The sequence below is a fragment of the Tinamus guttatus genome, unplaced genomic scaffold (assembly GCF_059628265.1).
Source record: "Tinamus guttatus ecotype Peru unplaced genomic scaffold, ASM5962826v1 Tinamus_guttatus_pri_ptg000439l, whole genome shotgun sequence".
NCBI lineage: Eukaryota > Metazoa > Chordata > Aves > Tinamiformes > Tinamidae > Tinamus > Tinamus guttatus.
In genome coordinates, this window is record NW_028288973.1 from 1055065 (window position 1) to 1123115 (window position 68051).

General features: G+C 51.5%; 4 protein-coding genes across 7 annotated transcripts in view; 3 read left to right on the forward strand and 1 right to left on the reverse strand.

Annotated features, from left to right (window-relative positions):
• Window positions 1-7418: 7418 nt before the first annotated feature.
• Window positions 7419-9869, forward strand: LGALS2 (galectin 2). 3 transcript variants are annotated; one of them, XM_010224141.2, is made up of 4 exons: window positions 7419-7607; window positions 8131-8213; window positions 8522-8681; window positions 9668-9869. In XM_010224141.2, exons 1-4 carry the CDS (start codon window positions 7602-7604, stop codon window positions 9812-9814), a joined length of 396 nt encoding a protein of 131 aa, XP_010222443.1. In that variant the 5' UTR covers window positions 7419-7601; the 3' UTR covers window positions 9815-9869. The 3 variants fall into 3 exon arrangements, with proteins under 3 accessions (XP_010222443.1, XP_010222442.1, XP_088387972.1); XM_010224140.2 differs by having other exon boundaries at window positions 7419-7552; XM_088531846.1 differs by having other exon boundaries at window positions 7557-7614.
• A 3173-nt stretch (window positions 9870-13042) lies between these two features.
• Window positions 13043-20430, reverse strand: CDC42EP1 (CDC42 effector protein 1). The gene is made up of 3 exons (XM_010224139.2): window positions 20321-20430; window positions 15510-16572; window positions 13043-14604 (listed from the first exon to the last, which is right to left on the reverse strand). The coding sequence occupies exons 2-3, from the start codon at window positions 15955-15957 to the stop codon at window positions 13754-13756; spliced, it is 1299 nt and encodes a 432-aa protein (XP_010222441.1). The 5' UTR covers window positions 15958-16572; window positions 20321-20430; the 3' UTR covers window positions 13043-13753.
• Window positions 20431-21333: 903 nt separating this feature from the next.
• CARD10 (caspase recruitment domain family member 10) lies at window positions 21334-54520 on the forward strand. The gene is made up of 21 exons (XM_088531855.1): window positions 21334-21371; window positions 38820-39067; window positions 39431-39568; window positions 39916-40241; window positions 42509-42691; window positions 43649-43804; window positions 43933-44058; window positions 44228-44422; window positions 44520-44666; window positions 45407-45522; window positions 45772-45812; window positions 46510-46630; window positions 47113-47293; window positions 48099-48222; window positions 48586-48826; window positions 49136-49205; window positions 49592-49691; window positions 49874-50032; window positions 52444-52565; window positions 53228-53343; window positions 53603-54520. The coding sequence occupies exons 1-21, from the start codon at window positions 21334-21336 to the stop codon at window positions 53808-53810; spliced, it is 3156 nt and encodes a 1051-aa protein (XP_088387981.1). The 3' UTR covers window positions 53811-54520.
• A 5248-nt stretch (window positions 54521-59768) lies between these two features.
• MFNG (MFNG O-fucosylpeptide 3-beta-N-acetylglucosaminyltransferase) overlaps window positions 59769-68051 on the forward strand; it is an 11520-nt gene continuing 3237 nt past the window's right edge. For both annotated transcript variants that reach the window (XM_010224138.2, XM_010224137.2), the window contains exons 1-4: window positions 59769-60423; window positions 66119-66167; window positions 66958-67060; window positions 67368-67521. In XM_010224138.2, coding sequence (XP_010222440.2) covers window positions 60079-60423; window positions 66119-66167; window positions 66958-67060; window positions 67368-67521 — 651 coding nt within the window. In that variant the 5' untranslated portion in view covers window positions 59769-60078. The remainder of the gene's footprint in view (window positions 60424-66118; window positions 66168-66957; window positions 67061-67367; window positions 67522-68051) is intronic.

Sequence of the window (68051 nt, forward strand, 5' to 3'; positions counted from 1 at the left end):
CTTAAGTCTGGACTGCGATGCAGCAGGAGGAGGCAGCGTGATGGCTCTGCCTCCAGCCCGACTGCTCTTCCCTTTCCACTTGGCACTGCCGCCAGCTTCAGCCCTGCTTTGGCAGCAGAGAGGCGGAGAGGAGCAGCAGAGCGGAGTGAACCCAGTGCGGGGCTATGACAGTTGTGGGCTTAGAAATAAAAGAGAGGCTGAGACCCAAGAGGAGGAGGCAGACGCAGAGTCTACATATTTCCCTAGGGTGGGCCTGGCCTTTACGGGCTCTTTTCTGGTCACTGCGGCTTTATCTGTGCTAGTAAATGCAGCAGGAGCAGGGCAAACCCTGAGCATCACCTCAGAAGGCCTTTCTGAGGGAACGTGCGTGTTCTGGCTGCCTCTTGCTGTGACCATGCCACAACTTTGCAGCGACCGAACTGAAGCGCCAGCTCCTCCTCTGTGCAGAATGAAGAGATGCCCCCCACCAAAACTGCTACCTTTCTGTGTGCACAGAGTACCTTGCATCCTGCCTGGGCCCTCTCCGTGGTGGCACCTGGTGGGTTTGGGGAGGAGGACGTGCAGTAGGAGCTGACACAGCTGAAGGCAGTGGTGTTGCAGTCTGGCCTGAACTGGAGGCACGATGCCTCTTCAAGTTGTGTGAGCCTCACTAAGCTGCCGCACTGCTCCTGCTAGCAGCTGTTTGCTGGTGGCCAGAGCTTTCCAGCTCATCCTGAGCAGGGTCCTTGGGGAGCTGTGTCTGTCAGAGCTGTTCAGGAAAGATTCATGCTCCTTTCCTAATGAGACGGAGTGAGTAATAGAGATGCTCCTCAGGGACAGTGTTGTAAGAGGTGCTACGTGCATGTTCAAGACCAGAGAGCAGGTCTCCACTAGCTTTCCGTGCTGTTGTACAGTAGACATTGATGCATGTCCCATCTTGACAGAAGCGATAGTGTATCTGCCTGCTGATGGGAACTTCCCTTGCAGTTACAGCCCCTGTTACTCACCTTGTCCTTACCAGATCTCCTGGTTTGGCAAGTCTGTCTGTTGAACAGCGAACGGCAATGTGTTTGGGGTTGCTCAGCTTGGGATATGATACGATTTGTCTGGTGTGAGCGGCATCCAAAGCATTTAGCTTGTAATACTCTTTCCCCATCTTGGGACAAGTGTTTTCCACACTGGTATCTGACAGCAATAAGAGCAATTTATCTGCTTTGTTGCAGCAGGGTTCTTGTGGGGAGCAGTATGAAGGAATCTGGGCCCTGCCAGAGATACGCAGCCATGTTCTTGCCTGGATGTATTGTCAGCAGTAGAGAAAATAACAGCAGCAAAAAAACACAAACTGGAGAGAGGGGAAAGAGAGCCAGAGAGAACAAACAGCATGGCACAACCACTGAAAACACAAAATAAACATCCACTGTGGTCAGGTGAGGGCTTACATGCCACTGACTGAATATGTGGGGTTGGTCAAAACAGGAGTAGACAGGGACAGTCAGAAGTAGGAACAAGATACTCCTACGGGACTGGCTGAGAAAAAAAGTATGTCCTTGAATGCAAGAGGTGTCCTATAGTGCTCTGTATAGCAATGGAAAAGGAAACACGGTGTCCCAACAGTGCAAAGCAGTTGCCATCCCCCCATAGTTCTGTGATGAGAATAAAAGGCTTCTGGCAGTGTGATGACCAGCAGGTGCCTTTAAAAGCTCTTTCACCCAGGTGGAAACTCCCAAACAAGGCTGTTGCTGTGGTTCTTCACTGGGGAGCCAGGAAAACGTAATTCAGCGCTCCTTGTGTCCTTGAGTGGGAGCTGGAACCTCCTCTGCGCCTTGCTAACAGAGTGGTTTCCCTGGGCTCCTGTAGTGGTTGCAGGTCAGGTTCAGCTCTTTTCCCTGCAGTGTGCTCTAAAGGTTCATTGGTTCATTTATTTCTGGTGTCCTTCTCTGGGAACAGGGGTGGGGACAGGAACAGGGCAGTCAGTTGTGTGGGCCTGATCTTTTCTTAGGTCTCTTCTAGATGCCTGCAGTTCCCTCTTCAGAAGCCCATTTCCTGCCCTGAGCCAGTCATTTTGGGATTTTGATTCCCTTTTTTTAGCAACTTTTCTTTTCCATTTCCATCTGTTTTGGTTTTTACCATTTCATTTTGCAGGGAATCTGTTCAAGCTAATTTCAGTGCACCAGATAGTTTTGACTTGACTACCCCCTTGCCTGCAGGGTTCAGCCACAGTCTTGGATCAGAAGCTGATAGCTCCTTAAGGCCCTCAAATGGGGTCTGAATGATGGGATGGGTCCGGTTGGGGTTAGGGTGGCTTGCCACTTCTCAGAGTGGGGAGGACTGGGAATAAGTGATGTGATGATGTAAGAACAGACTTTTTTATTTGCCGCCCTTCTTTCCAGCCCATAAGCTGTTGATTCTTGTGGCTTTTCAAAACTTGCTATTTCTCCTTTAGCATCTCTTTTTTTCCTTCCTTTTTTTTTTTTTTTCCAGTAGATGAGCCGCCCTTGGCATCACTGCTCGTGCGTGTGACTCAGATTCTGCTTGTGCGAAGGATTCCTGTGAGTCCTCGGAGTTGTCCAACCCGCTTTGGCTGGTGCCGGAGCCTGAGAGAAGCGCTCCCAGCACGTCGTGCCCCCGCAGCAGCCTTGTTCTCCCTGCGCGCGGCAGTCCAGCACCCCCTGTCCCTGCACCATGGGCTTGGATCTGCAATGGCTGCTCCGAGCTCAACTGAGGGAGGTTCCCATGGATATTTTGTGTACGGTGCAATTCTGCATTTCTTTTTGAGTTCCATCCAGCTGGCCTAATGTTGTCTTTATTGTGGGAAGTGGTCAGGGGAAGTTGGGCTTGGGGCATCTCGGAAGTCCCCTGGCTTAACATTTTTGGAAGGGGGCCATTCTTTCTGAATTCCTCTGGATTTGAGACTTATCTGGACATATTCAAGTGCTGATATTTTTTAAAGGCACCCACACCTCCTTTGATATTAGATAGCATGGTGAGAAATTAGCATTTCTGATATCCGGGTCCAACTTACATTCATCTTATGAGATAAGTTTGCAAAGCCTTCTGCAAATCTGACAATGGGAGGTTTTATATGAAAATCCAAACAAGATAGTTGTTTTGGGATATATATTTGGATATTTGCATCTCAGATTCCTCATGTGCAAAATGAGGGAATTGCTGTCTTCCTTACCCAGTGTTAGGAAAAAACTGTTGGAGATCTTCCTCCTCTAGTGCAAGATGAAAGTGGAGTGTAAGACCTCATGAAGCTGATCCTTTATGGAGGACTCTATGGGTAATGATTTTTTGTCTTTAGTTAGTATCTCAGCCAACAAGTGTGGGATAAGCAGGAAGGTCCCAGAGATGAGAGCGGGGAGTCGTGAACCATGTACGTATCTTCTCCTTTGCTAGTGGGAAGCACTAAGTGCATTTTTTGTCTCCAGGCATATTACTGAAAACCATTCCCACAATCCATGTTCCTGGCCTGCCTCCATGAAGGAAAGAATTAGAGAAATGAAGACTGGAAGCGGATCTGGGTGGCATGTAATCTATCCTCTGACCTCCCTTCCCCACTGATTGCCAGTTGATTCTCCTGTCCCTCAGGCAAGCCAAGGACCCACACAACATCAATCATCCGGCTGCTTCAGATGATGAAATGGCCCTGACACCTTATGAACCAGCTTCCATGCACATGAACCACCTTCCTCCCCTTCTCTGGTGCTGTGCAAGAGGGTTACCGCAGACTTCAGAGCTGCCTGAGACAAAGGTCCCCTGCAAATCTGTAAGGCTGCTTGGCCCCAGGGATGCAAACCCTACATCGAAGTGCTTTGAACTCCCCTCGGGCATGAGCAATGGCAGTCACTGTGACACTGGAGTGATGTCCTGATGTGGTAGAGAAAGAGATGGGCTCTGACACTATGCTGCTTTCTCTGCTCTTGATCTGCTCCACTGTTGTGGTGCAGTTTCCCTCCTTCCCTGATGCCCTGCACCTAGCCCTGGAGCTAGTGCTTTTGTTTTGTTTTGCTTTGCTTTGTTTTTAAGATTCTAGCTATTCCAGTGGCTGTTTCCTTCCTCCTCCTCATTCCTCATGTTCCAAGAAAAATAATTTGCACCCCAAAGGCAAAGGGAAGCAATGCTACCAGAGAGGCTACCAGATGCTGGTGGCCTCTGATCCCTTGCCCCCAGATTCAAAGCATGGGTCCTGCTTCCATATCACTTAGAGAGGCTCAGGACTCTCTGCACAAGCAGGGACCTGGGGCATGGAGGATGGCAGGGGGTTACACCTTATCTTCCAGTCCTTAGTTCCTTCACCTTTTAATTGATCCAGGTGTGGAGACTTCAGTGCCTTCTCTAAAACAGCTGTTCCTCTCTGGTTAACCGCTTAGGAGGTTAGTGCTTACAGGCACTAGTTTCCTAGTGCTCATCATTGCTTTGGCTTCTCCTACATCTCCTGGAGAGTCCTCCTCTGCACACACCCTTCAGATCCCCAGACCTGCTTATCCACTCTCCTGCTTACCTCAGCGCTTGGCTGAGGTGAGTGCAGTTTGTTCTCTCAGTCCTGCTCTGTTAGGAAGCTGGCTGTTTTTCAGAGTCTAGGGATAGTTTGGGTGAAGGTTGCTCTGTTATCTGATTAGAGGCAAAGCAACACCTCCCCGTTGAAGGGGAAAACGTCAAAGCTATAGGGGATTCTTTGTAAATGCAGGTAGAGGATTAAGCACAGGCATCAGGAGGTGATACAAAACTGTTCTCTGTTGTTCAGTGGTGGAGTTTGCACAAGGATCTGGGAGCGTTGGTAGGACCTATTCTTCAGAGGAGCTGATGTTCCGCATTTGTTTTTAGAAAAGCTGTGCACACCCAAGGTTTTAGAAAATCTGGGACTCGGCTTCTTGAAATGCATGCTGTAACCCGCCAAGGCAGAGGGAATTCCCAGGCAGGCTTCATAGCAGGGGCAAACTGAGGTGGAAATGTGACTTATTTTCAGAATTACAGGGAGGAACGTATCGGGGCCCTAGATGAGGTCAGAGAACATGGTTTAAATCAGGTCACTGCTTGGTATTTATTGTGTTGAGTTTTTATTTTTTCTTTACTCTTGCACTGAAATTCTTCCCCAGAGGCTATTCAAGGAAATAAGTAGCCAGTGGAAAGGGACAATAGCTTGCTGCGGAGTACAAATTATATGAAGCAGTAGGAAATAATAGCAGAGTGAACAGCTGCTACTTGAAGAAAGAATGCATGGTCTCTGCAGCTTTTTGCCTTGAATAGACTCTACGGCCTGCTCTACAGCAACAGACTCTTTGGTGCCTCGAGTGCAAAACTAGCCTTAAGCTTTTCCCTCGTAGCATCTTTCTCTGGTGCTGTTTCTTTGGTGTCTAATTAATTTTGAGCTGAAACAGCAGCCTTTCGGGAGAGCAGTAAGGAGATCTCCTGCCTTTTCTCTGAGGGCTTGGTTTGACATAATAGTGGTGCACACGTAAGCACATCCAGCACAATCGCCTTGCTTTTCTGTCTTTGGAGTCTGGGCTGGACACCATGTCTAATACATGACAATTCATGTCACTTCTGTGACAGACAGTTTTTTAGCCTGTATCCTCTAAAAAGGGCGAAACCTCTCCATGGGGTGGCTGTGCTACGTCAGCCAGGATATTGGAAAGCCTGTGATTTTCTTCAAGGCTGCACACCGAACCAACTTATCTCTTGCCCAAGTGAAAAAACAAAATAATACCGCTGCCAGCAATGATGCCTCCGAGGATCTTGGCAGCCTGCCTGGGAGGGTAGCATTCAGTTCATCCTCAAAAGCAGTGTGGGTGCCAGCTGGTAGCAGCGGCTGCTGCAAGCAGTGGTACATGAGGTGCTGCTGTTTGGAGCCACTCTGGTGGGTGCTCTCATTGGATGCTTTTGGTGGCTTGAGATCCCCAGGGATGTAGGGAAGTCCAGGAAGGCCTGTTGACCTCAAATATATCTTGGCAAAAGAAGTTGCCACGTTTCATGCAGTGAAAGCACCGTTTTCTTCCCCTTCTGCCCCAGACTCTTCCCTTGCTACCTTGTAATTGGCTGCCCTCTTGCTCCTTTCATGACAGTGCTGCGATTCCTCCATCCACACTCTAAACTATGGGCAGCATTTTAGTGACCATCCTGCTGTGCTCCCCAGGCCAGGGGAGCCCCTGTGAGCCCCACAGTCCCTCTGCAGAGGACCTGCCTGCCACCCTTCTCTCCCCTAGGGCCACACAGCTGCATTGGCTTCTTCCCTCCTTAAGTGGGTCCTGCCCTACCCTGTATGAATCTTCTGTTTCCTCCATGTGGAATTGCAGGTCTGATCCCTATTGGTAGCTGAGCTTGCACTTGGGTCAGTCATGGCCCCCACTCTTTCACCAGTGACTGCGGGTCAGGTCTCTGCCATCCCAGAGCAGCCTGCTGGGAACCAGCAGCGACCAGTAGCACTGCTGGCCAAACACCAGTACAGGCCACGTATCCTGCAGCCAGGATAAACAGCTGAGGGCTTCCTGGTCAGGCTCTCCTGGGCAGGTGCCCTCTTGTCCATCTCTGAGGGTGTGAAGGATTCCTCGGTCTCCTACACCAGTAACCACCCCATCAGGATGACAGCAAGACCTCCAGTAGAAGCCCTTCCTGAGGAACTTCAGAGCTTCTGCGTCTCTACATTTTCCTCCCTTCACAGATAATTTGGAAGTGGGGCTCTCAGCTCTGCGTTTGCCCCTGGGCAGGCTGAGCGGGGAGCAGGGTGATGTGAATCTGTGTGTGGGTGGGACACAGCAGCGTGGGCCCAGTGACAGAAACCACCGTCTGCCACCCCCGCTCCTGCCACTCGCAAGCTTAGCCTGGGGGGGATCACCAGTGGCTTAAGTGGCCTTGACATCAAACAGATTTCCAAACCTGCTGGTCTTTATGACCCTCTTCTAGGAGGAAACACCTCCAGAGCAGGAGTGCTTATCAGCACCTACCTCCCCTCACTTCAGAAGCCTTCGGGGAAGGGCAGACGCTATCTTCCATCTGCACAGAACTGGGCATCTGGCAGCCCACTGGAGGAATGGGGCCTGGGAGGAGTGAGGGCCGCTAGCCACTGTATTAACATTGACCTCCTCCTCCTCCCTCGTGCTTTCCCACTGACTTCTGGAGTCTGGGAATACAGCACCAATTTCTTCAATCAAATCTGGGGCCCTGTCTTCCAACTTGCAGTTTTTACTGCAGGAGACTGATGAAGTAAGGCCCCCTTGTGAGGGCAATGTTCCTGTTTCTTAGGGTTAGGGTGGACTGGGTTATGTGGTGGACACCTATATGATGTCCTATGTGGTAACACCGCAATGGCCATGTGTGCTTATCCCTCAGCATTAAGTCCACTGAGAGGGCATTGGGGATGGGGATTCATGAAAACTCCTTAAGTCCATGAGTGCAGGGGGGAGCTAGTTGGAAAGTCTTGCATAACAGCAGTCTGTGGTGCTCTGCACAGGCAGTGTTAATGTGTAAGCCATAAGGAAGTTCAGGGTTGTAAGGTCTTCTGTACAAAGAGTTTCTGAGCTAAACTGACGGTGGCTTCCTGCCTGGTCACTCTGCTCTGCTGAGGAAGATGTCTGTAAGATGTCTGCTGCTCCTTTCTTCTGTCACCTCGGTGTCCCCAGCTCATGGTGGTGGATAGTCAGCAATGATGAGTGAGGGACGGGCACGCCACAGCCGCCTCCATGCTCACTGATGGCATTCTCTGGGCTGTGAGTGATGAGGCGCTGTGAAGCCTCTGGGGAGTCCTGCGTTTGACCCTGCTCCTTGAATCCTCTTATGTGTCTGTCGTCATGCTCTGTCTTTCACTGTGCTGTGGAGAAGCTTGTTTTCAACTCTTCCCTCTCTCACAGTTGGACTTGATGATCTTATGGTTAGACTCAATGATTGTGAGTGTCTTTTTCAATCATAATGATTCTATGTCTTTTCTTTCTTTTTTTTTTTTTTCTTCTTCTTCTGGCATCACTCAGCCCTCTCTTCCCCTCACTGAGTGAGAAAACCATGCAAGATCTCCACGATGAGGCGATTTAGCCACGAGAGGAACATCTGCTGAGTGCAGTAGATGTTTTCTTGGCCATAGAACCTTCACCAAGTAGTGTGCTCTCACGTGTAGTGTCTGAAGGAACCCCACAGGCTTTTTTTTACTTTATGCTTTAGGAAGTGTTTGAAATCTTCAACCTGGATCTGAAGGCTGGGGATAGCCTGAAGATTAAGGGCAGGATATCTGAGGATGCCAATGGGTAAGTGTGAAGAAACTACCTCAGTTCACCAGACCGAAGGTAGGTTGCAGAGGTGGGGGTGTTTCTAGCTCACTAGAGGTGCCTGCCCAGTACAAAGAGCCTGAGCTGAGCATAACTCAGTACTTTACAGGGATCCTCTGTACCACCCCAATCCTAATACTCTCGTTCATGAGCAGAATGATGAAACAGGAGAGATGAAATATCTTCAACACTGATGAGGAATTGGAGGCAGAACTGTTTGTTGGATCTCAGATACTTCTAAGACCCTGGCTTGCTCACACAGCTGACCTTCCTTCTGCTCCCCACAGCTTCATCATCAACCTTGGCCACAGCTCCTCGGATCTGGCATTGCACTTCAATCCCCGCTTCAATGAGTCTGTCATTGTCTGCAACTCCAAGTGCTCCCAAGCCTGGCAGCAGGAGCATCGTGACAGTCACCTCTCTTTCTCCAAGGGCTCCACTATCAAGGTGAGGGGTCTGTGCAGGCATTGAGTAGTGTGGGGCTGTTGAAACCCTTAGTTATCATGTTCTTGTACACCATTTCCTCTCAGGATGCCCTCTCTCAACAGTCACTTACCTTCATCCCCTGGTTTTTGAGTCCTTATTGCCATTTCCATTCCTCCTTCAAGTTCCCATTGCTTCCTCTGGAAACTTTGCATGAGCCTTTTCTGTCTTGGACTTTGTTTCTGCTCCCCATTCCTGTCCAGTGCAGCTCAGAAAGTGAGCACACCTAGTAGGGGGGAATGAAGGAGTGTCCAAGAAACAGAATCTTGCTGCTCTCCACACTTTTCTGTCTCTCATTCTCTGCTAGGCAAACAAGCTTTAAGGCAACCCAGGGTTGGGAGCAATGTAGTACAAACTACTACTCTTGTCCTTTCTACTCCAACTAACTCTCCCTCAGCCCTCCCATCCTCAGCTCTCCTGGATCCGCATTAACAGCCTGTCCGCCCTCTCCCCCTGCCAGGGATGCTGCCTAAGTTGCTATCTGATGCTCCCGGATTTTGACAGGGCTGCTTTTATGAGCAGCCCTTTCCCTATTGCTGTGGAATGGAATCTCATTTCCTCAGTTGCGGCTGGCTCATGAGGAAGGGTGGAGAGACAATGGCAATGAGGAATGATCCCTTTAATTTGCAGCAATCTGTGAAGAGTTTTCATCTTGTCAGTGCAGAGGTTTAACCATTCTGATTTTACAACCCGAGCAGATGAAACAGCCTCAGGGAGATCCTCTCCCAAGACCATATTCTAGGTATAAACTGAGACCTTCCATATCTGTTGCTTATTTCCTACTCCACTGTGTGAGGTGTTAACTCAGCTCAGTCTCCAGCACCTTGCTTAAGACTTCCAGGACCAGATCTGACCATGATGTGTAACAACACAGTCTTTGGAATGGATATTTATCTCCTGTTCTTTGTCTTGTCCCCAATTCCTTCTCTTCCTCCCTTCCCCTCTCCTAGCTTGTCATTGAATTCCTGGCAGACAAATTCCAGGTGAAACTACCAGATGGGCATGAAGTGGAGTTCCCTAATCGACACTGCTATGACAAGATCGCCTACATGGGTGTCAAGGGAGGATTCAGGGTCACCTCCTTCAAACTGGACTGATGGGCACTGCGTCCTAGCTCTAATAAAGGTCCAAGCACTGGGGTTATTTGCTCCAGCTCTGACTTCTCTGAGGTCTCTGGCTCTGTGGTTTAATGTGGGACACTGAAAAAGCCCAAGGTTTTCTGCCAACGGGAAAAGAGTCCTTGTTGGATGGAAATAGCCCCCAGATAAAGACAGGTGCCTTTTCAGGTCAGACCAGGATGTAGGAATGAATGGATGGCACACAGGCTGTAGGTGGGGTTCAGATCAAGGAAGGTGGTTTGTGATTGCAAGTGAATGGCCATGTAATCTCTTCACAATGCACCATTTCTTCCTGCATCCAGGTTTTGGGAAGGAGGAAAACAAAAGCATGACGTGGGCATTGTGGCATTCAGTGCCACAAGAGCGTGTAATTAAATGTTAGGTTTGGGACCCTCAGGGCATGGGTTTGGCATTTTCTTCTTGGCCTCTTGAAGTAAACAGGAAGGAGGAACGGGGTATTGCCCCCCAGCAGGAGCCGTACCAGGCAAAGCAGCGGCCCTGGGAATGGAGCCCAGGTGTGCCTCTTGGCTGGCATTCCTGCCAGAGATAAGGAACTGTCTTCTCCGTCTTTTCCTCTTATCTCACCTCACTTATCTGCTGGCACATTCCACCTGGGTTACCCATTAGTCAGACATTTCCACACAATATCATGCTTGGTATGGAAGTGAGGCTGAGGAGGGCAGCAAGAAGGAGGGTATTTTGCTTTGGTTACACTGTTCAGCGTCTCTCAGTCTGTGTCTGTCACACAGGATTACAGGCAATTACTCCTGATTAGCTGCTGCCGCTGCTCTAATTAAAAAGTGTCTCACAAGCTACAGGGAGGGAGAGAGAGCCTGGAGCACACTGGGTCAATCTTGTTCCCAAAGTCCTCAGGAGAGAGAGACTGAAATGTGCAGAAAATGAGGTAATAGGGATATTGCAACACCTCCGACAATGCTGGAAGGAAAGACATGAAATATACTAAGAAAAACAGGGTAAACTTTTACCTCCTTGCCCTCATGAGATTGAGGTAATGGGGAGAAGATTGCTGAGCAGAGAAACGGCGTTAAAGCTCCAAACAAGACTGGTGTATGAAAGCAAACAGCAAACTTCGGAGGACTGTGAACTGGGTGGGATGACATTAGAAGAGAAGAGCACTGTATGGAGAGCCCAACCTGAAGGGACATAGCAATGCTCCTGCTATTCCTCTGTGCTTCCGCACTGCCTCCTTCAGCGTAAGCAGCAGCCGTTTAGCTCAAAACACATTGAGGGTGGTGTCCTACAGCCTATGGGCCTTGTTGCTGCCTGAGTGTTTGGGCAAGTGTTTTCTGAAGGATTGGAAGGTCTGTAGCCAAGCCAGTTTTGGGAATGGTAACAATTTGCTTCAGGGTGAAAACTAATTGTTGCTGGGTTGGAGAGGAAACTTTGCACTTTCCTATATGCAACATGGTGCTGGCTGAATAGAGAGGGCTGCTTGATGAATTAGTCACAGCGAGAGGCAAGGTACTGGACCAGGTGATCCAAGCATCCTTGTGGTGTCGGCAAATTCGACTTCCTCATGAGCCCTGGGTGCAGAGACAAGGTAATTTTGGGGCCGGGACTGGAATGTGAGCAGATGAGGCAAGAGAAGATGTTAAGCTTGCAAGATCACTGCAAGTGTCGGGAGGCTTGAGGAGGAGGCACCAGAGGAGAAATTAGTATCAAAACTGATTTAATAAGAACAATAATAAGTGCACGGGATACAGAGTGGCGGCAGAAAGGATCTTCCACAGACGTGGGTCTTTGGTCTGCAGCTTGTACTATGGTGTGGGAAGCAGAGGGCAGGACACCTTGTCCTGAGAAACAGAATCCACCCAACGGAGGGCGTTGGGGCGGCGGTGGCTGTGGACGCTCAGGCCTTGCTGGTTCCCAGTGGCTGGAGATGGAAACTCCTTGGCCGTCGTCGCTGCCCCGCTTGCCACTGACTGCTGGCGCAAGGCAGCCGCCTCTGCAGGCGGGGAGATGGGCTGCCCACGGCCGCGCCGACCTGACTGCAGAGCAGCAGCCCTCAGACGCGCTGCTCCCACGCACAACACGCGCACACGGTGCAGCCTCTTTGTTATGCTCAGAAGTGCTCCCTGACAGGAGCAGCCTGCAGAAGGAGCAGGCAGCGGGTGAGCTGTGTGGGAACAGAGCCCTTTGGCCATAGTCTGGCATCTCCCCCTGCCACACACATATTTCTGTCGCGGAGAACAAGGACAGTCCTGTGAGAGTCCCTTCAGTGACCTCAGTCCCTGAACATTTCAGCTTCACGCTGTGGCACAAAGGCACTTCTATGAGTGTCACTTTGCACGTGGGACAGCGTGGGGGGCAGCTTGTTCCAGGAAGGCCGTGTTGCCCAGAGATACTCGGTTAGAGGCCTTAACCATCCACAAATACCCCTTGAGGGAGGCACTCTGGAAAGAGGGATGTGTGAGTAGGAAATGGGGAGAGGGAAAAGAGACAGCCCAGATCTCAACTAGCCAAGCGGAGTAAGTCTTCTTGTTCTGAGATGGGGTGAAAGGAAGAGTAAGAATATACCTGGAAAAGGGTGTCTCAGGCGAGGTTATTGGGAGATGGAGGTAATCCAATGGTGGGAGGGCGCTAACATCATGTTTCTTAATCGTCTTAAGCTACAGAATTTGATGACCTGATAATCTCACCCATGCATCAGCAAGGCAAGGCATCTTTCCCTCTTCCTGCTGCAGGAGGGCAGGGGTTGGAAAACGAGACTTCCTAAGTGATACTCAGCAGCAGGAGGCAAATGGAAAGCCCCCTGCAATTGTCTTTGTGAACAATCTTGCCTTCCTGAGGCAACACTGAGCTCACGGTTTTGGAAGGGAAGGGGGAAGGCACAGTTCTGTATGTTGGTCTGGCTCGTGGGCCTCCAGCTGACCTCCTCAGGGCACACAGTGGTTAGATATATGTGCTCTACAAGAGGGTCTTCCACTAGGGCTGGGCAGACCAGGTGCAAAACCAATCAGTGGGAATATCTCCATGAAGGCAACCAGAGAAAGCTTTGATGGAGCATGTCCTGAATGTGCAAGCTAGGCAAGGCGGAGGGGTGGGAGAGGGCCCCCAGCTTCTCCGCGTGCAGCACCGCAGCCACATGAGACAGGAGGTCGCTGGTGCAGGTTGAGGTGAGGGATCTCTGAGGCAGGAGAGGGCCCTGCTGCCCTCCAGGCAACCCAGGAGCAGGCTCCGTGTTGCTGGTTGCCCGAGTGGGGGTGAGAGGCAGGAATGTGAGCCGGATTCCAGAGCCTGCTCCAGCCGGCTGGTGCTGCCAGCCTGGGAGCGTCGCATGCGGGTTACTGACTCCTTCAGAGCTGAGACAGCTCCCTGTGGTGCTTTGTCCCAGCATGACTGTCTCGGAGCCCACTTCTGACTCACCGCCTCTCCACGGTTGGGTTTTACGTAGGGGGAACGAGCCCTGTGTCTACAGTCTCTCTGTCTGCTCTCTGTTTATCATCTCTCCCTTTTCCAAGCAAAGTATTTGTTTGCCTAGAGGATGTAGGATGGGGTGGGAAAGGATTCAGGGTTTCTTTGGCTTATTGGAATATTCCTTTGGCATCTAACGACAGCGAGGCCAGGATGGGCAAGGACTGCAAGCATCTGTCTCTGCTACAACAGCCACTGCCCCAGAGGATGCATAGCAGAGGAGAGTGGGTCTTCACGCTAACCCAGCCCTGAGGAGCCCTCCGAGAGATGGACTACCCTCCTCCACCCCTTGTCCCTTCCTGCCCCCCACTGCCCTCAGTTTGGCACATCTCCAGAGGAGCATGACTCAGCCAGGAGTTCGCTCATTGAGTCTGTTGCCAGCTCTCTTATGGAGCTGGCATTTGAAGGAAGGGGATGGGGAGAAGAGTGAAGATCATGGCACTGCTGTCTTTGGAAGGGGGCCTTGATGGGAGGAATGGTTGTTCACACCTTGACTTCGTCATCTTCCTCCTCATCAGCATACTCGAAGGAATTGCTGCGGCCATCCTGGGTGCCAGTGTCCCCTTCTTGCAGGCTCGAGAGCTCATTCTCTTCCTCCTCCTCTTCCTCCTCTTCTTGGTTCCACGGGCCCTCCAGGGACCGGCTCTCTGTTGTCACTTGGGACCGCCACGAGCTGCTGCTGGGGCTCTCCCACAAGGCCTGGGTTCGGGCCTGTTGGGTACCCTTGTCCTTTTCCTCTGAGCTACGCGGGGTGCTCGTCCCACCATAATGGCGAGCCAGGACTTGGGCTGCCCGGTCAAACTCTCCCGCCTCTATGGTGCAGTCATTCCAATGTCCCTGCCACAGGCTCCCTTTGGACACTGCTCCTGACCCCTCTGCCAGCCCCGAAGCCCAGCCAGAGCCCTTAACTTTGTCAGGGTCCTCTCCTATGTGCTCAAGAGCATGTGCCTCTCCATTGGCATGGGCAGTGAGTCCTAGCAGTGAGCTGGTCTTGGACAGGTTAGTTTGCCCAGAGTGGTCCCAGTAGCTGGATACTGCCTTGCCCTCTCCACGGGGCTTGCTTGATCCAGGAGGGTCTTTGTCCTCAGTTTCCTCACCATGCAGGAGAACGTGCTCACCAGGCAGGTCTTGGCCACCATCCCCTGCCTCATTTCCATTGGTTTCAGAGAAGCTCATCACCTGGAGGAGCTCACTCATGAGGGAGGGCCCCAGGTCCAGGCGGAAGGAAAGCAGGGAGTCCGAGTGCGTGAGCTCTGTTTCCCCAGGGAAGGTGCTCTCTTGGGCCTTTTCCAAGCGAGGGACACGAGGGATGGTGCAAAATCCAGACTCCAGCCCTGCAAGGTACAAGAAACAGCTGATGAGAGGAGAGGAGGGGATGGGAGCTCAGCTAAGGCATCACGTCAAGAGGAGGCCTGTCTTAGGTCTTCAGAGGACAAGGGGCAGTGACACTAACTTGGCACATGTCACAGTCCCATCAGTGGCTCTAGCCTGTAAAGGAAAGACAATATTTCATCCCTTACTGTCCCCCCCAGTGCCAAGCTCACCAGATCCAGCAAAGAGAGGGTTCACGGTACTGTACCTCAGGGATTGTTTCCCTATATGCTCATCTCCAAAGCCCAGAGTTTTCAGTTGAGGTTTCAGGGTGGGCACCAGGTTTGGTAACATGCTGGTGGGGGACAAGCCATGCAAGTGGGGCCAGGAGATGGCAGCATTGCCTCAGCTTGCCTTTTCCTTGGACCCAGTCATGTCCACACGCTGTCACAGGTACCCTCAGACCCTCCCGAAACCCTCTGCGTAAGACCTTCCTCCTCGGAGAAAAGCTGAGCCACAACCTACTGTTCTGAGGCCAGAATAGCCATCCTGCTGATCCATCCCACCATTCCTGCAAGCCTTGCTCAAAGGGCCCTCCTGAACCACAGTCAGCAGGGAGGGATGTGGGCCCACAGAGGAGGAATGGACTGGGACCCATGAGGGACATGTGGTGATGGAGGGGTTGGTAGGTTATGGGTACGCCTGTAACAGCCCCGCCTTGCCCCACTGTCCCGGCACCTGCTTGATGTGCCCATGGAGGCTGCCAATGAGAAAGGCATAGGACTAGAGGAATGAGAGACCCTAAGGGTGATGGTTGTCCCCTAGCTGGGAAACTGAGGCAATGCTAGAGAAGAGATGCAGAAGAAATGCAGTGCCTCAGAGTTAGTTCCCTAGCTGGCATCGCACCCCTGCCAAGTGCTTCACTCACCATAGGCCTGGTGTGTTTTGGAGAAGCTGTTGGAAGCACTTTTGAAGGAGAACTTGCTGGTCAAGCTACTCCCGCCGTTGCTGCCCCCATCGTACATGCCCTCATTGAGCTGCGGCAATGACACGGCGTTCTTGATGATAGGTGAGACAAGTGGCGGTGGAGGCGACGGCTCCGCTTGGCTCACGCTGCCCCGGCTCCTCAGTGGTGTCCGGCGGACGTGCCTCAGGGTCCGGACGAAGAAGTTGTTGGCCTTGGCTGTGTCAGGCCCACCATGGTTGCTGAGGAAGGAGGTGTCCCCGAAGACGTCTCCACCGCGTCCCACGTGCATGGTGTGCCGGAAGTCCCCCAGTGGAGGGCTGATCATATCTGGGGTCAGCTCTGCCTTCATCCGCCGCTTGCCATGGGAGCCTGACACCCAGCTGATCACGGGGAGCTTTCCGAGGCTCATAGTGCGCCCTGTCGCGTCCGCACACCTACACCTTTAAAAGTCCAAGAGACTCTCCTTCACTGGGCCTCCAAACCAGGGTGACCTGTCACATCCCTGGACTCCCCATCACTCTTGCTTCTGCCCCTGCTGCTCTCTGGGGCCCGGAGGCACGGCCCACGTTATGGTCCCTTGGCTTAAGAGTAGCTGGTGAGAATCTTGCCTATCTCCCTGTTTCTTTGCACTGTTACACTCATGAAATTACGCACAGAGTGAATTTGTCCCAGACCTGTTGGCTGCCAGAAGCTGTCTCAGTTGAGTGGCACAGGGGACTTCTGGCTGCTCTTCCCAAGAGCAAAAGGCAGAGGTGAGTCTTATTTTCTTGCCTTCACCTCACTGATGAGGATGGCAGTGCGAAGGTATCTCAGAAGGGTCTGCGGTCACCCCAGGTGCTGCTTTTGCTGCCGGAAGCTGTGTCTGGCTGGCAGTGGGTTTAAGGCTAATCCAGTCTCCCGTCTTCTTCCGCCTGTGCCTCCTCCTGCTGGGAGAGTGGGAGATGGTTCACAGATGGGGCAGCAGGTCACAGGAGCTGGAGTGCAGGGACAGCAGGACAACTGCCTTGATCGCCTTGTAAGCAGCCTGAACAAGACAAAAGGAAAGGTGAAGCCCCGGTGAGGATTTTCATAATTGTGCTGCCTGCGGGAGAGGTGTACTTCAGAGACTGGCTGTGCTGGGTGGTCCTGAAAGCAGTGGGGTTAAAGCTAGTGCACGTGTCTTCTCCAAATCATCCCCGCCCCTACCTCTCAGACCCCTTGGCTCTGCCCATGGCTCAGACCTTAGCTGAAATCCGGTTCCTAGATGGCACCACCTCCCAGGCAGGCAGGGGCCTTGCCCTGCCCAGCTGCGTGTGCTCCCAGAATGGAAAACCTCTCCCTCATTTTTGCTATTCAGACGAACCCTTCAGGAGAGGGTGAGGCCTGGGGACCCAGCAGTTTTCAGGGAGGAGGGGTGGTGGGAGGGGAAATGCAATATTTGTATATTGGTTTGTTTGTCCTTCTTTAACTCTCTCCCTTGCCAGATCCCTAAGTGCTTGGCAAACTTTGCCAGAACTTGAATGCAGCAGCACGGAGTTGGAGGCTGAGGTGTAACAGGGCAGGCAGCGGAGAGCAGCAGGCTGCTTTTCAGACAGGGAAACTGAGGCATGCCAAAGGGAAGTGGATTGCTCAAGAGTGAGTGGGTCAGGTCCCTGTGCTCAGGCAGGTCTGGGAGACAGCAGCACGGAAGGACAAACATGCAAGCAGTGGCTAGGCATGCAACAGCAGGGCAATGACCGGATGGCTACATACTCTCTCTGCTGGAAAGGGTCATCGGGGAGGACACTCACATCAGCAGAGCCCAGGGTGGTGTGCATGGAAAAAGGGAGAAAGGGGGAGCTGGAAAGGAGAGAATTATCTCCTCGGGATTTGGGGCGCTTCAACATGTCAGTCAGGTCTCCTTCCTGGGCATGAATTTGACACTGAAGGAAGCAAGTCAATGGGTCACTGGAGGCGGTGGGGGCACCTTCCTCCCCAGGCTCAGCTTCTTGCAGAGCCTCAAGCTGGGGGAACAGGATGGAACTGGGTCCTTTCAGCATGGCTAGTTGTTGAAAGCAGCATGCAAAGAGGAGATGTATGAACCTAACATCTATTGATCTCTTGCTGGAGGCACCCTGGCCACATGGCTCCATCCATCCCTATACCGCCTCATTCTCCTGGGTGTTCATGGGTCACCTTGAAGTGGGTGGCCAGTGCCAGGGAGAGCAAAGCTTCTGGCAAGGGGCAGCCCTGGGCGTTGCACAGCTTTCTTGGCTGGCTGCACGAGTTTTGCCTTGCCCTGTCCTTGTTTGTTCACCCAGGGCCCCTCTTATCTGCCAGGGGTTAATGCCTGGGGGAGGGAAAACAAACCTCCCCTCGTGGCTCTGGGCACCATTGGTTGCCTCTCTCCCTGGCGGGGGAGTAGAGGGACAGTGGCAGTTTTGTTTCCTGCTGGCCTTTACCTCCCTGGCTCGTAGTGCCTCATTCTGCCTCCTGCACATGGAGGCTGTGTGTCCTTCCTTGAGGCCAGGATGGGCCACACACCTGGCAAATTTGGCATGGAGGGGCCAAATGGGAGAAGATTCCTCTCTCTGGCATAAGCCCACCCATATCCTCTGGCCATGGCTCTGCTGGCACTCAAGGAAAGCAATTGGTGTGGGCCCTGTTGTCCCCCTGCAGCATAGCTAGGGTTTCAGAGTCATATGAAAAGTGACCTTATTTTGAGCCTGCCCTTGAGTTTCCTAGGAAGGTATGCAAACCTGCAAGAAGATCTAATGTGAGTTACAACCCTTATTTCCCTGTTTTCCACTCCCTCCATACATGGACCCATTGCAAAACCAGAAGTGGGCACAGTGCCCTTCAGCAGTGATGTCTGCATGACGTGGAGCACATGCTGTGCTGGAGCAAAGCCAAGGAGAGGGAAAAGCCACCCTGGGCCTCTGAAAAGCTGAGAGGGGGGGTCCTTTCAGAATGGCTAGTTGACCCCCAGCCCAGGGACGGGGTGGGAAGGTGAGCAAAAGCAGAGTGCTAGATAAGAGGCCTACCCTCCTCCACACTCCCTGCCTGGTGAACCTACCGAAGGAAGACATGGGAGGAAGAAAGTGTTTCTCTCTATTTACCTGTCCGCTGGCCTTGACAGGGACACAGGCTGTGCCTTCTTGGCACTCAGCTGTCCCTGGCTGCTTCCCAGGCAGCAGGCGCTGCCTTCTCCTGCAACAGGAGAGGGAGGGAGGCAGCTGGTGCCAAACCGTACCTGGACAGCAGGTTTCTGGTAGGCCTGCTCGGCTTCTTCTACCTCCAGTCCCCTCTTTTCTCTTCCCCTCCTTCCTCTGCCTCTGGTGCGTGTCCAGCTCAGCTGCGCCCAAAGCCAGGACAGGCCCTTTGAGCCCTGCCCTCCCTCCGGCTTCCCTCGCTCTGCCCAAGCGGATCCCTTCATGCCAGAGAAACTCGTGATTCTCAGGGCAAAGTGTCACCCGTGCGCTCCTCTCCTCCGGCGGGCAAGGAGACCCTGTGTCCGCCCGTCCGGCCGCCTGCCGGATGCGCAGCACTTCCATCCGGCAGCCTGCCATGTTTGCCAGCCTCGGCTGTGGGAAGCTCCGAGCCGTTCCTCAGCTCTCTTTCCCCAGCGTCCCCTCGCCCCTTCTCGCCTGCCCTGGGAAGCCCTCTTCCCTCCAAGGCAAGCTGCTAAAGGGCTGTCGGCACCTCCTCCTCCTCCCGCTCTGGCCTCCCCCATTTCCCCCACTGAGTTCAGCTGGTTTCCACGGGTTTCCCAGTCGCTGGGAATGGCCAGAGCTGCTCTGCTTGCTGGGAAGAGCGGAAACCAGAAAGGGGAAAAATAATCCAGATGTCTAGTTGGCTGGAGCTGCTGAAACCAGCCTCTTCCCCCTCCTTCTCCCCTTATACCCCCCTCCCTGGGGGACATGCTCCAAGGAGGGAGAGGAGATATCTGGGGTGGTCTCTACTGGGGGAAGAGTGGGCGCAAATTGCTCTGGGCAGGCAGGAAAGCTTTCCCAGCCTTTCCAAGCACTGAAAAAACAACTTCTTCCTGAAGCAAGAGAAGCAGAGCCTGCACAATTGGGGCCACTTTGTTCTGGGATGGGGAAAGCCAGCAGGGACAGGGTTTTGGGGACGGAACCATGCGACTGGGGAAGGGAAATGGGTTTGGCTGGCCAGGCTGGGCCTTTTCCAGCTCCTCTGGAGCAATGCCGGGCAGTAGGCGGACAAGCTTGAGTCTGACTCCCGCGCTGCCTGCTGCTATATATATATCTCCCTGTATAACAAGGGTGTTTTTCCCGAACAGACACACTTGGACTTGGAGGAAGGCTGGTGGCCAAACACAGTTTCCAGCCATCCCCTCCCTACACCCCCTGCCCAGAACTGCTCACTTTCTTGCTCAGAAAACAAACAAACAAGCAAACAAAATGAGTCTCTGAGAGCCTGCGGGGCTTCACGAGATATTCAGAGCTGAGGGTAAAAGGGGTCAGCCAGCGGGGGTGACTTACTGCTTTCCTAGCTCTGGGGGCACTTCCTTGGGGCACCCTTCCTGCCCTATGTTTTTGTTCTCTCCCCTGATCTCTCTCCCTTTTCTTTGCTCCATCTTTCCATTCGTCTTGTCTTCATTTCCTGTTGCATTCCCGTCTTCTCCCCTTCTTTTGCTACATCCTCCCCGTCTCCATCGTCTTGCCACCCCTCCCAGTTCTCCCACCCCTTCAGTCCCTCTCTTGCCACCCTCTCCGAACTTTTCCTTCTATTCCGAAACATCTCTCCCCTCAACAAGCCCTACACGCACAGGAATAAAAACTTTCAGGACTTACCTCTTAAGAAGTGGAGCTTGTTTTTTTTGGCCTCTAGCAGAAAAGTTTGGAGACGCTCCCGAAGTGCCCCTTCGGCCTGCTCCGAGGGCTATCAGTGCCGCATCCCTGAGGAGGGGATGAGGGGAGGCATACCCCCCCTTTTCCCACGGCTTTCCCCCCAACACAGGCTGCCCAGGCTGCTCTTTTGGCTGCTGTGCATAACACACTGGTGCCAGTGGAGAGAGGGAGTGAGGCTGGCGGGGAGGGGATGAGGGAAGGAGGGGGCGGGCTGCAGCGCCGCTGAACCAATCCTCGCTAACCCTAATCACTCTTTGCCTCAGCAGCGAGACCAGAGAAAATGAGATTTATTCCAACTATCCAGGACAGAAAACTTCAGGAACTTCTGTGCCTCCCCCTTCTTCCCTAGTACCATTTCCTTTCCTGTGGGATCAGACTCTAAGTCGCCTGTGAAGAAGCCTAGATTCACTGAATTTGTGGGAAGGGGAAAGCCCAGCTCTTCAGCAGACCTGATTAAGGAAACTTGTCTGGGGGACAAAAGAAAGGAATTTGTCCCCTGTGTGTGAAAGCCCTCATGTGTCACCTGTGTCATCCCAGCCCCTGATGAATGCCAAGTCCTCTATGCACTCAATACAGTGCCACCAACCAGGAATGAGGAGAGGGGCCCTTGGTCTGGGGGTCTGACTCATGTCAGGACCTGTGGGAAGAGTTGGTTTGAGTGTTGGCTGGTTAAGAGCCTCACTGAATCTGCGTGGGCCAGGACAAGTGTGACAGGGCTAGGACAAGCATTACAGAGTCAGGACAAGCGTTATGTCAGCAGTGCTATTCAGGGCCAGGGTGAGGAGGTACTGCGTAACGTCAAGGAGAGGGGCTGCTTTACAGCACTGGGGCGAGTTTCTGCCAATGCGAGACACACTGCATCTCTCTGGCATTGTGCTTTGATGCTTTGCCCCTTGATGGTCACAGAGTAAAAGACCCCACCGGTCCTGCTGAGGGGCAGTCTCCTAGGGGATACAATGGCCCTGGTCCTGCTGGTGACCCCCATGTCTTTCAGGTGAGTCTCAGTGGTTCTGCTGGGAAGTGCTTCACCCAGACACAAGCGCATATTCACAGCCCTGTGGAGAAGAAGGGAGGCGTCTCAGCTGGAGAAGGCGAGATGAGACTTGTTAGGCAGGGCTAAGCAGGGCCTGGCTGAAAGGATGACAAGATGTCTGCAGAAGAGATGTCAAAATGGAGCCTGCCCTCTCTAGAGGCTCCGGTGGCCCATACTGGGGTGGCCAGCCAATATGCTGCGTTGGACCGGGCAGGAGGGGCACCATGTGTTAGCACATCCAGCTCGCTAACTTAAGCTCGCTTCTGCAGGGGAGGAGACCATGGCCTCTACCTTCTCCCAGGACCACTGCCCAGCCATCACTTGGGGAAGGACTGCTTTTACTGTAACCTTTCCTGAGACTCTTCCTTTTTTTTCTTTTTCAGGGTTACCTTTCCTAGTAAATAATCCCAGAACAGGATTCTGTAGTGCATTTTGCTTGAGAAAATTAGGAGAAACTTTGTGTTGAAGACAGGCTCAGTACTTTGCACAGGGTGCAGGCAGACAGATGTGATACCCTAGCTATTCCTTAGAGGTTTGTCAGGCAGTAGTAGGTTTTTGACATGTGTTGACCTCAGCCTTGGGCCCTTCCTCTATAAAATGGGATAGTTAAGTTTTCTGCTTTCTTTTGCTGAGACCAGATGCCTTGGGAATGTCATTATCAGCACAAGAGTTACGTGTTTTGGGGGTACTTCTAGTGGGGCTATGCCTCTGAAGGGGAGAGGAGCTCAGTCCTGAGGGGCCTGGGCCATGCTAGCAGTGGGGAAGGGAGAATGTGACATAACCTATATCTTCCCTCCTCGCTGGAGCTATATTAGTCCTCTCTCCCCACGTGCCCACTCAGGAAAACAGCCAGGGTGGTGGAAGAGATGTGGAAAAAACCTTCATGCCTCCTCTTTCCTCAAGCCTGCCAGGGCATCTACCAGCCAAAGGGGCTCCACCTCTCTCTGTTGAGGCTGGTCCCTGCAGACAGATGGGTACCTCTGCCCTCCACCCCCTTCCTGGTTCCCTGCAGCGATGGCTGCAGCAAGGAGTGGAGTCCAGGCGACGGCAGTCTCCTCCGCGGGGGAATGCAGAACAAATCTCTTCCAGATGGGGCAGGGGCCACGCTCCGTTCTGTGAGGGGCGGTCAGCTCTCCACCCCCTCATTCTCCTTGCTCTCTCATCCTGCATCAAAGCATCTGTGAGCTCTGGGCTAGGATGTGCTCCACTTCTATTTCTAGGAAAATGGCTGGAAATCCCCCTCTTCTGCACCCCTCCTCGCAGCCATACCACTGCAGCTGTGATTTTGTCCTTTTCAGGCTGGCAATGAAGTGCTTTTTCCAGACTTTAGAGACCTCCAGAGTACATGCTGGCTCTGGGACTCAGTACTCATCCTGATCTTCGAATGCCAGGGTACACATACAGGTTTCAGATCCACTACATACTAACATAAATTGCAGCCTAAGATGGGTTGCAACCTCCCTAGACTCCTTCATTTCAGATACAGTTTTCTGGGAAGTGATTGCTCATAATGCTGCCTTACAACCTTCCTCCATGCTGTTTATCTGCCTTGGCTGCTGGGCTTTCCACCTCTAGTACATGCAATGGATCTGGACAGTGCCATGGAGTTACCATTAACAGCTGCGAGTGCCCTGGGCAGAAACTAAATCCTGGATCCATCCGATCCCCATCCCCATCGGGTGCTTGGATACTGCATTTACTCTTAGTAGCCCCTGCCTTTCATCTCTCTCTAACCTCCGGCCCCAGGCAGTTGTTCCAGTTTAGTCCTAATAGAGACTCTGGCTATCAGGCTTATCAAAGGAGAAGCCAAGTTGTCTTGCAGCTTTCAAGGGTGACATTGTTATTTGCTTTGATTCCTACAGCATCAAAGATCAGCTTGGGTAAATTGCCCCCTCTTCCCAGCACTTCCCCCTCAGGCATGAGGCCAAAGCCTTGTGTGCCTTAGTTGTCACTGAGTACAACAGGGAAGGAGAGAGGGAAAGGGAGAGAGAAGGAGAAAGGGAGCTACTAGAGAGCTGAGGCCTCTGCCCTGTATCTCCAGGTGCAGGTGAAGGAGGGAACAACGGACCATCAGGTCATGAAGATGTGCCTTGCTCATTTTGCTTTGGGTTCCCCTCCTGCTTGCAAGCCTGAGGGATTGCAGAGTGATGGATGAAGGAATGGGGTGCAGGACTCCTTTTGCAGAAGAAAATACTGTTTCCTTTCTCCTGTGCTTGAGATGGCTGAGGGTAGGTCATGGGGGAACCCTGCTTGGCAACAAGGTACAAGTCCATGGCTTTCTGTTCCTTGCCAAGCAATGACTGTCAGAGAGTGCTATAAATGTCACCACGCGGCCCCACAGACCTTGATGTTCTGCTTTCTTTCCCCTCTCCCTGTTTCTCTTGGCTATGCTTCTGGTCCCATAAAGGACTTGTCTCAGTTGCCTTTGGCCCACTTTGGTATGGCTGGTTGTTCACACCCCCTCAGAGAGGACTGCAGAGGGGAGTTACAAGGTCCATCAAGGATGGAACTGATGGCACTATTGGGGGTAGCTGGAGAGAAGCAGGGAAGGGAACGGTTTCCCCCCCCCAAAAAAAAAACGGTGCTGGAAGGGTCTGCCTGCAGTTCTTTCACAACCACGATTTGGCCCACACAAAAGCATCCCCAGAAGGGAGCTCTCCCAGAGCAGCGTCCCTACACGGCTCCTGGGGAAGGAGAGCTGGAGGGGAGGGGAAGCAGCAGCAGCAGGGAGAGTGGGGAAGCGGGAAGGGGTGTCTCGCTCAGCACACAAGAAGCAGATATCCTGTTGCTGCCCAGGGTCTCCGGCTCATATTTCCTCATTAACTGGGAGCGCCGCTCGTTTGCGGGTGACTTCCAGATGTTTCCATTCTCCTCACAGTGGCTGCGAGGGTGCATACCACACGGGCTGGGAATTACTGCAGCCAGTGGGATGTAGGCAGCCCCCTGCCACGAGGGGAGGGATGGAAACGCCCCCCTGCTCCACCACGCAACATAGCGTGGCCCCATCCAGATCTGTCCTACCCTACTGCTCTCATATTCCTCTTGCTCACTCCCAGCTCGCGGCCCTTGGCTGCTGCCTCCAGTGTGCAGCTCCCTGCACTAGAGCTGAGCTTTAGGCAGAGCTGGTTTTAAGGGAAAATAAGCAAGCTGGGGTGGTGGCAGGAGGTAAGTTCCCAGAAGACTGCTATGTCATGGACAAGCCCTCCATGGTGTAGGTATGAGAAGTCCACTTTAATTCTGCCCAGTGCTTCCCCAGAATGATACTTGCTCCAGCTTTTGGGGGACTCAGATCACTTTTGCCCTGATTTTCTTCCACCAGGATGATATCTCTGCCTGCAGCATCCCACAGGGTAGATTATGTGGGGCCATATTCAGCCCATTCTCTAGGTTGCGATGCAGGCCCCCCACTCTATACTCACAGCCTCTGCATCGGGCCATAGACGGGGAAATGAAAAATGAGACCTGTGTTGTTCCCTGCAGTCTTGTCTTGCAGTGTCCTTGCTGTGAAGGAAAACATGTTATACTGCAGTGAGCACCACTGTGCAGGCAGCAGGATCAGGTCAGACCCACTGACACGAGAGGGGCTGGGTTGAGTTTCTACGAGCACATTTCTCATTTCGCCACCAATTTTTACAGCTCCCCTCCCTTGAAGTAGTGGGAGGCCAAAGAGATGGTTTTGACCAGGCCCTGCTTGTGGGGTTAGCCAAAGGGGGGGGGGGGGGGGGGAGAAGGGGATGCTTTTCTCCAGGGAGCTGGCCTGGAAAGTCAAAACCTCAGGGTTTGCCAAAGCCTGGGAGGAGGCAGGGATGAATTCCCAAGCCTGCTGGCTCACTGCCTCACTGCCCATCTCCTATCCCAAATGTTTTAATCTTTTCAATTCCTCCGCACAGCCTCCTCCCCTGGGTTTCTCCTTGTATGCTATTCCTGTTTGCAGACTCCATGGATATGTGCTGCCTTACATGTGGTGATGTGTGTTGTGGGAGAGAGGATGGAATGAGAGAGAGCAGGCTTTGAGGGGAGGGCTCAGGGAAGACCCAGATCCATGCTCTACCTCTTAAATTCTCCTGTCACAGAAGACAGGGAAGAGGTGATTGGGGCATTCCTGGGAAAGAAGGCGGGAAGTTGCATAACACAGAAACAATCCAGGAACAGCTGCCTGTGGCCTGGAAACTCATCTATGATTCCAGGTGTTTGAAAAGGCTATATATATATATCTATTATATATACATAATATATGTATGTATATTACTTCTTGAAACCCCCCCAAATGCCACTTAATTCTCTGGTTCCTCATCACAGACCTTAAAGAGATGTAGGAGGTGATGAACTCAGATATCAGTTTTCCTTCTTGCAGGAGCCTGTGGCAAAGCACATCTGTGTAGGTGTGTGGGGGTATTGTGCCCTCCCCAGATATGTTCCCTCAGTAAGATAAGGAGGGGAAGCACTTCTACAGAGAGTAAAGTTTTCTGTGCTGGCTGGGTGGGTGGAGCTGGAATGGAGATTAGGGGGTAGGAAAAAAAGGGGATGGCAAAGATAGGAGGGATGCTCCATGGAGCACAGAGAAAGGGAATTAGGAGCAGGAAACCAGGAGGGGCTCAGGAAGGGCAGAGGATGCAGGGGATGAAGAGTGCCTGGGCTGAGGGAGGAGGGGGAAAGGACAGGCTGAGGGAGCAGCCTGGAGGGCAGAGAGACTGGAACAAAGAGGACAATAGCAGGGCTGGAGAGATAACAGGGTAAGAGTCTGCAGGTAAGACTGGGGAGAAGGGATGTCTGTCTAGGGGCAAGCGGAGGGAAGAAGAATCCTTTCGGAGAAAGAAGGAAATGTGTGACAAGATTGGGGCAGGGGTTTTGAGGAAAAGAGAACCCGAGGGTCCTGAGAGAAGGGAATAGGTTCCAGCATTGGTGTGATGTGGGAGACAGAACCATCAAGGGATGGAGAGGCATGTCCATGGAGCAGAAGGGAAGTGGGGACAAGGAAGGGTGCAATGTGAGGAAACATGGTGGTTTTGTGGGGAGATAGAAAACAAGGGATGGACATGAAGAGAGGAATGATCCATGGGAAGGGAGAGGGACCTCTCTGTGTGACGCTTTTGTGTGGGTCAAGGGGAAGAGGTAAATGACAAGGGAGTGGTTCGAAAGAGGGCCTGGACAACTCTTTTATCTTAATGATTTTGCCTGTCCATCCAGCCTGTGTATTTTTGGCCCACGGAAGGAAGGGGGTGGGATACAGTGGCAGCTAAAAATAGGGGTGTCCCTGCCCATTCCCCCAAGGAGGGCATCCGTCTGTCTGTCTGCCTGTGGGGTTGCTGCGGGATCTGGAGGAGGGGAGCAGACCCAGCCTCCTCCCCAAAGCGTCTGGCTCTGCTTTTGTTTGTCTCTCAGCCCTACGGGGACAGGAAGAGGCCGCAGGGTTGGGAAACAATGGCTCATTCTCTCAGAGTCAGCGCCTGGCGAGGAGCGATAGGGGATGCGGGCCCACGGCCAGAAGGCGGGCACAGCCTCTGAGCACCTTGCCGCGGCCGGAGGAGCTCAACTCCAAAGACATGAAGGGGGAAAGGCTAGGATGACCAGTGGGACATGTGGAGGCCTTCCCTCAGACTATCCCTCTTTCATGCTGCTCCCCTGGCTCCAAAACCAGCTTCTGCATCAGTGTAAGGAGACATCTCCTGCTCCCCTCCCTCCATCGTATGGACACATGGAGGAGATGAGGGAGGCAAGCAGGCAACCCAGCAAGTGGTGAAGGCATCTCCAACCCATCACAGGGAAACCTCTCCCTTCTCAGCCTCTCCTTGAGCCATCTGGTACACTGTGAAACCTGCAGAGATGGTGCCAGACAGGATTTGGCATCCTGCAGTGGAAATGCCTGCAGCTGGAGCCAGTGACGTATTTCCATGGTCAGCACTGGAAGGTGCAGCATGCCTCTCTGTCCCAGCTATTTCCATGCTTGTCAAGGCAGTGCCAGTGCTGGTAGCAGAAAAGAGATTTATTTCCCTGCTCTCTGGGAGATGGACAAGGGGCAAGATGCTTAGGGGTGGGGGGGTGATAAATCCTCTTCTCCTACCTCTTTCTTCTCCAGACTCCCTTTCCTTCTTATAGCACTCTCTCTCCTAGGGACTCTTTGCTCTTGGGGTGTGAGATTTGACAGCCCAGTGCCAGAATTGCCTAAGGCTGTTTATCTCCCAGAGTGATACTTCTCCAGACATGCTATGGTAGGTGTAAGAGGACACAGTGTTAGCACCTGAGGTAGGGGAGAGGTTAGCAGATATTTTGCAGGGGTTGTATGGAAGGAGAGGAAAGAAGAACCTCCCCGTCTCCGGACCCCTTTTCAAGGTCTCTGATGCTTGGAACTGAATGCTTGCCACGGCTCCTCTTGTTTACTCAGCCGGAGAGCTGACACATCCAAGGTCTCTGCTGACTCTACTTTCCCACATGCTGCTGGCGGGCGCATTCCAGGGCAGAGTGGAAATCAGCACAGAGGCATGCAAGAGGTTTTGATCCGGGATACCATCCTCTCCTCCCCCTTCCTGTGTTTCTGGCATCCGGCATCTAGTGCCAGGCAGCAAAGACGGGGCATCACATCTGGCTGATGTCCTGGGGTTTTACAAGCCAAGGCTGGCACAGATCCCAGTGGGAAACCATGGACCAGGACCCAGGGACAGCGATCTGCTTTTCAAGCTGAATGCCTGCAGCAAGGCTCAGTCGATGTCCTTGCTTCCTTCAGGAGGTCTCAGTCTGGGATTGCCTGCTCCCTGGGACAATGCTTGGGAGATCCATGTTTTTTGCTTGTGCCCTAGTGTGCAGTGGAGCACGGAATGCCTCTTCTGGCTTAGTCCTCTCTAAAGAAATCTGGGGGAAGGCGGTAATACTACGCCACCCTGCCAGAAGGGAGTCCCAGTCTTTTCCTTTTAAGATGGGCATCCATCCCTGCTGCTGTGCTCAGCTTGCTGAGGGTTAACAGTGCTGGTCTCTGCAAAGGCAACTGAGCTGGAGCTGTCTCAGGGGAGGAAGAGCTGCACCCCTTGCTTGCGGGCACCCTCTGTGGCTACTCTGGTCCTGCACGCACGCCATCCTGGGCAGCAGCCCCAGCCCCAAGTGAATGCCTTTGGTTTTAGGAGGGAATACCACAGAACTTTTAAAAATAAGCACTGAGAACTAAAGAAGGGTTTGGAGAGCTGGCTGCAGGGCCAGAGCAGTCCTCACCCTGTCATTTTGGCCACGCTCCCCTCCAGCAGACGCCTGGAAGCTCTCTGTTCCAGCGCTGTTCGCACTTCTCCCTGAGTAGCTGGCATATTTGTCTCCTCAGAGCAGTGGGGATCACGGGGGACCTTGAATTCCTCGGAAAGGGCTACTGTGATTTTTTTTGTTCCCCCACACTGTCCCACAGAGGCCCCTTTACGCTCAGCCACAGTGTATGGATGAAGGGGCCTAGTCTCTCTCCTTGGCTGCCACAGGAAACGCGGAGCCTGAAGGTCAGGGGCCAGGCGGCAGCTCCTCCCTTGGGGGCCAAGCAGGCAAACACAAGGGCTTGTATCACGCCAGCACACGCAGTAGAGTAGAGGGGGAGGCAGAGCCACAGAGCCGGGGGGAGAAGGCCAGGCTTTTCCTGTTTATGTGACTAACAGACCCCCAAGAAAGGGAAAGCAGTTGGAAAGCTCATTGCTCTTGGGCAGGCTCCAGTTCGGGTCTGTCTGCGTCCCTTAGTCTGAGGATCATATCTCTGGGGCAGGGCTAGAGCCTTTCCCAGGGGAAATGGACATCCAAATCCCAGGGGGGATGCAGCTGCACTGCAGAAATTTGGGTTACGTTTCTAGGGCTTGCAAAGGTCTGATCTAGTGGTGATGGGGTTGATATCCTGAGAAGGGAGACATGGCTCTTGCTGCCCCACAGCCTTTGATTCCTCCCATGCTTTTTTTTTTTTTTTTTTTTGGCTTAGAGAGAGCTCGTCTCTGGCCTTGGCTGATGCTGGTCTCTGCGGGATGGTCTGAGGGTCCACTGTGGTGGGGTGGGGAGGACTGGGGAGGTAGCTGGGTATAGTGGCTTTGGTACACGAATGAGATGCTCTGAGAATGCCAGAAGCGGAGAAGTGCTTAGGGAAAGTGTAACACTACTTTTGTTCGTGAGGCCTCCAGCACAGAGCCTGTGCAACAGACAGAAGAGCTGCAAGACCTCCTGAGTTATCTAGGGCCACATCATGCAAGGTGTCTGGGGTGGCCATGGCGATATGTGGAGAGAGAAATAAAGTCTGGGGTGTTATGCTCTTTCCCTCAGTTCTTGGCATCTAGCTGCTCTTGCTTAGGGCACATCTGTACTGAGTTTGTCTGGTCTCAGCTTTCATTCCCCCTGTAGACCTTGGCCCTGCTGTTGAGCTCTACTGATGTGTGCTAAGTGGTGGTGTGTGCAGATCAGCCTCTGACACAGGTCCTGGAGAGTGCTTCTCATCAGGCAGTGTTAATGGGAGCAGAGGGGAGTTACAGCCCCTTTGCTGACCTCCAGGGAAGTCTGGGTCAGGTTCCTTGTGGTAGTGATGGTAGTGTGTGGTAGTCCTGGATGCAAAGAGCTGAACCTGGTGCAGGTCAGTGTCTTTGGAGTGGGAAGACTTAGGGAGGACTTCAGATGCAAGGGGCAAAGACCCCCAGCAGATCTACATTGCAGAAACAGGCACAGCCCCTGGCGCTTCCCCAGCTCCCTCCTTCCTCAAGGGATAGGATGGTGGGCCAGTGCCATCCCATGGCTCTGGAGGAGTGTTACAAGTGTTCGTAGCAATTGGTCATTCCTTGCCTTCTCCAGGCAGGCTTTGGCCCCTTGGTATGAACTCAGCCCTTTCCTATGCTCCGAGCAAAGGGAAGGTCCTGGCCAGATGATACCCAAGCAAAGTCTTGGGGTGTCTGCGTCTCCTGCAGTTAGTTGTATTGCTCATCTGCCTAAGGCAGTCAGATATTCCTGGGGCTAGGAAACTGCAACCAAGCTGGAGATTGTTGCCCAAACCATGCTCTACAAGATCAGGTGCACAGGTGAATGAGGGTCTCCCCTCTGACAGTTGCTGCTGAAGCTATGTTGGGTAGCAGGGTGAAAAGCCAACACACTCTTGCATATACATCAGCAGCTCCTGCCCTCAAAGCTCCAGTGTGAATCTTTCTGTGCACCTTTTCTAGCAGAAGACAATTTTGGGGATCTTAATTTACATTGTCTATGCAAGGGCTGTTGATTTATAGGGAAACTTTGTTGGTGGTCTGAAAGAGCAGCATCTTCTTTGCCTGACACAGGAACCTCACCCTTTTCTCTGGTATGGCACATATTCAGTGTCGTGGGTGTTAGGAGACAGTGTCACTCCCTCCTGCCACTTGTCCATCAACATCTGGCCAGTTACAGAGATTCAGGCTGCCCTGCTACCCATTAATACCCTGCTACTCTTGTGTTATCTGCATACCATTGCAGGAGAGGAACCATAAGAGGCTTAGCCTTTTGGAGGCAAGTCATTCTGCTGAATTCAAACAGCTCACAGTCAGTTTGTTCCCCCATATGACAGTGTCTGAACTGTTGCTGGTGATTCGGTCAGTATAGGTGCCTTTGCCTTCAGAAGCCCTGCAAAGAGAAGTTGGCCTTCTGGTATGTCTTCAACCTTGTCCTAAGCTAGACCTCACATGAGATGGTGGGAACATGTTTGATAAAGAAAACTGGCTAACCAGTTGGGCCATTAATGATCCTCTGCTCTCTCTGGACAAGAAGATGACTTTCACCTCTGGAAACTTGACACCCCACAAGCCTAGAAATGAAAAGATGTCTTGTCCTGCTGGAGGGAGGACTGGGAGTGTCTTATTTGCTCTAACTAGGTGGCTGTCCCCCTAGCTGATAAAGGGGTTGTGAGTCTCAGATAGAAAGAGCCTCTCCCCACCCATTGGAAAAGGTCTAAGATGAGATGGAAAGGAGGAGGAAAGTGGTAACACCTAACAGAGAAGAGATGCTACACATGCTGGCAGAGAAGCACGTGTAGGAGTGCAGAGGAAAAGCTGGATGCTACAGAGCATATAGACATATTGATTTCTGTTCTGCACAGCGCAATTTAGCCTGTCTGACTTCTAACACAGATTGATCATCCTGCTCATTTAGCCTCATTCACCCTCCTCTGGCTGAGGTTAGCAACTTGCTTTTATTCCAACAGTCTGCATTCGTGGCAGACCTCATTCGCAGTGACACACCTTAGCCTTGGGGAGCAGAACTAGTAGTCAGGGGAATACAGATAGTCCATTTCTATCTGTTGGTTACAGAGCAGATCATCGTCTGCTGCAAATCACATGAGTGACAGGAAAACTAGCAGTAGCAACAAGCCTGGAGTGGATGGGGCACCTGTAGTGTCCCTACAGGACTTCAGGCAAGGAATAAGGTTTGAAATTCAGAATGTCTACAGGATGCTAACTAGGAACTTCATCATTTTTAAGATCATTTTTCAGGATAGTACAGAGATTAATTGTGATTAATTGAGGTTATTTGTGATTAATGCTTTGAACATTTGTTTACATGGAAACCTACCCTGAAGTTATTTCCTGAGAGGTGCAAAACATTACCTAATTCATAGTGGTTTGGTATCCCAAGGTGTTGCAAAGGGGCTCTGTGCAGCATGCAACAACTGGCTGAGGTTGATGTGGTCACATTGACCTCTGGTGGCTGCAGCCTCAGCATGCAAGGAAAGTGCTGAGGGAAATGGGGTGGGTTTGATGAGCTGTTGCCTGCTGGAATTAGTATGCAGCTCGATTCACTCCTTCTTTTCCCGTTGGTTTGCCTCAGGGACAGCCATTTCTTCTCTGCACAAAGCAGGTGTGATTTAGCCCTCTTTGCCTGTACTTCTTCAATCCATTCATTTCTCCTTCTCAGCAGCAACATGGGAGTCTCAGTTGGGAGTGTTTTTTTTTTTCTTTTTTTTTTTTTTTTTCTGGACAGAGATAAAAAATGTGGACAATGTCTCACAAGCTGAATGCTTTAAAGAAAATGTAAATGAGAGCAAGGCTAAGGTGGGGGCCAGGTGTGAGGAGACCTCTGGTTGCAGCCCTGTTCATGTGGAGTGTCCTTGCAGCAGGCAGCATGGCGGTTCTGGAGTGAGGAAACCTGTTTTAGTGACTCAAATCCCAGGAGCCTGCTCTAATTCAGCTCTTACTTGCCACCCTGCATACCTTGAAGCCCTAATGAGTACAGAGATGTGTTGCCAATCCTTTACCAAAAGGTTCTCACCTGCTTTTGCCTCCTTTAGCTCGGGGCAATGGGTGTGTGCCTGTGAGGAGGAGGAATGCTGAAGGAAGCACTCACTTGTTTTCCTCTCTCCGTATACAGATACACGCATTTCCTTCCTGCAGGGAAGGCCACCCCCTCCTTTTTGGAGGGGCTTGTTCCTCCTCCCTTTGTGTAGCCATCTACTCCAACAGGAAGGGAACTAAAAGCTGTCAGTGTGCTGTGGCAATCTTACCCAAAAATCTTGTTTGTGAAAAGCGCAGGGGAGAGTAGTAGATAGTCAAAGCCCTTACAAATGTTGTTTATATAACACTGAGTCTGATGAGTGTCACTAGGAAAAATAGAAGCGTTTTTTTCTGCAAGTTAACTAATCTGGTGTGAACTGGTGTATAGCTGATTAGACCAGGTTAGACTCAGTAATTCTGATTCAGGGTGTTTTTCAAGTTTTCAACATTTGTTTTTGTTCCACACAGGAAGAAGACCTGTTGAGAGTATTTGTGACACAGAATTGTGTTAGGACATCTACTTGGGGTAGGAAATTTCAGGAGCGCTATTTTGGGATCTCTTGCCCGACCTGATTAGAGAGATGACCCCAGACCATAAACCATACCCTAAAACTTCACTGGAAGCTGCAAGTCTTTGAAATCACTGGGATGTGAGGAAAAAAAAAAGATAGAAACAAACAAGAAGGACAAAACAAGGAATAGTTTATTTCAAATATTCTGATCATCTTAACTTTCAGACACTGTGTAGGTAGGACATTTCAGGGCAGGTTTGTAATAATACTGATGTTCCTATAACTTTGGAAGGTTTTTAAAAAACATCTAAGCTTACTATCTGTAACTGCAGGCTGAGCTTCATACTGACTGAATTTTAGTCACACAATCCAGAATTTAATTAATATCTTCACTACCTCAAACCTTTCCATAGCTGTTTCCAAAAGCTGGGAAGTGATGCGGGGCTGTAGCATGCCCAGTCCTGCGCTCTGAAGCCCAGACTACCTGGCTCGCTCTCCTCTAAGGGGTCCCCATAACCTCTTGCAGCTGCCGCCTACAGCACGATGGGTTGGATCTGCGTGGCAAAGCTCAGGCTGAAGACCCACTTGCCTGTCACACTTTGTGGGTCCTGTGTGCTAAGCCCTTCCTGTCACATTGGAAACAATGCATGCCTCACCGTTTGCTGACCTATCATGGATTTCCTGTGCAAGACAGCGCGGCTTGGAAAGTTTTACCAATGCAACTATTTTGGCAAGGAATAAAAAAAAAAAAAGAAAAAAAAAGAAAAAAAAACACACACCCACCCAGACACCCTAGTGCACAATGTCTTTCCTAGTGTGAAGTCAGCTGTGCCAGAACAAAAGTAGCTGCTACCAATACAGCTATTTCTGAAATATGATATTGGCCGTAAGCATGTTCAGTCTGGTAGGACTGTGTATCTCAGACAAATTGTAGGTGTCTTGTACAACTGCAGCTGTCCTGCAAAGGGCAAGCTCTTCATCTCTTTGTGCTTCTGTACCCTAGCTGAAAGCCAGGGACAAATTATTTCCTTCCTCTCAGAAGTTGCCTGATATATTGCGAATCGCAGGCTACCCGAAAGCCCTGCGGGGTGCTCTGCCTTTCCCTGGGGGTGCCCTACAAACCGCTGGTGAGCATTCGTTCTCAGCTTCCCTCTGTGAATGAGAGCAGCTGATGACACTTGATGTGGGCACCGATGCTGTCTGTGATGTCTGGGCGGATGCTGGGTGCTCTGAGTCACAAGCACCACAGCCTTTGCCCATGGGATCAGGGCGTGTGGAGGGGGGGGTCTTTCTTTACATAGGTTTTGCATCCTTCTCCTGGGTGAATGATGCTGTAATCAACCCTTTTGGGGGCTTTCATCTTGACTATGAAGATTTTATCTTGTGTCACCACTGAGTATCTTGTTAAGAGAACCTTGTCGCGAGAGAGACCTGGGCTGCTTGCGAGAGCATAACTAGCAGGCAGAAATTCACGTGGCTTGAGTCAGTCCCGTTCCCCCGCAGGCAGCCTTGCTTGTACTTGCTCCTGATCACTCATTAGCAACTGGACGGCTCTGGCTGGAGGTAAGGGCAGGAGCCTGGAGCGCCGTCCTGCCCGGAGAGCGCAGCTCGCAGCCTTTGCTCGGCACGCAGCCCTTGGGAAGGAGCTGAGCAGCGCCGGATTTGCAAGGGAGGGCAAGGCGGCAGTTTGGACCCCTTGCAGGGAGAGTGAGTCAGCAGCAAATATCCATACACCCGCAGTGGTGTCAACCAGCGCTGGTGGGACGGTTGCCATGCAAAATGAGGTGGTGTTTGCTGAGAGCCCTGCGTGTGCGTGTGTGCCTGGTGTTTGCTCAACACTTGAGCATTTATAGCAACAAAGAGGCTACATATTTCTGTGATGTACAGAGGAAGGTTTGGGGACATAGCAGATAAAGTAGATGAATGGAGGCTGATTTATCACAGTCTCCAGATGGCGGTTGAGCCTGATGATGGAAAAAAAACAAAAAAAAACCCAAAAAACAAAAAAACAAAAAAACTCAAAAAAAAAAAAACCCCAGCAAAAGCAGAGGGTCTTGCTAAAGCCTCTTTTCCCTCAAGACTGCCATACCTAAGCCAGCTTAGGAGTTCAGTGGGGTCCAGAGGAGAAACAAACTTGGGGGCTGATTTAGGGTGCAGTGGGAATCCTGTGACTCCTTTCCTCTCTCCTGGGGGTAGCACTGGTCTCTGTGAGAGTAGCTCTCCATCTCAAAGAGAATCTAACCCTCAACTTTCACCCCTTTCTTCCTAGGAAAAGGCTGTAGTTGGGACCTATCCCAAACTCTCAGTTCATACCTCAAGAGTGTTTCATGCTCTCGCCTCCTACACTCCCTTTCATCACTTTTTTTTTTTTTTTTTTTTTTTTTGAGGGGGATGAGAGTAAAGTTTCCATGCAGAGGCAAGGTAGGGAAGGAATCCCCTTTCAGGGACATGGGGAATCCCATTCCCACTAGGCCCAGAGAACATTTTAGCAGGGGCAGCAGCAATGTAGCCATTCATGTCATGTCACAGCCTGTAGCGGCCAGGGCCCAGCACGGAGGCACAACACTTTAAGCCATCTGAGCCACGCTGTCTAGTTAGAACAGGAACAGAGCTACCAAGGCACCAATTCTGCCCAGTCTCTGGGCCCCTGCCCAGCCTGATGTTTCATTAGGGACCTTTTGCTAAGAGCTTGTGCCAGGGGGACATACCTATGAAGTCTGAGATGTAATGAAAGTGTAAGTGATGACAGTGAAATGAGATTGCTAGAGGAAATGGATAAAACTTAAGCCTTAGAGGGGGCAGTATGTGATGTTACATGAACTGAGACACTGTGCCTAATATTGCCCTCCATCTCCCCCAGACCTCTTCTAGTCTCAGGGGCACAGCACAGGTTTGGGCAGTCGGGTGCACAGCACGGGTGGAGGTTATCCTCTATGGGCTCTTTGGGTTTCTGTGTGGATGAAAATGTGCTCTTGGGACAACACTGGCTGTTCAGGCTGGGGAAGAAGGAAAGTTTCCCTGCATCTGCCTCTGCTGCCAGGGAACATCAGCAGGGGTGGACCAGCAGGAGACTTCTGCGCAGGGATGCCTGCACAGCCAGATCCACCCGCACACACTGCTGAGGACCAAAAGTAAGGCCGTGGGGTCTCTTCCTGGCCTGGATCAGGTCTCTTGCAAACCACCCTCCTACCCCTTCTCCCCGTACTCAAACCCCCTTCCCTCCAGAAGCAGCCCACACCAGGGGTGGCCAGGCTACAATTTCTGAAGTCCCGGGAGCCAGGCAGCCGCTTTCCCAGCTGTGGAATGGTGAAGCCGGGTGAGTTTCAGCAGAGGGGTTGCTGGCGAGCCACATCCTTCCGCAGAGCAGCCGCGGGCCGCCGAGAGAGCAGACGGGGGACAGAGAGAAGACACAAAACCCCTCTCGCCCCTCGGCCGCGGGGCCCGGGGGCTGCCCCCGCCTCGCTCCGCGGGCCGCTCTGCCCCAGCGGGCCCGGGGCCGCCGCTCCGGTGAGTGTGGCCGAGGGGAGCGAGCGGGGCGGGGGCCGGGCCGCCCAGCGTAGCCCCGGGCTGCCGGCTCCCTCCCCTCGCAGCCGGGCGGAGGAAGGGAGGGAATCACAGAGGGAGGGAAGGAGGAGGGAGGAGGTAAAGGTGCAGCGGGGTGGGGAGGGCGCTTCACACACACCTGCGGCGCGGCCAGCATGGCAGGTAAGGCGGGAGCTCCGCGCCCGGCCCGGCTCGGTCCGGCTCGGCCCAGCCCGGCCCGGGGTGGGCCGCGCTCCTCTCTGCCGCGCGCGGGGCCCCGCCGCTCCCGCCGCCGCTTGGAGCCGCCTCCGGGCCGCGCGGCGCTGGCGGAGGCGGCGGCACCGGCACCGCTTGCTTTTTGTTTGGTTGTTGTTTTACGCGCGCTGAGTTTCGGGGGTGGGGGCAAGAGTTGTTCCTCTGCTGCTCCTCTTTCCCAAGCTACTCTCTGCTCCTCAGGGTTCAGCCTCCGGCCCGTCTTTCCCGAGAGTCGGGCTGTGCTTTCAGGCTCGCGTCAGGGGGAAGCAAAGGGGCAGCGACCGGGCGCCTTCCCTCACTGCCCGGGCCTGGCGGTTGGAGACGCGGGCACTGCCTCCTGTTCCCTCTGCCCCTCTCCCTGCCAAGCCTGCAGTGCCCAGAAGCTGCTTGCGCACTTTTCCCTGCCCCCTTTATTTTAATATATATATATATATTTATTATTATTTGAGAAATGCTTTGATTTAAACGCATAAATCTGCTGCCAAGGAGCAAAGCTCAAAATGGGAGGCAAAGTTTGGAATCCAGCACGCATTCCGTTACCTGTTGTTGCATCACACATTTTCATAATTGCTCTTCTAGCAAATGAGCGTGTCACAGATGAGAGACTTCTACCAAAAAAAACAAACAAAAACAACAACGACAGAAAAACAGATTCCATTCTTTTTCATCCTCCTTATCAGTAAGATGGTCCAGACCTGTACCAGTACTTAGGCTCCTTAAGCCCTTTGGTGCTGAGAAGAAGCTATCTGAGTTTTTTTTCTTTTTTTTTTTCTTTTTTTCTTTTTTTTTTTTTTTGGGGATGTGTGGACTCAGCCGTTCTCCCTTCCTTTTTTTCCTGCATGCCACAGACCCTGAACCATCTCTCTACTTGGAGGATTAACTTCTGCACAGCTCTCTTGGCCATACTCCTTACCACGCTATTTGGCTGCCTAAAATAGTGTGGTGTCATTCTCAGAACAGGGAGGGGAAGGGGAAGGAAAAAAAGAGCAGGAGAATTCTTTCTCTTTGCCTTCATGCAACAAGAAGGCGTTTGCTGCCACAGAGGTTGTTTGCACGGCAGGGGTAGGAAAGCTGGACTAGATGCCAGAAATGGAGTGGGATGTATTGGTGCAATTGGGGAGTAAAAATAGTTTCCAGATCTCAGAAGGTCTTTGCTGTGTTTTGGCTTGTGAGCTGAAAAGATTTGTGCTGCCCTGTGAAGCTTTATTTCTCAAGTGAAGATTGATTGGATGGTTTTGTAGATACCCAGCTGGGAAGAGTTCACCTTGTTTAATCACAGCCAGCATGACTTAATGGAGCAGGTTCATCACTGCTGTAAGGGTGTCCTTCATCCACTGGCTTCAGGGGATTTCTGTCTGTTTTAGCTGACAGGGAGATTGCCTTGTTGTTGAATATTGCCAGCGCCCCAGAGCAATGTGTGGGAGATGCAGGGAATTCCCATTTGGCTCCAGCACATGGAGCTAAGCTGCACTATGGCAGACTGCCCTGGAAAACATTAGTTTGGTTACTGGATCTTGAGGCATGCCCAGAGGAAATGGATCCCCAGAGAAACCCACCTGCCTAACACCAGTGTGAGGGAGCATGTCACGGGCTATAGAATCCCTCATTCTTGCAACAGGGATGAGGAAAAAAGGGAGGATGTTTGGTCTGGTGGATTTTTTTCCTAGGCTTCCTGCAGTATGTGATCCTATCTCCTATAGGTACCACTGTTTTCTGCCTCCTACGAATCTAAGGCCCTAGGCTAATGTGTCAGGATCCAGACAACCAGACTAGTAATTTAAATGGCTTCAGAAATATTTGGATTGTATTACAGAAGAACCAAAGCATTCATGGAGTCATACTGTGATTCATGTTCTCCCATGCCTTTTTCCCTGTGCTCCTCCATCTGTCCTCAGACTTTCTCTTTTTCCTTTTATTCTTCAAGCCCTGGAGAATGGCTCTGTCCAGACCTCCAGTCTCTCAGAGCAGGAGGAGGAAGAAGACACCCTCTGGGAGAAAATTGAGAGTGCACGGCACCAGCTGACCCGCTCCCTGAACCCAGCCAAGCTCACGCCATACCTGCGCCAGTGCCGGGTGATAGATGAGCAGGATGAGGAAGAGGTGCTGAACTCATGCCGATTCCCTTGCAAGAGCAACCGCACAGGTGGGGAAAGCACAGACTTGTACTAAGCTGGGCCTGGTTTTTAGGGAGGACCTGTTTTTGACAAAGAGTGGATACGCTTCAGCACGTGTTGTTGTGGCCTTACGGCTCCCTCCCACTGCAGTGCTACTTGGCTTTGTTGTTGGCTGGGATGCTGTGCAGCCAGACCTTCTCCTTCTCCTCTGTGGGGACTCCCTGTGTGCCTATATACAGGCAACTTTCCCACCTCAGTCCCATCTCCAACCTGTCCTTCCTGTGGAGGGAAGTAGACTTGGTAGAAGTGCTATTTTCTATCATAAGGTTGGGCTATGTCGTTGTTCCCTGGTTTACAGGGAGTTCATCCTACCCCTTTATCCCTTCTTCCAGGTTACCTGATGGACATCCTTCGGCGCCGTGGGAAACGAGGCTACGAAGCCTTCCTGGAATCCCTAGAGTTTTATTACCCAGAGCACTACACCCGGCTAACAGGGAAGGAGCCAGCCCAGCGCTGCTCTATGATCCTGGGTAGGAGCAGGTGCTCTTTCTCCCTTTAGTTGCTGGTTGTATTGGAGATGTCAGAAGTAAGTGTATGTATATGCTTCTGCATGAAAGCCTGGCTACCTGCTAAAAAAAGGTACCTGCTTTTGAGGAATCCTGACAATTTGTGCTCTGAATTTTGCTGGAGGGTGGTGGCATAGGTATGTGTACATGGGACCATGGTGTCATAAGCACCAGGATGAGGAAGGCTGCACGCCTCAGGAGGCTGTACCATCCTTGTTGGATATAGTGATGGACCAATATGTGGACTGTTCTTTGGGGGGGATTGCCCCCATCTAAGCAGCCAGGACATGATTCTCCTTTCGCTATCCCAGATGAGGAAGGCCCTGAGGGACTAACTCAGTTTCTGATGATGGAGGTGAAGAAGGTGAGGGCTCAACGGAAAGAGCACCTGCTGAAGGAACACCAACTCCAGGTGAAAAACCAGGCCTTGGAGCAAGAACAGGCTCGGCTGGAGCAGCGGCTGCAGGAACTCCTGAAGGTGCAAGAGCGTTGCCAACAGCTGAGGGAGGAGTGGGACTCCAATAGCCTGGAGCTGCTGAGGCTGAAGGATGAGAACTACATGATGGCCATGCGCTATGCCCAGCTCTGTGAGGAGAAGAACTTGGCTGTGCTGCGGAGCCGGGACCTGCAGCTAATGGTATGGCCCCAGGGAGTGTGGGGGCATGTCTTGTCAGCAAGTGAGGCAGGAGGCTGGGGGTTTGACAGTCACTGAGGAAATGGATGTGGTGGTGCAGATGAGAGGGATGTACGTGGATGTCTGTATGTGGTGGTGTTTGAGCATGAAGGAGCTCATCCACTGTACAGCTGAACATGTGTCAGAGTACATGGATGCATGCTGACTGGGTGGCTCTTGCTGGGGAGTGTGCTCCAAGCATGGCAGAGTGGCCAAGTCATGTGCATGGCACGTGAGACTTGTGTAGTTGGCTTTCACCTTTTCAAATACTGTTTTCAAGTATTTGGTGTGTTTGTGCAGCATTGCACTCTGATTTCACGTGCGCTGGATGCAACTGGTCAGCCTGAACTGTGATCTCCATTGAATGGGCCCCATCACAGGAAAGAGCTGGTGGTGACGTACAGTGACTGTAGATGTGTCATGTAGAGAAGCCTGAAACAACTGTTCAAAGGAGCTGTCAGGGTGACACCCTCTCCAAGGGTGGCCTTGTACTCTTTCCGCCTGGCCACTGTTACCGTGAGGTGCCCGATTTGTTTCTGCTTGTGTTTTCTACCCTGTCAGCCTAGGCTGAATTCTCTGCCGGTGGACACCTGTGTTGTGTCCCATCAGCACATACATGTGGTGGACAGCTAGTTCTTTCAGGCTGCACGTTATGGTGGTTGTGTTTCTTCCTTCCCTAGGAAAGGGCTTGCATTCACTTTTTTTTCTAGCGATGATCAGGATTGTGCGTCTGTCTGTACGTGAGGCTCTAGGTATGCCCATGCTGCATGGAGATGGCCAGCACTCCTTGCTATGCATAGGAGTGTTTTGGCCCAGCGTCCATCTCCACCACTTCGTCATCCCTCTGCCATTTCAGAGGCTCATGAGGTGTGCTTAGAGGAATTCATGACACTGCATTCCAGCTGCCAAGCTCTCACCTCCATTAAATGCACCCATTTCCTGTCTGGGCAAGGACGGCTCTACCTTGAGTCTATTTAAAACTCTTCCTCTGTTGCCTTGTGGTATTTCCCATGCCAGTCTGGGCCTGGGCTTCTTGCACAGCCCTGCAGGTACCTTTCATTCCTTCTCCCGGTTTGCCACCGCTGGAATCCCCTCCTACTTTTTTTTTTTTTTTTTTTTCCTTTTTTCTTTTGTGTACTTGCCAGTGGCAATTCTTCTGAGTCTTTTCTGAACAGAGAGGTGAATACCCTGTGGGTAGCTGTAGTGAGGAGAAATGCTACAAAGTCCCAGCCTGCCTTTCCTTCCTGACTGCTGCCACTCTAGGGTCTAGAAGTGACTAGTCCGAAACCTCATTCTGAATTCTTTGGCAGATCTGCAAAATTGATCCAGTCCCTGTATTCATTCTTGGGAATATTGACAGTGCTTATTAGTGCTTAGAGGCCTTATATTTTCTCCCAACCCCATATGCTGTCAAAGCTGTCATCGGGCTCTGAAGCTCATTTCCTAATTAGCCTTATCAGCAGGTCCTTGAGGATCCTGCCTTAACCTAAAAGTAATCACCTTCCATGTCCTGTGTCCAAGAAATGTCTAACCAATGAGCTTGTCCTGCTTCCAGCCCTCGAGCTTCTGGTTGCGGGCTGGATGCGTGCTGAGGATTCGGAGTGTTGACATAAGAGTGGTCAAACAAGGCCACCATGAACTTCTGTGTCACGCAGCACCCTATCTCCAGTGATATGCTGATGGAAGAGTGTGAGAGCAGGCAAGTGTGAGATGATACATGTGTGAAATCCTGCAGCCTGCAGTGATTTGGTGCTCAAACACTTCCCAGGCCAGAGGTGCTCTCCTGCGCTGAACAGCCTTCCATGGATTTTTCTGCTGTGGAGTTTTGCCTCAGCTGTTCTAGTTAGAAAGCTTTTGTGAGACTGCTGCCAAGGCCAGCAACTGTGACACCTCAGAGGGCTCTGCTCTACCTGGAATCAGGGGCAGCTGCACTGTGGGTGCTCCAAGGTAACAAGAAAGTTGTTGCTCAAAGAGGGGCCCCTGAGATTGAGTGCACTTACAGAAAAAAATGGTGCAAATGCATCTTCCTCCTCTCCTGCAGTGAAAACCTTGTATGTACAGCTGTGTAAACCTTACCCCAGCTGTAGGGTACTCCTGCATTTGGTTTCTAAGCTCTCATATTCCTTGCCTAAAGACCAATTTTCTGCCCATCTTTCTCTCTGCTTCATTCCCCTCTAAGGCAGAGGTGCTTGCAGGAGGGGGTGGCAGACTATGTTCCTTCTGTGTTGCAGGTGGACCAGCTGAAGTGCAAAGTCTCCAGCCTAGACGAAGAGTGTAGCCTGCTGAGGAAACAGGTCTCTGCACCGCCCCAGCGAGAGGCAGAGGAGCGGAGCCACCCTGACACAGTGTCTGAGCTCTGGGCTGAGAACCAGCGGCTAACAGCATCACTGCAGGAGCTGCAGGGGATGCTAAAGGTACCTGTCAGGGCAGAGCAGCCTCCAGGCCACCTTCTTCCCTGGTAGTGCTGGCAGTGAAATGGGTGAATTCACTGGAAAGGAGGAGGCAATTGCTATCACAGCCTAGCTGGCCCCTTCCTCTGAACAGATTGCTTGCCTGTGGTGACTGCTGTTGGCACTGGGTCTAGGGCAGTGATTTGTTCTTGTTTGCAGGTCTCTGCCTCTTAAGTGGGCTCACACATGTGACTTTGTGCCTCTCACTGTGGGCTGTGAGGGTCAACCTCATGTACTGAGAGGAACTATTCAGGGTGAGAGAGGCTGGAGCTGTAGCCTTTGTGCAGACACTGCTGTTTGGGCTGGGCCCTTATAGGGGCAGGCTGCATTTTGGTGATGGGCCTGGATGGATCCAGCTGGTGCTAGGACTCCCTGTAGCACCTGGGAGGCCTGACCTCACACTAGCCCCCTGAGGTGGGTGCTGTGGAGCCCAGAACAACGGAGGTGCCCTGTAAATCTCCATGGGATGAGTGACCTCATTGTTTGGTCCTTCACTTGATCGCCCCTGGCACAGCAGTTCTTTCCCTGCTGTGTTCTGGGAAGAGACTTCAGAGAGATGTTCCCTCTCCATTGCCCAGGGTCACCTGTGATTTTATAGATCTTGCTTGTATGCTCCTCAACTGCTGCTTTTCTGACTTGGCACAACACAGTGTTCTCATCTGTTCCCTGTAGAGGAACCATTCTGTGCTCTGACCCCTCATCTTGCCTCGATTGTTTCCAGTTCTCCTGACTTCTTAGAGGAGATGGGAGGACTGGACCTGTACACCACACTCGGGCTGTGAGTGCACGGTAGATTCATACAGTATTGATAACTGCAGTATTGCCAGTCTGCCTGTTGTTCACCTGCTGAGCCACAAGCCTACCTGGTCTGGTCCTCCAATGGTGCTTGCAGTGAAGTGATGGTACCATCTCTCCTCCTAGATGCCAGGTGAGGGCCCAGTGCCAGGCTCTGAACAGATCTTGCTGGACATCCTGGAGCACGACTGGAAGGAAGCTCAAGATGACCGTCAGGATCTCTGCCAGAAACTCCACTCTGTGCAGAATGAGCTGCAGTGGGCTGAAGAGCTGAGAGATAAGGTTTTATATCCCTTGCTACTTCCATTTCTGCCTGGGGAGGCAGGCATGGAAGGGAGGGGAGGGAAGGGACGGGGAAGCTACACTACTTGCTTTTGGGAGAGCTAATACTCACTGATCACTCTTACCAGTACCTGCAGGAGGTTCAAGATCTGCAGCTGAAATATCGGACACTGCAGAAGGACTGTGATCTCTACAAGCATCGGATGAACACGGTGCTGCTGCAGCTGGAGGAGATTGAGAAAGAGCGGGACCAGGTGAATTGTCTCTCCCAGGGCTTCCTGAATTCACCTTCCAGCAGGATCAGGGTTTTTTTCTCTGCTGTGTATACCCCCTCCATCATCAGCAGATACTCTTCAGCCATGCCAAAATGGGAAGGGGGGATTACTGTTGCAGTTCTCCTAATTGCAGCTTAGCTCCTTGCAGGCTATCCAGAGCCGAGATGGGGTGCAGCTACAATACTCCCAGAGTCTGATTGAGAAGGACCAGTACCGCAAACGCGTGCGGACCCTGGAAGAGGAGAGGGATGACCTCCTGAGCAAACTGAGCCAGGCAGAAGGGCTGAACAGCACGCTGGAGGCCCAGCTGCAGCGATGCCGAGGCAACCGCAGCCTGGGCAAGGTGAGGAAGGCTGAAAGGAAAGGGAAACGGAGAAGGGGAAGAGACCAGGGCTATTTCTTGGGCTATACAATGGGCTGTTGGGTCCCTTCTCTCCTAGATGTGCAGCTCTTCCTACTCCCTCTGCTCCAATCTCAGCAGCACCTGGAGCCTCGTAGACAAGCCTCCCAGCCTGACGAATGGGTTTGTGGAAGCCCTGGGGGGTTCTGCCATCCCATTTCTGGGGGATTCTGCCATTCAGAGCATGGTGAGTGCTTGACCATGGGATGTTGGCCTGAACTAGGGGCAGCAGTGACCCACACATCTCTAGAAGGACACAGAAGCATTAGACCAGTCTGTGACTTGTTGTAGGACATGGAGTGAGGCAGTGTCTTAACACTGAGACAAAACTGAGGAATGAAACTTTGTCAGTAATAAACCAGCTAATTCTGTGCTTAGGTGTGCAGTACTTTGCTAGCTGGGAAATAGCGGTGAATGAGACTTCTTCCTGTGTGACATGCCAAAAATCAACGGCCCCATGTAAGCTGTTTTTTTTTCCTACGTAATTAGGGGAGAAATCCTAGCTCTTCTGAATCCTCTAACAAACAATGCTATTGTCTTTAATGAAGCCGTGTTCTTACTAAAGTCCCTTTGACTCTGAATCCTCATCATATACCATGCTAAACTGGTTAGTCACAAAGGTTACTTAGGCCTCTAGGTGTGCCATGGCTAACAGCAAGCTATAAGGACAAGGAGAGTCTGATTCCTTCATTAGATATTAATTCTATTGCTTGTACTTTGCAAAAACACAAGGATTCAGTGGCAGGCATCTCCATCCCTGTTCTATCCTTTGGGATGGCAAGATGCCTCTGCGCAGTTGGAGGAATGTGGATGGACTCTGAAGTGATGTGTGGTACACGAGGAACTATTTGCAACCTAGCCAGAAGAGAGGCGAGGGAGGTGCTGGGCAATGGTGTTAATGGGCATCTCTCTCTCACTCTGCTCAAGGACGTAACTCCTGACAGTGAGAAGGATATCAATCGCCTTTCCACCTTCCCCTTTCCGCCTTGCATCGGCTCCATCCTCCGGCGGCAGCGGGAAGATAGATGCATGCCCTATAAAAGGTGACTTCCAGGGCTGCCTGAGTTTCTGTGTGTTCTCTGTTGGGGTTGTGGGGGCCCAAGGGGCCTGGATGGCAGGGAAGGGAGAGTTGGAAGTCAGCAGTGAGTGTGTGCTGGCTGATGACTGCATGCTGGTTGGGTGGTGTTTTTGTGTTGGGGTGGGGAAAAGCTGTGGGGAGGGAGTTGAGAATGGGTTGCAAGCAAGCTTTGCAAAAGCTGTTGCCTCACATCTCACCTTTATGTCCTTTCCAGCTTGTCCTGTGGCTCCTTTAGCAGCATGGAAGATGCAACAGGTACCACAGCTGAGGCTTTCCCAAAAGGCCTTAGAAAGAAGTGGTGGCTGTGGGAAGCGGAGGGTAGACAGATGATTCTCTCTCATACTTTTGGTCTGTGTAGCTCACTGCGGGCTCTGTACACATAGCAGCGTGCCGTGGACAGAAACATGCCTTGTTAGATTCTGTGAAGTACAGCAGCTAGAAAGCTGGCTGTCCCCTGCAGAATGTGTCACTGTTCACACCTAATTTATTTAATTTGTGGAGAACATTTGTTTATGGCAAAACTCCTTTGGAGTTGGGGAGGAAGGAGACAGAGTAGATAAATATTTGTTTTTGGTGATGGGATGTAAATCTCCTGGAATGGATCTCTTAGTATTGACACATTTTGTGGTGGGTGCTGGTAGCTGAGCAACTCAGGGCATGTACAGATTGCTCTGGATTTTGCTGTGACACAGTTTATGATCAAAATGCTGATGGGGGTGGGAGGTTGGTTGTTTTCAGGAGACGCGGGAAAGCAGTCCTAACTCGTCTCTGGGAGCACCCCTTTCCAGGAATGTGACTGTTCAAACCCTTTCTCCAGGTTCAGTTTCCTAGTCAGAGGTTAGAAAATGTAGAGAAGGGAGATGACAGACCTCAGCCACCCTGAGAATACGGTCTGCCTGCAATGCTTGGAGAGGTGATGTGCCCTTTCTCTCCCTCTTACTCTCTTTCCTAGGCAGTGGTTTTGCTAGCGTGTCGCTTGGTGCCTTCTCCTCTTCTTCCAGTAGCACCTACACCAGGGTGAAGTCGGAGATGTGCTTGTCCACACTTCCCAGCCGCAAGGAAGTGACGAGGAGGTGACTGCTGCTCTCTTAAATAAGCACTCTTGAGTCTGCTGCTTGGGGGGATGTTTCGCCCTGCTGGGAGACCATGCTCGGAAGGCCATTTCTTTCTGCTTTTCTGCTGTGGGCCTTTTTCTGCTAGCAGGAGAGGAAGGAAACAAAGTTCCTATTGTCCTTATTTCACAGCAGGGCCCTGATTTTCTGGCCTGTTCCATGTGTTATGGCAGGGATGAGGATGGTACCCTCATCCCTGGACTAGTAGTTTTGTCTGATTTGGGACAGGACTGGGAGAGCCTGTGCTGTGACCAGCGGGCTGGAATGGGCCTTGGGTGCTCTTAAATTCTTTATGTGCACCCTGGTGGTGACTGAATTGTGAGCTCCATACCTCCTAGTCCTTGATAAAAGTACTGCCTTGTGGCTGGACAGCAGACATAGGGATGAGTTCTTAAGAAAGGCAGCAAACTTCAGCAGTTGAGCTTGGTGTTTTTCCTTATCAGGTCCCTGGTGGTACAACTCCCTAGCATGGGGCATCCCAGCAATTCATCACCCCAGGAGAAGAGGCTTGGAGCAGATATCTCCATCCTTGGCGGGAACAGGACAGGGATTTACGTCCAGTGGGTCAAGCCAGGCTCACAGGTTGAGAGTGCAGGGCTCAGGGAAGGCTGCCGGCTCATTGAGGTGAGTCTGGGGATGGGCTTGCTGCACATACCTCAGAAACAAGGAGTATGAAACAAGCTCCAGTGCGAACTAGGCTCTGCCAACTTGAGATGCACCTCTACCAACTTGAGGTGCACCTCTATTTCTTCTCTTTCCAGAGAGTATTCCATGTCTACAGCTCTCTGGAGCATGAACAGACATCCAGGTTGCTTTGCAGTGCATGTGAAAATGCTGAGTTTTCTTGAAACATTTCTTTCAGCCGTGGGAGGGGAAGAAACAACATGGAGATACACAAGTTCAGGGAAACAGTCATATCTCTGTCTTAACTCGTCTGTCACTTTATACCATTTTGGAGCAATTTGCACACTGCATTTTGTGCATGCCTGCTGCAAAGCAATCAATTTTGGAGTGAAATTTTGCAAGCCTTCATGACCCTTTCAAGCTATAGAGACTAATTGCTCTGGAGAAAACTCCTGGAGCAGGGAAGGACATTTGTTTTGGCAAGAATGACAGCGCTTGATATACAGCTAAGACACTTGAATTAATGTCCACCTGTGACTGAAAATAAACCAACTCTGTCCTCCCCCCGGACATATACATCTGTGCGCACATATGTTCAGTTCCATAGTAGCCCAGTATCCAGATTTGGCAGTGGTTGGCAGAAGGTATTTCAGAGGCAGAATGAGGATGTCTTATCCTCAGGTAGAGACCAAGGCCTGCCTTGGTCTGTATTTCTTGCGGAGGAGGTATTTCTTGTGAGGAGTTGGTGGTGGGGAGGAGACTGCTCTTCTAGCAGGCTTTTCTAAAACCATTTGATTCTTGTTAGCTGAAGGTCCCATCACTGAAAGAGGAGGTGCTTTCCCTGGAGAATTGTACCCGGGAGGTTGCCTACCTGAGCCTGCTGCATTGGGACAAACCCTCTAATCTTGTCTTCCAGATGGACCTGCAAGGTAAACCCCTGGCAGCTGAGTCTCCCTTAAACTTGACTCTCTGTCTACCTTTCCAGGCCCCCCTACCTAGTTCTGGAGGTAAATCTGTGTTCTCAGTCATTCTTTCTCCTCTGCTATTTGGCCCTAGGCCCCAGTATGTGATACAGAGATTAGCCATAGTTCTAGTTATTTGTCATGTCTAGTGCAATATGTGTCTACTGAGTTATAGCATGGAGGTAGAGACCCCCTTCTCTGTTTGCCTCCTCTGAATTCCTATCTCTAGCATCATTTCTGTCCTAGAGATTTGGCTATTCAGACAGTTTCTCTTGTCAGTGATAGTTACTTCTAGTCCCTGCCGGTGCTGACCTATATATTTTGCTCTAGGATACCAGCCTCTCCGTGAAGCCCTGGAGGAAGGGAAGAAGATTTCTGGAGACTCATTCTATGTGCGCACTAATCTATCCCTCACGGAGCAGTCGGACCCTTACGCGTTGTGTGTCAAGTGCCGGGAAATCCTCCACGTCACAGACACCATGCACAAAGGACGTCTGGAATGGTTCTGTTCCCGTGTTGATCCCTTGACTTTGCGGGACCTGGACAAGGGGACAGTACCCAATTACAACAGGTAACAGGGTGAGGTGAAAGCTAGGGAGTCCCTGGGGTAGCTGTTCGATTTCTCTGCAATGAGCATCCACCAGGAGTCCCAAATGTGGTTTGGCTTTTTCCCATCATGATAGTGTGAGCTGTCCAAACCTTGTATCAGGGACCAGTGTGGTGGTATCTGGGCACCCTTCAGAGACTGGGTGGTTGAGTGACAGATTTTGTGTCCTTATCCTTCGGCATATCTCTGAGGGGGTTGCCAAAGAAGATCCTAGCAGGCTAAGGTCCCTGAGGGCTCTAGAGCTGCTTGAGGGGAACCTCTCTGTCTTTTCAGGGCCCACCAGCTTTTGAAGATCCAAGAGAAGAGTCCGATGCCTGGGCAGCAGAAGGGCCACAGAAATAATGTAAGCGGAGAAACAAGCAACGAGAGCTGCGTGTGTGTGTGTGCCTATATTCACCCCAACCCCTTGGCATGCAGTCTGCCCTGCTCTGAGAACAGACAGCTCTTTTGGAGGTGGCAGCTTGGCTAGCAAGCCAAGCAGACTCTTACAGCCCAGCCAACCTCTTTGCTCTGTGATTACTCCCCTACCTGCTCTCCCTGAACCTTCCCAACCTGAACCTCATGGTGGGCAGGCCCGCTCTCTTTCCATGTGTGCTCTCCATCTCCTTTCCTGTGTGTTCTCTGCAGTCAGGTGTGTGTGTGTGTGTGTGTGTGTGTGTGTGTGTGTGTGTGTGTGTGTGTGAGAAAAGATCTGTGGTTTCAGCCATAGTGCCCTCACTTTCTCCTCAGCTAAAGAAACGGGCCTTGGACCAGCTACGCCTGGTAAAATTTAAGCCACAGGGGAGCCCGGGACAGCCCCCTCCACAGCTGTGGCTGGATCCCTGCTCAGGTGAGCTCTCACCCCTATATCAGACCCATCATCCTTGGAGACCCAGTTGTCCTCTGTGGACACTGAAGGTAAAGTGGCACCTAAGATACCTCAGCCTCTCTGACCAGAATCCCTCTAGGCTGATGGCAATCCTATCCCTCATGTTCTCACCTTTTGACTTTTTCTTCTTACCTCTCTTCCAGACCCAGACAGGAGCCTGAAGCCTTACAACTTGGTATACCCTGTGGTGGTCCAGACACCACGTCCTGTGGTGCTCTCACCTGATTGCATTGCACCACGGCTCATCAGGAACTTGCTGGACTTGCCCACCTCGCGTCTGGACTTTCACGTGTGCCCAGCAGGTAGGTGGCAAGGATCAGTTAACTTGCCCGATGATGTTTTAGAAGCCTGTGGCTGAATGAAGTAAAGTACACGGGTGTCCTACCTCCTGAGATCGTCTTCCTGTTTCACCTCCTGTGATTTCTTCTTCCAAAGAGACCTTGGTGAATCCAGTTCGGGGAAGAGCTGCTGTTAGACCAGGAAGTCTGAAACATAGTCTCATGGGGCTTGGAGAGGGCATGAGGTGTCAGGAGCTAAACTATGAGGGTCTTACAGTCTTCCCAGACAATACTTGTCACCTTTCAGCCATTTGGGCTGACTAGCTCCAAAGAGTTACCTCCTGTTCCTAACAGTGCTTTGTCCCTTTGGCCCATAGGGAAGCCAGTTCTCTCTTCTAGTCTTTTCGGGGTCTCTGGTCTCTCGGGGGCTCCACAAGGGTCTTCTGTCTTTTTTTTTTGAGTGGGTGGTGATGGCTTTGCCTTGCTGCTATGGGTGGCTCTTCCCAGGTGTGAACCCCGTGGCCAAGATGGCATCTGCAGTTTGACTTCTTGCCTTGCCTTCACCTGGATGAGAACTTTCAGCCTTCGTTATATCCTTCGCTTCATCTGACAGCAGTGTGAGGTTGGCACACAGCGCAGAGGCTGTGTTTTTTCTCCCATAGAGAATTTTCACATAGGACAAATACCCATTTTGCTCCTTCTTCGTTCATGTTCCCTATCTTTCACTTCTCCTATGTTTAGAATTCTTCCTTTGCCAAATGCAGAAATTAAAAAAGTGAGGGTTTTTTTTTTCTGGGGGTCGAAGTGGTGAAAAATCTCTGCCTTGTTGGAAAGGGAAAGCTCTGCAAATGTTAATTTCTTCTTCTGGGCTTGTTAGCCAAGCGACTTTGTCATGTATCCTGTCTTACTAGGCCCTCTGCAGGGTCCTCCTCACACTGCATTGGTATATGCTTCAAAAGCTGTTTACTGCAGCTGGGGACTTTACACTGAGACCACAAATTCTGTTTACTCCTTTCTGCTTTGCCTGTTGCGAGGGAAAGAAAGTGATCCCAGGGGTCCTGAGCCATTTTGCTTTTCAACGTTGCCTGCATTTTCCCTCGGAGAAATCCCCGGCAAGTGCAAAGTTAACATAAGCCAGCTGATCTGCAGCCAGAGCTTGCTGACCCCAAAGAAAATGGATAGCTTATGGGAGGCAGGTTTACCAGGGAACCAGGCCACTGTATGGCCAGGCAGAGTTAGCAGAGGATACCCAGCTGTCCCTGGGCTTGGGAGAAGTGGAAGGTGGAATGCACTCTGGACTTGATCCCACACGTGCCTTATCTTGACAAGATTACATTAGTTCTGATGTAAAGATGAGAGGCAAAGGTAGCTCTTAAAAGCCTTATTAGGACTCCTGGGCTTGTGTCACATTTGTTCATTCTGGAGGTAGGTGGTGTGGGCAGCTGCCTAGGACAGCACGGTCAGCAGGTAGATCCCAGTGCCACTCATGGCTGTGTGGTTCAGCCCACTGCTCCTGAGCGAGATATGTGTGTGCCTGTGCTTCTTGACTTCTCATGATTTGACCCTGCTAGACTCTGCTGTCCTGGTGGCCTCTAAGGCTCTGCCCCAGTTTTCTGTTTCAGCTTCACCTTTCTACTGCTCTCCTGCCTGCTGTAGAGATGATCTGGGCCCATGTTATCTCTGGCCTCCTGCCAAAAGCACAGCTCTGTTTTCCTGTGTGGGATGCAAAGCTTTGAGGTGGGTCTGTTTGGACACTAGCAATGCTTAGCACCTGGTCAGCTGATGCACACCAGGACTCATTGAGAGCCTCTGAAAAGTTTGCCGGCCCTGCAGCTCAGTTGCCGTGTGCTGTCTGTTGGGATTCACCTGTGAGCACTGGGAGATGGTTCCGCAATCAACAAAAGGAGGTTCAGCTTGCCCCCATATCCGTCCTTTTCTACCATGCCAACATCCACGCTCCCACTGTTTCCCTATCGCTGCTGCTTGCTGGAGCTTTCTGTGAGCCCATGTAGATCACTAACCCTGCAGAAACCTTATTTGGCAAAATAAAACAATTAGTGTTTTTTTTTTTTTTTTTCTGGATCACATTGGAAGCAGTTGCAAGGTGGGAATGGAACAGTGTGGCAGCAGGGAAGGTGGGGATTAGAGCTGTGAGCTGGCTTAGGCTGCTGTGGTACTGCAGCACAAGAGCTGCTTTTGCTCTGCAAGGTGTCTTTAGCTATGATATGTTGCTTGTTCTGTAAGCAGAAAGCTGCAGGAGATCCATGCCAACATGTAATGCTGTATAATTAGACTCGCTCTGCAGAATCTATGAACAGTGAACTTGATAAATATCAGCCCAGCAGCAAATGTACAAGTTCAGAGGTAGAAATGTGCAGGAGGGAGAAGTGGATGATGTCTCCATTTTCAGATCTCCCTTTCCTCTTGGCTTGCAGAGAAGCTGGCAGAAGGGCATCCCAACACTACCTGTGCTAAGGAGGACCCTGTGTCTAGAAGTTCCTCCCAGGATCAGAGGGAGCCTGGGCGAATCCGCATGATACGGGAGGCAATGGAGAAGGTGCTGAGCTACTCGGTGTGGAGAGAGAGAGGACCAGAATGGGGCATCCTGGCAGGACAGAATCTTTGTCATCTCTAAAGAGGGGACAACAGAAGGGAGGGAAAAGGGAGATGAGTGGTGAGAGAAAAAGACTTGCTTATTTGAGGGTGCGAGGAGGGTGGCTGTGTGACCTGGAGGGCATTTTAGGTCTAGGTGTTGTGGGGCTGTGAAGCAACAAACAGGCTTCTCCTGAGGTTTTTGTCCATGCGGGTGAGAGGAATGGTGATGGGGATGTGGGGAAGAAGTGATGGGAGATGCCTCACGCTGAAGCTGCCTTCCTGCTTTTGCATTCCTTGTCTTCACCAAAGTGGCCATGGCTCTGCTCAGGTCATACAGAGAAGATGTGGGGCTGTGGGTGCTGCAGAGGAAGGGCTGTGAAGACAGACTGGCCGACCAGGGGTCTGATGGGCTCTCGAGTCAGGTTAGCTGTGATATAGTGGATGACCCTGTTCTTCAACTCTCTGCTTCCCTCTTGGCCTCAGCTGTAAATCCCACATTTAATGGAATTACTATTGGAAAAGCAATGATATTTCACAGTATGGGTTTGATTTAATGTAACTGTCAGGAACTGGGGTTATTTTTTTCTCCATTTAAATCAGTAAATCTATTTGATTTCTTTCCAGAATAAACACTGCCTGCTAGAGCTCGGAGTTCAGAGTGTGAGGGACCTAATTAGAAGTGAAATATACCCCATTGTTATCCATGTCGAGGTCACAGAAAAAAACGTTAGAGGACTCAGGTAAGAAGAGGCCATTGAGTATGGATGGGAGGATATTATTGAGGAAAAGAGAAATCCTTATTTCTATTTAAAGGAAGAGACAAAAGACCCTTATGGGAGTACTAAATGTGTGTGTGGGCCAGGTGGGTTGCTGTGGGAAAAGGGCAGGAAAAACAGCTTTGTATATGTGAGTCCTTGTAGGGATCAAGGTGGAAGTGCTGGCATTTTTCCTGCCCCCTCTCTTTGCACAAGGATGACACGTGTGCCCCTGTTTCCTCAGGAGCCTGCTGAGGACGCCAGGCCCACGGGACTCGGAGGTGCTGAAGCTGTGCCGCGGTGCGGAGCACGCGCTTCGTGCTCTGCCCTGCTCCTGGGCCCGAGTGGATCCCCAGGCCTGGAGGCACGTGGAGGAGCTGACCAAGGTGGTGCGGGGCTGCATCTTTCAGGAACAAACCCGGCCACTGTGGATTGAGGAGGGTGACGACTGAGCTGGGACCTCACAGAGCTGGTGCTGTGCTGCCAGCCACCCTTCCCAAGAGCTGCTCTCGGAGGCCTTTTCTTCCCTGAACTCCATTAGGCAGAGTGCCCTTTCTCCTCAAGGGGATGCCATCAACAGATGCCCTTGGAGTAGTATTTCAGGTGCCTTTGAGGCTGTACAGAGCTGACGAGCAGTAACACATTCTAACTCCTCAGCCTGAGTTTTCCATGTTTTATTGGAGAGATGTCTTTCACCTTTATGCTGGACACCACTCTCACATTCTGTTCCCCATCTCCGTGGTTCTGGTACCTGGTTAGGCTGCTAGATCAGACGGTTGAGGGAACTGTGTGAAATGAGGGTGTACAGAAGTGCATAATATACACACATGGGCACTCACACGTACATACATCCACCCTGTCTTTTGGTACTTCCAAGGCCCTTTTCTCCTCACTTCTGCCTTCCCTTGCCTGTAGCGCTGTGTGCTGTGGGTCCTCTCCCCCTCTTTCTCTATCTACCTCACCTCCTGCCCTGAGGAGCAGGAAGCAGTGCTTGCATGCAAGCACCTCACCAGGGCTTCTAGAGCGACACTAAGTGGGTTTTGCGACATGTCCTCAATTTATGGGAACTGTACTCTTTATTGCTTGTAAATTATTAATGGACCCATTTATTGGCAACCCACATGTAAAGGAGAATTAAATACCATTTATAATGGGAAGAGGAGGTGGAGTGTGAGTTTATGTGTTAATGGGAAGGGCTTGTTGATACCAAAAATACATGGTGGGGTATTTTTCTCCTTTTCCTGGGGCTCTTCTGCCCTGCTGTGTAGGGCAGAGAGGGAGCACTGCTCTTACAGTGCTTTTGCAAAAGGTGCTGTGAGGCGTTAGAGGGGTTAGAACATACCCCAGCTCAAGCTACCGCCTGTCTCTGTCAGCCCCCCTGCTTTTTGGTCCCTTTCCCCTCCCTCTCCCCTGTGCTGCAGCTGTGCTCTGGGGAAAGGGCTTCACGTGCCTGGCTGAAGACCCCAGATCTCTGTGTGACCCCGTGCCCTGGCTGTTGTGGAGTACCGAGCCAGCTGCCCCCACCATGGGGGGAACAACATGCTTTCATGAGGCTTGGGCCCCTTTCCACTCCGTCTGGGCCTGTTCTCACGCACACCTAGGGCTGACCATGGCTTCAGGCCCTCACCGAGGGAAGGTGCGGAGGGTTTGGGAGAGCAGCGTGCTCGCCTGCTGCAGCATGCTCCTGTCTCCTTACCAACTGCCCTATGGAAAAGGGGTGCCAGAATACCCCTGCTAGGGAGAGGTGGTGGTTGGTCTTGAGGAAATTGTCTTTCCTATGAAAGATGGATAGCAGGGGCAATGGCTCTGGGAGGCCCCATGGGGCAGGACACTGGAGGCTGAGCCTATCGTTCCTCGTGTAATGGGAAAAGATGGGCTACCTGTGCTGGAGAGGCAAGTCTTCTCTGTGTCCTCCTTGCCTCTGTGATTGGGACACTGCTAGCACCATGTACTTCTGAAGCTCTGAGCAACGATTAACTTGCTGATCTTCATGGGTCCCCTGTGAGGTGTTATTTCAGGCTGTAAACCAGTTGCTGTTTTTTATGAGGATGGGAGTGGGGGGAGGGAAGAAGAAAAAAAAAGAATTTAACCTAGAGTCACTCAGGTGTAGAGCAATGTCCCAGAGCTGCCCTGGAGCAATGCAGCTATGCTCCTGGAAGGGGGGACTGGTGCAACACGCAGCTCCTGATGGAAGCTCCCGGATGACATCCACCCTGGAGGACGCAGCCCTGGCATCCCAGCACCGCCAGCTCTGTGGGAGGGTTGTTGCCCTCCAGGCAAACAAAGCAGAACTCTTGTTGATCAGAAGAGAAGACAAGTCCCCAGGCAAACTCGCCTCCACCAGGGCATGGATTTGCAGGGGATGAAGGATAAAGAGATTAGATTTCCATGCATCTTTTCGGGAGAAAAAAAAAAAAAAAAAAAAGGCAGCGCACAAGTACTAAAGGAAAACACTCTCTGTGAGGCACACTGATTCAAAGCTAGGCAGCTTTATGTGATACCTTCCGGGCCTCAGAGGTTCCTTTTGGGCCAGGCTGGGTGTTATTAAATGGCAACCTCCCCTTCTGGGTAGACTGGCCGTGTCCCCTGTGCCAGAGGGTTGGCACCTGCTTGAGGACTGCTGGAGCCCTCTACAGCAGCCATCCCCAAGCACTTCCCTGGGCCATCAGCTTTGGCACCAGAAGGGAAACAGAGGCAAAGAAAGGTTGAGATGGGGAGCAGCCCATTGCGGGGGATACATTTCCCATTTCTCTAACCGTGAGGCGACGCTGCCTGGCCCGCCCCCAGCCTCCTTCCAGCCCTGCTTATTATCCCTGTTGCCCACCCCAGAGACCTCTGGAAATGCCGCTTCAGCCAGTTCAGGACATGGGGTGAGAAATGGGGCAGGGGGCTCTGTGGCAAACACTGACGACTCCCCCACCTTGCCCTGTACACCCCAGCCCATCTTATTTGTATCCCCGGGGGTTGACTGCCTGCTCGGAGGAATGAGTCACGGGTTAGGTAACAGGCAGAATGCAATTAGCAGCCCTGGGCACCAATTACCAGCTGTAACAGCCTTGTACAAGCCCCTGTAAAGAGTCATTGAGAGCAAATTTTCCCCCTCCAGGGAGGGGACCAGCAAGGTGGCATGCGTGCGTCGCTGCGGGAAGTTGCTGGTGTTTTCCACAGTGACTGCCCCAGCTCCTGGCATAGCTGTGGGGTCCCTCTCCCCTGCGTCCTGCCGGCAGGATGTGCGTCAACCCCTCCGCAAGGCAGGGCTGGGCACCAAAGGGTTTCTGCCCCCCAGAAGCAGCTCCAGCAGAGCAGGCTCGTGGCTGTAGGGGAGGTGAGCACAGTGCCGTTTCCATCAGGACAGCGGCAAATGCTCCCGCAACCTGGGGCTGCAGAGAAAGAGGGAAGAAAGAGGGAGGCTGCACTCTTAGCTTCAGACACGCTTCGGTGTGTACATAGTTGGGTCTGACCCAGACCCCTGACTAATACCCTGCTCTATTTGAATTTGCATTATTGTTGCAGCTCCCAAAGGTCTCTTCTCTCTTCTGCCTGTGTCCCCCTTCCTCTCCCAAATGGCATCCTTAGCCAGGGCTGGGAGACGCTGTAGGATGCCTGGGAGCTATGGAAGCTGCTTGAGGCTGCAGGGCATGGGGCCAAAGTGCTCAGAAAGGTTAAATCCTTGTTGAGAAGCAGTGACCAGCCATAGCAGCAATTACAGTATTTAGCACAGAGCCAGTCAAGCAGTCATGCTAGTTTCACATCCCCACAACAATGTAAGGCTGGAAGGTGAATGACATACTTCCTCCCTTCCCCCAGCAATGTAAGAAAGTATTGCTATTCAAAGGAATCTAAAAATAAAATCTGCAGGGACCCCACAAAGGGACAAGGAAGAGGCTCCAAAGATGTTCTTGCTTCAGGGAAAGGCTGGGAGCCTTGGAAACTTAGAAAGCGCGTGGCAGGGAGAAAAAGAAAAGTATTCAGTGGATTTTTCCTTAAAAAAGAGAAAGTTGGAGCCAAGGACAGGGCTGAAAGTGTTTGTATGAGGCCTAGGGAAGCTGAGCACCTGTCTTCAGTTCCAGAAGGAGATTGTCCCTGTTCTCCCATAACATGTCTGTTTTCAGAAACACAGCTGGAGTGTGGAACAGAGGGACCCTGGTCCTTGCCCTGGCACTGTTTTCTAAGTCCCCATGTGCATGCAGTGAACAGCAGAGAGACGGGAGGGCCTTTGTCCTATGGTATATTCTGGGAGCCATGCCCCCGCTTCCCCAGTCCTTCCCAGTCTCCATATTATTATTATTATTATTACTATTATTATTATTATTATTACTAATGGTATGCTTAGATTTGATACCCACAGCTAGAAGTTCCCTAAGGATGCGCTCTGATTTCAGCAGCTTATGTAGAGCACTCTCATCTTGCTGTCCTCGCATGTGCTTCAACACTGAAGCAGGGATAGGGGTGTGCATGTCATTCCAGCCGGGCAATCTCTCTGTACCCCCTGGCTGCTCCCTGAAGGGCCCTAAAGGTAACCTGAAGGACCGGCAGGGGATCCTAGCAATCACCTAGGAAAGGTGGAGGAAAAAGATGGCTGTGCCAGTTTCTTGCCCTGCCTGTGGGACTCAACAAGGGTAGAGGAGACCAAACTGACCCAGGTCATAGGAAAAAGAGAGAACATCTTGGAATGCACAAGAGCCAAAAAGGGCTGGTCTGAGCTGAACCCTGCTGGAGGGCAATGGGAGGCTCAGAGCACCACCTTGCAGCATGGTTTGGGCATGGCCCTTGGATTGTTGTGTCAGAGAAAATGTACATGGCAAACCCAGAGCCTGAGCGCATGGATTCCAGGGAGGCCAGAGTTGCAAAGAGTTTTCCACTCCTGTGAAGCGCCTTCTGTTTCTCTTGAGTCCATTGTGTGCAGATGAGTGATGTCTGCTTCTGTGTTGAGGGTGGTCCTAGGAAATCCCACTGTATTTAATCCTCTGCATAAGGAATGGCATGCATAACGCTGGCAAGCTGCTCCTTTCTGGGATATGCAATGGCGTGGCCTTAAGTTTCCACTACAGATTTATCCCTGTCCCCTAAGTCAGGGCCCCTTCCCCAGTGCCTGCCCTGTCTGACACAGCCTGACAGTCAAAGCAGCCGCCGAGCTCTCCTCCCTCCTCCCCTTTGCTCTCGGACAGCCCTGCTTCCCTGTCCACACAGCGGGTCAGGGTCTCCAGCAAGGTGGTAGAAGCAAAGCCAGGGTTGGCCAGTTGAGTGAAAAGGGCCTGGAAGAAATCAGCCTTCCCAGTGCTTGCAAAAGCTAAGAGGGGGTGAGGACCTGGGTGGGAGATAACCCAGCAGGATACAGGACTCTCCTGCAATACAGACACTTAAAGGGAGGTACCTGGACTCCCCTCTCTTTTCTGGGTGCCCCTGTGCCCATTGCTGTGAGTGTCACTGCCCTCGGGCTAGAGCCAGATGCCCTATGTGTGTGTGAGGGGTGAGGTGTGGGAGGTGGGTGACCAGAGGCAAAGAAGGTGACAGCATTGCGGTCATGTTTGGCTGTTTCAAAAGCAGGGGAGAGATCCTAGTCTGAAACTCTGGGTTATGTGTAGAGAGAGTAGCAGGGGATACGTAGCCCTGATTTGGGGAGGGAGGGTAGGATAAAAGGGCAGGGGAAGTAATTCAGAGCCGTGCCGATGGGAAAAGATGGGAGGCATGCATGGAGACACCCTCTAAAGAACAATTTAGGAACCCACGCTTAGCTTGCTTTGCTCCCTCTACCCCTCAGCCTGCATCCAGCTCCACCCTCTCTTTTCTATGTACCAACAAAAGGGCTGCGCAGGGTTTGTACCCACGTCCTGCCTCCCGTGCAAGGCAGGAAACCCCTCTTGCACCCATAGACTGAGCCACAACTGTGCAACAGGTTTGTCTTTGCAGATCAGCCTCCTTGTCACACCGCAGGGCTCCCTGCCTGGGGATGGCTGCCCTAGCACTGCAGATGCAACCAGCCCACTTTCGGACTCAGAGGCACCCCCCTTCTTCGTCCATCTCCCTCTCTCCATCCTCTTCCTCCCCAGGGGCGGGCGCTCCGCCCCATGCCCGGAGGCGGGACCAGGGCCGGGGCTGGCAGCCAGCAAGGGCAAGCGGCACCGAGGGAGCAGGTGGGAGGCAGCGCCGCGCATCGCGTGGCGCCTGGTCCCGGCCCTGCGGCCCTGCCGCCCGCTCCACACGTTTGCCTCCAGCTCCGGCGGGGATGCGTCGGCTGGCGGCTGCTGGGGACCGGGTGGCTTCGGTCCAGACTTCTTGCTGATGGCGCCAGTCTCTTTTACTTCTGCTTTCTACCCCTAGAGTGGGACTCTCTGCATCTCCAGCAGGATTGGGAATGCTCGCTTCCCACATGGCAGGCTATGCCAGCTGCCTGGCTGTTGCCTTGGATTATTTGCCTGTTTCCTGTCCCTGCCTCGTTGGGTAATCAAGTCTCCTTGGTCTGTAGAGATCCCCACCTCCACCTCTATCCTCAAGGGCTGTTGTCTCTTTGGCTTGGTCCTTGCATCTCCGTGATTTTTTTTTTCACTTTTTGATCCAAACCTGTCCCATTCCATGGCTGCATCGAATATGGACTTCACTCTGAGCTTGTCTTGCTCTGTCAGCGGCTTAAATAAGAGTGGATGGATTCACATGGAGGCAGAGGCAGAAATTGTCCTTGTCTGATAGGCTTCCATCTAAAGCCGGAATAGTTCAGGAGCCATGGGCCGCCGGCTCATCCGTGGTCTGTCTGGAGCCACTGTTTTGCTTGTCAGCATGGCTCTGCTTTCTGTAAGGCACCATGGGGCTCAAGAAACAGCCCAGTACCTTGGACTCGGAGAAAGGACATCAGAGAATTCAGAGCAACGGGCCAAAGTGAGCCCACAGGATGTCACGGGAGGTGGTGGCAGGAGGCAGGACTTGCAAGCCTATCCTCAGGATGAATATGGGACTGGGGGAAGCCCAAAGCTTGAGGACATTTTCATAGCTGTGAAGACAACCAAGAGATTTCACCAGAACAGGATGGAGCTGCTCCTGGACACATGGATATCCCGGGCAAGTGAACAAGTGAGTGTGTGGATCTGGACAAGTGGGGGGATATTTGGTACAGAACAAAGACAGGATGTCTGTGGGGAAGGGTAAAGGCCAAAGGAAGTGGAGAGTGGACATTGCTGATCCCTCAAGTACTTTCTTTCCCCCAACTTTCACTTTTGTTCACATTGAAAGGTGGATGCTACCCACCACTGATTCAAGAGAAGGACCATCAGAAGGCATTGCCTGGGCCATACCAATGTGATAGCACAGACCTGTCTGCCTCTGTGTGAAATGGTGGCTGTCTGCTTCCAAGAAACATGCATTTGTAAGGTTTCAAGATGAGTGGCTCTCCGCAGACATAGACCATGATGCTTGCGTTGCGCCTGGGCACAGTTTGCCCCGGAGTGGTGTAGTGCAGCACATAGGAGAGCGGAGGCTGCAGGACGTGGGCGTGAGGGGAAGTCACCGAACGGAATGGGTGTGCAGGAGAGGGGTTTGCAGCCTTATTAACTCCTGTGCATAGCAGCATAATCAATCCCTTGGTTTCTCGGCAGAGCACCTTTTGTGCACTGTCTTGAAATGATGTGTGCATACACCTGATTTTTTTTTTTAAACTGAGCCCTGATGTTTTCTCCCTTTGATAAGGAGAGGTTGGAAAGTTCTGCTTTCTGCTAGAAAACTGGTGTAGGGCATGTGTATACGTGACTGGTGGTGTTGCGCAGGCTGGCAGAAGTGTCCCCTGTTGCCTGGGCTCTGCTTCCTTGCACTTAAGAAGGGCTTTCATGTCTGTGCGCTGATGCAGGATCCAGGCTCCCTAGCAGCCCAGCTGGCTAGGGATCAGAGGTCTGGGCTAGAAACTCCGCTTTTCCATCAGGGCCTAATCCTAACCTCGGGACCTCGGAGGAAATAGTACTTCTCTTCCTTGCCTCCACTCCTTTGCAGAGCTGCTCTTCAAGAATGAAAAAGAAATCCTGTGGCTGTCCCAAAAGGTTTTGTTGTTTCTGCCTGTGTGTAACATGTGGCTAATAGATAAATTAAGGCCTCAGTAAGGATGGGAGATGGGGGAGGAAGTATGGGGTTGAAGAGTGAAGTTATGCAGGGTTTTCTGGGTAAGGGTGGTTTTCCACTTAATGGTGCTGCAACTGTTTGGTCTGCTGTGGTTGCTGCAGGAAGTTGTGTCCTATTTTGAGCACGCTTCTACTTCTGTATGTGTGATCATGTTAGGATCTGAGGTACCCTACTTCCTCCTCAAGATGCACTTCTCGTGTCTGCTTTTGCCTGCCCTCAGCCCGATGGCTCTGGAGAAACTAAACTCCACTGTGTAGCTGTACTTTGGGATAGGCTGAGCATTGGCACTAAGATATTGAGACTGGGCTACTTGGAGTGGGTTGCAAGAGGCAGTTCACCTTTCCCTAATGCATTTGACAAACATACATCTGGCTATCCTGCTAACGACAAGAATTAGCAGTTCCTCAAACTCATCTGACCCGCTGTGTGTGGGATATATGGCAGACAAACTTTGTGTAGGAAAGATTCACAGTCTGAGCAGGAAAATTGGAAGGGGAGCATAAAACAGGAGAATTAGTCATTTTTAAATACAGCTATTTCATTCATATCAAATTTTACTGAAAATTCAGTATTTTCCTCTTTTTTCACTTTCAAGTTTTCTTGATTTCTTTTTCTGTCTTTTTTTTCCTTTTCTATATGGCCTTCAGCGTAGGACCAGGAATGGGTAATGAGAGGTAGATGAGAGATAAAAGCCTTCATTTTTTGTTGTAATAAACTGCCGGAGGGTTTTTTTTTTTGAAGGTGGGAAAGTTTTAAATTTTGAAAAATCAAGATGGAAACTCTTAAAAAAAAAAAATCTTGTTATCTCGGCTGTTGATCCAGTGGAGCCTTCTATGCAGGTGGCCAGATGGGACGTTTTAGCATCTGGCTGTGTATCTGATGCTGGAATCTGCATAGTGTCCTCCCAGAGGAAGAAACCTGGACCTCAAAAGCCAGGCGTAGGTGGCTGTAACAGGGGGCAGGACTAGCTGGGATCTTTACAGTCAGAATAGAGCCCAGGGGTTCAATTAAGAGTCCTACATATTGGACTCAGTCAGGTATACTGTGAGAGAGAGATAGGAACAGGGACAGGGAAATATGGATGGGTGCTTTTCACTAGATGCTGGACTATACTCTGTTTCTTGAGGACTACTCCATGAGAAACTTTCCACTGAACCTTGATAAGGAGGATATTTCAATATCCTGGACTTTTCACTAGGAAAGGCTTCATATAAATGTAAGTATTGGTTTTGATGACTGCTCTGCTGAAAAGCTTTTTGTCACAGAAATTCCATCTCTATATGAAGAACTTCTTTAGAGTGATAGAGCCCTGGAACAGGCTGCCCAGAGAGGTTGTGGAGTCTCCTTCTCTGGAGATCTTCAAAACCTGCCTGGATGCCACTCTGTGCCACGTGCTCTAGGTGTCCCCACTGGAGCAGAGGGGTTGGACTAGATGATCTCTAGAGGTCCCTTCCAACCTCAACCAATCTATGATTCTATGATTCTTAGCCCTGTAATTTTGAGACAAAAAGGTCTAAATTTCTGGTCGGAAATGGCATTTTAGAACCCCTCTCCTTTTAGAAACCCGAACATGCAACTGATTGAAATGAAACCTTTGAAGCCTTTGAAGCACCCTTTTTTTTTTTTTTTTGCATTTTCAGGGCTGTAAACACAGTGGAGATTTCGAATGTTAAACATGTTTCCAGGCAGGGGAACAGTTTCCTGCCCAGCTGTAATTCAAATCTGCCGATGTGATTGCATTTTGAAGGCTGTTTCTGCCTGAGAAGGGATATCCTGGGATCTTGGGAGATGCATGTGGCCCTGGGCTGCCAGATTCCACATATTTATTTCCTTTTCCTAATTTTTCTTTGTTAGGCTATACTCCTAAATTAGGCTGAGCAGGCCTCAAAGCCCAGTGTTTAGCATTACATGGGCACTCCTGTTCATAGAGAGCTGCCAGGCAAGGCTGTGCGACACCAGTGGCTTCAGGTTTGTGGTATCACTGGCCATCTGTCAGGCGTTCCCTCCAACTCAGCTGCCTCAGCTCATCTCTTCCAGACTGGGGGATGCCTTCCACTTGGCACCACTCCTCAGGCCTGAATCAGCTCCCTGAAGCAAAAGTTATGCCTGTCCTGGCCAGCTCCATGCACATGGGAGAGCTGGGCCCTGTGATTCTCCTCTGCAGAGGCAGGAGGAATTGTCCTGGGGGATACTAGGCAGGAAGGGAGCGTGAAGCTGTGGCTGAATGGCTACACCATGAGCAATCTGCCGAAATGAGCTTGCAGGTAGCCCTGAGCACTGAAGCACCATGATGAGAGGTGCTGTGGGAGACCACGCATGGACCCACCGAGAGTCTGGTGAAGCACTGAACAGAGCACATGATGGGGAGGCTGATTTTATCCACCCCACTTGCCTGCAGAGACACCCCTGCACTCATGCCCCCAGCAGGGACAGTAAGTCTGTGTGCACAGAGCGACCTTCTGAATCTCTTACAGATTTTTTGTAGGACCCCTCCTCTTGCTCTCCCATCCCATCCATCCTGCGTGGCTTTGATGGGGGGTACCGTGACAGTGGCTTGGATGCTGGCAGCAGCTTTGTTCCCGGTTCTCTGCTCTCAGAAGCACAAGGGATGGAGAAAAGAGGACACATGCAGATGTCTGTGCTGTTGCACTCTCCTTTAGGACAGAGGCAGGGACTCATTCCTGCACTTCTGGAGTAGTGTAGCCAGGTGTAAGGCTGGGAAATGAGAGTTCAGGGGAGATGGAGAAGGTAGATTTGCCTCCGCCTCGGCACATGCCTTCCTCTACATTTCTTTTGGAGATTCTGGTGTTCCTCATGGTGACAATGCTCCTCCATCCTTGATTTTCTGCAGAAACATGTAAGGTGTCTCCCCAAAAAAACGTTTTCCATCTCACATCAAGAAGAAAGTGGGAAACTCCAAAGATTTTCACAAATAGAAAATCTGAGAAAAGAGAAATGTTACTACTTCAGATCAATTCAAATATGTTGATATTATGTACATATTTTCTACTTGGTGTTATATTTTTAAGCAAGTCATTTCAAGCAGCACTATTTCATTGTTTTTTTTTAGTGTCAGAATATTTCAATAGTTTCAGATTTTTTTTCTTTAGATGAAATATTTTTTCATAGCAGAACTTTCTGTCTTTGATATACTCTCAAGGAAAATCACATGTCGCTGAGAATTCCTACCTTGCCTGAACATTAAGTTATAGTCACATGATCCAGAATGACTGCTTTACCTGAGACTTAGCTAATTGCTTCCTTTCTCGTGATCACCTTGAAAGTGGCTTAAAATAAAAGATCTGGAGTGGGGTAGGGAGGCACGCGCAGTCAGTTATTGCCATTCAGCTGCTGGAGGGTAGTTCACCAAATCACTGCAAATCAGGCGTTTGGCATCCTCTTAATTCTGGTGCTGCCATGCCTTTCGGAGCCAGGTGGTCTCTGGTGGTCCTTCATTACCTTCCTTTTGTGTTTGGAGAGTTTATTTTCTGGCACCTTCCTGATGAGAGCACATCTATCAACCTGAATGCTCCAGATAGATGTCCGGAGATGAGGAGGGAAGGACTTGTCTCTTTGTCAGAGCCTTCTGGCACAATGACAGCTCCTGCGAGCTGTCATCTGTCTGCCTCTTCTCTTTTGTCCCTGCCCAGGTGCTGTGTTTAACCAGCCTGTGGGCAGCTGGTGAAGAGGCAGTTTAAGGCTTGTGACTCCTTTTTGATTTTGTAAAAGCTCATTTTCTGCCTGAGGGGAGCTTTTCTCCCTCAGCTCTGATCCCTGCCTGGCCCTGAGCAGGGGGAGATCTGCCACATAATGGCAGTAAGAGGGATTAGAGGGGCCTGGAGGGCTGAGGAAAAGGAGGTGGCAGGGAAGCAACAGGGGGCTGTACACACTTAACACACAAACAGATGTTCTCCTTTTAACCCGAGCTGCCTCTGACCACAATGCTTTCATTTTTCTACAACCACAACCAAAGCCGGTCTCCTTCACACCCCCTTTCAGTGTTACAGGTCCCCTTGTCCCAAGGCATCAGACCTCCAGGAAAAACAAAGTGACACAAGCACAGGTGGTGCTGCCTCAGGGCAGCGGGTTCGTTTGCTGTGACAAAGGAGGCCCTGGCCTTCTCCTCATGGCAGGCCCTTGTGTGCTGGATCAACTTTTGGGGCTGTCCAGGAGCAAGTAAAGCTTCTCTCCCTGCTGTCTCACTCAGGGCTGACCAGCACACCCCCAGTGCCTTTAGTGGGAGAGCCCTGACAAACGCTGAAGGGGCGACCAAGCTGCCTTGTGTCTGCCCTTCACTCATGACCTAGATGAGCTCCACTTGAAGCAGCTTGAAGCAATAGGAGGGCAATAGGGACATTGTGGGGGTCTGCTTGCACATCCTGCGAGCAGAGCATGTGGCTCTAAGAGGATTAATTAACTGTGAAAGTGAGAAGAGGGCCAGCACAGTGAGGCAGCCAGCCATCTTTTGGCCGGAATGGGGCATCCGACTGCTGTCCAGCACCTGGAAGAGAGCTTGGCATCAGGAGTTGGTGTGGGGATGGGAAAGGGGCTATCACAGCATGCATGTGTGGAGTGTCTGGCTGAGGAGAAGTGTGGATGAGCATCCAGGAACAGCTCCAGCTCCTGGCCTCAGAGTAACCTCCTTCTCTCACTTCCCCAGACATATGTCTTCACTGATGAAGAAGATGAAGCCCTGAAAAGGAGAATGGGTAATAACCTTTCCTATTACATCATGTCCTTCTTCTTACCTTCAGCCTTTTAACTTTCATGACCTATGGAGGGGGTCCTTCATGAAGGCTGTCTCTGTCATGCCAGCTCTGCATGATGGAGAAGAGCTGCTTTGCCACATCCCATGGGAGGGCCCACCAGCTTGAGCAGTAATGATTTTCTGTGGTTTGGCTCCCTCAGGGCACATGCCTGACTCAAGGTAGGAGACCATCTGCCTTAAAATGTCCACAGGCAAAAGTCACTCTGTACAAGCAGCCTTGGAGAAAATCCTACAGTCCCTATATCCTCTCTAGCAGTGCTCGAGGTAGAAGTATGTTGGACAGGCAGTTTGGCAAAGCCAGGTTGCAGCCTTGGGCAAGATGCTTCACTTTCTCTTGGTATCAGCTCCTAGAGAAGAGAAGGCTCATGTCTTTACGAGGTACAGTGATGGTAGTGGAAAAAAGTAGACTGATAAACTGAAGATTAGACTCTTCACCACTGTGCAAATCATGGGCTGGAGTGTAGCAATGAACAAGCAAAGAACAAGCAAAAGAGCAAGGTGTAATCTTCAGAGTAGGACTTGCATGGAGTGAACAGCCTGGGGTTTGTGAAGTGAAGAGCTGAATGTGCAGAAGGAACTCACATGATAGTGTGCCTGGATGCTTATTCAGGGGTCTGTGAGGAGACTGGCCTTGAACAAACTCCCCTTCCCTCCCGCTGAATGTTTTTTTTTCTCTACAGGACCACATGAAGTGGGTCAAGCCTGAGTGATAGCCTTCTCTCTCCTTGCAGGTGACCATGTGGTGTTCACCAACTGCTCTGCTGAGCATAGCCACCTTGCCCTCTCCTGCAAGATGGCTGCAGAGTTTGATGCATTTCTGGCCAGCAGCCAGAGGTGAGCCGGGGCTGCCATGAGCTGCTGGGGTGGCATGGCTGTGAGTCTATGTGGACATGAGCTCCATGAGGAAGGCTACTTGGCAGGCAACCATTTGCTGAGGAAAAGTATCAGCATGAGGCCGGGTGGGGAGGGAGGATGACATTTTACCCCTGTTGGGGACCTGTTCCCATAGGAAATGAGGAAGTCAGGCACTAAGCATGTGTGTAATCCCAGGCATTTTGAAGTCAAGTCAGTCAGAATGTAAGAGAAAGTGGCACCCTGTTTATTGAAACCCTCTTGTGTCTTCATTGCCATCTCCTTCCAGCTGGTTTTGCCACTTGGATGATGACAACTATTTGAACACTCAGGCCCTTCTGAAACTCTTGTCTACCTACTCTGCAACGTGGGATGTCTACCTAGGGAAACCCAGCCTGAACCGACCCATTCATGCCTCTGAAACGCTGCCTAACAACAAGACGGTATGGCCTATGGCTTGTGACGGAGAGGGAGGGGATTTTTTTAATGCTTTGGTTCATTGACTGTAGCTGAACTATGATGAAGGTCCAAAGAGCCACAGGCACCAGCTGAAAACTTGCTGGTCTTGTCTGAATATCAAAACATTGATGGTACCCACACAGAGGATGGCAAATGATAGCCCATGCTGCTGCTGTGCCTTTGGGTACTCATCTGCAAGGGGACAAGTCTGCACTGGGTGGCCCACCTGGTGCTGCCACCAGGGACTTGGCTGCCTCTGCTTTTGCAAGTTGGCACAGTTAAGCCTGGATATCCAATTAGCCTTTAGCACAAGTGACATTATTTGGCCAGCGGCCCACCTTTGCTTACTCTTTTTGCCTTTGGCTGAGAGGGGAACTGCAGTGCTGTATTAGCAGGCCTGGTTATCCTGGCTTCCCAGTCATGTTAGAAAGTCAAAATCTGTGTTATACTACCAGCAAGACCTCATTCCGGGCAGCAGTTAGGAGGATGACAATAGGATTCTGTTTATCTCTGC

Bases quoted from the DNA above. Each gene is read 5' to 3' on its own strand.
- LGALS2 (XM_088531846.1), top strand. From the start codon at position 7,558: ATGTCTGCTGCTCCTTTCTTCTGTCACCTCGGTGTCCCCAGCTCATGG. The intron at 8,214-8,521 runs GTAAGTGTGAAG...TGCTCCCCACAG, and splicing joins ATATCTGAGGATGCCAATGG to CTTCATCATCAACCTTGGCC. The intron at 8,682-9,667 runs GTGAGGGGTCTG...CCCCTCTCCTAG, and splicing joins CCAAGGGCTCCACTATCAAG to CTTGTCATTGAATTCCTGGC.
- CDC42EP1 (XM_010224139.2), bottom strand. From the start codon at position 15,957: ATGAGCCTCGGAAAGCTCCCCGTGATCAGCTGGGTGTCAGGCTCCCAT. The intron at 14,605-15,509 runs GTGAGTGAAGCA...TGTACCTTGCAG, and splicing joins CAAAACACACCAGGCCTATG to GGCTGGAGTCTGGATTTTGC.
- CARD10 (XM_088531855.1), top strand. From the start codon at position 21,334: ATGGCCCTGGTCCTGCTGGTGACCCCCATGTCTTTCAG. The intron at 21,372-38,819 runs GTGAGTCTCAGT...ATCTGTCCTCAG, and splicing joins GTGACCCCCATGTCTTTCAG to ACTTTCTCTTTTTCCTTTTA. The intron at 46,631-47,112 runs GTGACTGCTGCT...TTTCCTTATCAG, and splicing joins CGCAAGGAAGTGACGAGGAG to GTCCCTGGTGGTACAACTCC.